The 72,089-nt window shown below is 37.1% G+C and overlaps 4 protein-coding genes across 4 annotated transcripts in view; 2 read left to right on the top strand and 2 right to left on the bottom strand.

The window, feature by feature from the left end:
- Nucleotides 1–16,727: 16,727 nt before the first annotated feature.
- On the bottom strand, nucleotides 16,728–18,867 carry MS3_00003890 (uncharacterized protein). The gene has a single exon (XM_051211763.1). The coding sequence runs from the start codon at nucleotides 17,719–17,721 to the stop codon at nucleotides 17,386–17,388; it is 336 nt and encodes a 111-aa protein (XP_051072918.1). The 5' UTR covers nucleotides 17,722–18,867; the 3' UTR covers nucleotides 16,728–17,385.
- Nucleotides 18,868–47,946: 29,079 nt separating this feature from the next.
- MS3_00010010 (uncharacterized protein) lies at nucleotides 47,947–50,995 on the top strand (the record flags this gene model as incomplete). The annotated part of the gene is made up of 4 exons (XM_012945583.3): nucleotides 47,947–47,974; nucleotides 49,677–49,798; nucleotides 50,199–50,432; nucleotides 50,732–50,995. 4 exons carry the CDS (start codon nucleotides 47,947–47,949, stop codon nucleotides 50,993–50,995), a joined length of 648 nt encoding a protein of 215 aa, XP_012801037.3.
- Nucleotides 50,996–51,308: 313 nt separating this feature from the next.
- On the top strand, nucleotides 51,309–51,575 carry MS3_00010009 (uncharacterized protein; the record flags this gene model as incomplete). Its single annotated transcript, XM_051218340.1, has 1 exon — nucleotides 51,309–51,575. One exon carries the CDS (start codon nucleotides 51,309–51,311, stop codon nucleotides 51,573–51,575), a length of 267 nt encoding a protein of 88 aa, XP_051072919.1.
- Nucleotides 51,576–59,805: 8,230 nt separating this feature from the next.
- The window catches only part of POLR2I_1 (DNA-directed RNA polymerase II subunit RPB9), a 15,781-nt gene continuing 3,497 nt past the window's right edge, over nucleotides 59,806–72,089 (bottom strand). The window contains exons 2-6 of the mRNA XM_051211995.1: nucleotides 69,892–70,550; nucleotides 69,767–69,852; nucleotides 65,352–65,400; nucleotides 65,122–65,303; nucleotides 59,806–63,160 (exon numbers count right to left, since the gene is read on the bottom strand). Coding sequence (XP_051072920.1) covers nucleotides 62,971–63,160; nucleotides 65,122–65,303; nucleotides 65,352–65,360 — 381 coding nt within the window. The 5' untranslated portion in view covers nucleotides 65,361–65,400; nucleotides 69,767–69,852; nucleotides 69,892–70,550 and the 3' untranslated portion in view covers nucleotides 59,806–62,970. The remainder of the gene's footprint in view (nucleotides 63,161–65,121; nucleotides 65,304–65,351; nucleotides 65,401–69,766; nucleotides 69,853–69,891; nucleotides 70,551–72,089) is intronic.

The following is a 72,089-nucleotide window of genomic DNA, read 5'->3' on the forward strand; positions in this document are numbered from 1 at the left end:
CACCACCAAATAACTCATCGCATGTGTATTGACCATGAGACTGTGATTAGTTGGCCTGATGACATAGTTCACATCATGTTTCGTGTACTGGATAACATGACTCAGGTTTGCAGGCGTTATTATTCTTTTATAACTTGCCTCTTTTATTCATATTGTTTTCTCTCCAGCAAAAATGTGTTCTTCTGAAGTGGTTAAAATCACATTGATTATTCTTGTGATAGGTCGATTCATTGTAAACGATGATATGAATTGGACGTCTAAAAAAATCTACAATTTCACTGTAAGGTCCAAACGCTCTTTACTTGATAGCTCAACTATGTCTTTGATGGTTCGTTAAAAAGCTTGAATGGCACATACATGATTTGGTAAAAGAAAGTAAATAATAGATCAACCATTAAATTACGTAAACAGACATCGACCAGCAACGTGAGCATGGATTAAATGGTAAGCAAAACCTAATTCTGCACCTGACATTTCGCTCTTTTTCAAACTATGCGCCATCCTGTAATATCATTTTTTCCGACCACTGCCAGTTTGATTACTAACCTTGCAGTTCTATTGTCAAACTACAATGACAATACTCCAGAAACATACAATCAGTTTAAGCCATATTTGTTCTGCAATCTTTGTCATTTTCGATATTTCATGCAATGTTAGCCATATAATTAACTGGACTCATTCAATTTTTGTGGCTCGAATGTATCTCATAAAGCTCAACAACTTGCAGCGTCCTGGAGTTAGTTGACATACACTTTGTTTAATCTGGATGTTTTCGGAGCCTTACTACTCGATGCTAATGGCCATAAGTATGTCAAATATACTGAATAAACTACATCCCGAAAATAAATCCGGCGAGTTTAACGATGTTGTTGGATGATATACTGCTTTTTTGTACTTAAGGTTTATATATATTCACTGAGACTAGCCGAATATATAATGCGATCACACCAAGTATTTAACATTTTTGGTGTACGACGTTTTTGGAAACCTCATATTACAGCATACCACTATGCAGAAGTGAGCTATTCGCAGAATAAAGATATTGAGTTCAAAAGTCCTTTATTATTTCCTGGATCTTAGTACCATTGCCACAGGTTTATAAATTTCACTAATCTATCTACAGTTACTTCGTTTGCAGCGTCCAAACTACAACTCGTTAACATGTTCCAGGAAAAGTCTCCCGAGCCAAAAACGTGTGGAGGCCCGTCGATCTGACTCCCTTTTCAGATTGTATTGATGTTTGCTATCTCTGACTCTCGTATATCATCGTCGACTTAAATCGCGTTATCCAATAACGGAAATAAATAAGTCGAATAACGAGAACTGACTTGAGAATACATATATTTCGTAAATGAAGCGAATGAAGCATAGCAAAGCAATTTTGACACGTATGGAAGACGGCTGGGAAGCCAACTCCATTTTAATTAAGCGTTATTCCATATTTATAGTCAGACAAAATAAGCTACAGACATACAATGAGTCATGGGACATGAAATGTACACACATATACGCTCATGTGAAAATAGTCAAGGCTAATAAGCGAATAATTGACAAGGTCAAAATATGGCTCAAGTAAAATGAATAAAATAGGATGTCCGGAAGTTAGAATAAGGTATTTGGGCTTGCCATAATAACTGATACTACAAACGCAATGAACAATGGAGAGTATGTTCTAAAACATACACGCCTCGATCAGCCAAAATAAAGACAGCTCTGAGCAGATCCGATTCTCGTTACCATAGAATTCATGTTTTTCTCGATATTATTAGATACGGGACTCGCTTAGAACTGCTTACCACATCCGACATAACACTACTAAGCATGTAGTGCATCTGCGGTATTGCTAAACATGGAATGTGAAAAAACATTTTGAAATATAGTCAAGGGTATACAAAGTCACGATCAGGGGGATTACGGAAAAAGGATTAATTTATTTGACAACATGTACATCACTTGATTTATTGAGACTTGACTGGATAATTAGACTGAAGTTAACAGAACTTGTCAAAAACACTATCTGGAACAACGTCAGTAAACCATAAGAGGAAGAGGAAAACTCAATGTAGTCATTATTAAAAATATATAAATAGGGGTTTGTTGAAGGACTGACAGATTTCAATCAATGGAAAGCTACTTGTATGCTTCGTTCAGATTCGAAGCTGCCGTTTTGATCTTAAAGATCTGAACCATGTGATGCCTACACAACGGCTGAACAAGAACTCGAACGGCTTCAAGAATCGAATGTTAATGAAATGGTGAACGTCTCAGTAGTGAAGAATACCGATCGCGCGTTCACTTCTATGCCGATTACTCAACCGAGCTAAACGAAGCTCAAGACACTCGTCAGCATCTCTTACTGCTATAAACTAGTGAGTATTGAAGTGAGTGTAGTTTCTGAGAACCAATTAGGGGCTAATATAAAATACATATTTCTATTATACAACTAATCCGCAAGTAGATTACATATAACTTCTATTAGAACTTTTGCTGAGACTATCAGTCCATTATTTTAAGATTTACGCTAATTCTTCCATGCTCATTCTCCTAATTGCAGTTACCCACAGTCACAACCACAATCCGGCTTGATCGTACACAATCGTTATTTTGTGTTTTGTGACACGATGTAGTTTAGTGATCCTCAAAATAATATCAACTCAAGTTTTCTATAATCTAATCATATCACGATATTTCTTCTCAGACTTTATTCAATTCGTTGTTTAATAGCTAGAATGGTAGAATCTAATCAACACTGAAGACTAGATTATCAGAAAGTTGGTTGCTGTTCACTGATCACATAGCGTACTCATTTGATAATTCTATAATGAACGACGTAACGATGAATTAAAAAAACAACCCTTTAAATATATTTCGGATGACTAAAATGCGTTAGATGAGTTTTATATTCTCTTTCGCTGATTTTTGTTATTATAGATTGTTGTTTGATTGTGTCGGCTTGTTGCCGTTTTTCGGTTTGGAAACATATTTACGTTCTAATCTGAATAATCACGTACTTTTGTTCTGAGTTGTATTGAAGTCATGTTGAGTAGATAATTTGAATGAATCTAGTGTAGATATTCGTCTTAAAGAAATTACCGTCCGATTTGTGCAAGCGAAAAACGTCTAACCACCGCAACAAAAGCACAAACATAATTCATTGGAAGGCCAACATAAACAGTTTCGTCTTAACTTTGGGAAGCACTGAAATATTTGAATGAGGTGATATTATTATTAATGACAACTAAGTGTCATGATAATATGAGAATTAATTTCGATTAGTTGTCCTCTTTAAACACCGAATTTCAGAAATGAAGTATTTCAGAATTACATAATACTAACTAACTGAATGTTGAACATAAGGAAGAAACCTATTTATCCGTCGCAAACATTCATCAGTTATAGCCCGAATGTATACATATGCTGATATGTCTGAGAATTTGAGATGACGATTCCATAGACGTCTTCGGAATGAACATATGATTTATTCAAGTGTTCAAATTACAATAAAACATTCAACTAAATGAATCATAGCCAACATTTTCTCATTTTGAGCACACCAATCGCTATTAATGTCTCCGATGATGTTAACGACCTACGCTCCTTCGTCAAGCAAAATAAATGAACTGGTCGATGCACATGGGAGCGACTAGACTGATGGTTATGTGATGCATAGATTCGTGAAGCAGTTTTCAGTTTGTCAAATCTAATCTCATGTTTTGAAATGGACATGTGACTTATTCGAATGTTCTTATTAAAGCGTTATAGACTAGTTGATCAATCACTTTGATAATGATGATCATATGAACCTCAAGGATCTTTGAAATCATAAGGCAATGAGCAGCGAAACTACAGATTAATAACGGATGGCATAGATCGCAAATATATAAGCAGATCCAACAAATTTGAGGCAGAGGGGCGAATGTGTGTGCGAGCCAATACAGAGGCAAATATATAGTAAAATCACACGAAGACACAGCGAGGCAAAGCAAAGTTTGATGATATAAGTCGAGTTCATATATACATGAGGAAGAGAATGAATCATCGAGCGAATGGTAAGCGATAAACATTTTAGCCAGTGTAAGTCATGTGTTCTATTGAGGATGATAGTGTGGTGTGTGCTACTTATATCAAGATAAGTAGTATATGATGTAACTCGTGAACAAAATGTCTGACAACAGAGATACAAGCGGATCGAAGCGTAAAGAATGGGAACAGAATGCAATTTGTATGAAAATGCAAGAACATTGAAGTGTCAGTCGTATAACAAAATTGGTGTACATTTTGCAAATTAAGCATTTACTTGATGATTGTCACATTTAATTAACAAAACCTGTAATTCTGTGTTAATAACATTTAATTGCTCCCTACTGGTGTTCTTGTTAACTACAACAGTACAAAGAAATAGATGAATCGTTACCATTTAAATAACGTTGTCTGATAATAATTAAATGAAAGGGTTTAACTGAAATTAACCATAATCGAAATCGGTTTTAGGACATTTCCTATACTGTGAGCAGTTTTAGAAGTAAAAGAAATTTTTTACCTGTGCATTTATCGCTTCTTAATCAGAAAACCATTGATTGAGGACATAGACGAACTACTTTTACTTGTTTTATGATAACTTAGGCTGAATTGTATGTGTAGATTAGATAACGAAAACCAAGAATGTCACATTTCACGTCATAAATTCTCACCATGTCACCTAAACAATTTTCGTCCAAAATGCAGATCTTGATGACTGAAATATTTCAACGATTTTGACACTTCGTCGTAAAGAAAGTGGTGTGATCATGGAAATATTAGGTTCATAATGTAGTCTGATTATCTTAGATATTATAATCCTACTACTAAAATACATTGGAGAAGACCTGTCTTTTATGACAACGTCACGCAGAAGTTCACTTGGATCTCATAAATATTGTACTCGGTACGTAAAGTAGAATAATGGTAAACCATAACCTATCTAAGATAGATTGAATGATCAGTTAACTTAGACAGGCTTTTCCAATCTGACTATCCAGATTTTATATTCTGAAGACGATTCTTAATCAAGTTTATGTTAGCAGCATGAAGTAAATGTTTTCGATCATGAATGCGTGAACCATTTCGCTTTCGTAGGTATAATATGTGGTTGTTCCCTCAGTTCACTATGTCACATTGAACGAGAGGGATAGGAAAATATATTTCTTGCTTACTACGATTATGACAGCAGCCCTGGGAGTGTTTTATTACCAGCTGGAGGACAACCAACATCTCCAGCTTGTAAAGTTCATGACCAACGATTGTTGCCACAACACAAACACCTATATGGATACAGATTTAACTCTGGGTACAAGTGAGGGTTAAGCAATCCAACCGATTTTAAGTGACACATTTATTCTTTGGTTGTCGATTATCAGGTGATGACTTGTTGAACACGAAAAACAAGTCATTCTTACAAGATGGGATAATATAACTGGCGATTACGTTCAATTCAATGGTCTTGTCTACATAACTCAAATTAAGGGATGTATTATGACTAAGCCTTCTTCAGTGTGAAGCGATGTATGACTGTATCTTACAGATGATACTTAATGAAGAATGTCGAATGTCCACTACATGCGACAATATGAATGATGTAATTTGTGAACTTTGTCTTTCTTTAGGCGGTTCTGATAAAACAGCTCAATGGTAACGTCTTGAACTGTGAAGCTAGGTGACACGGGCTTGATTCCTACAGGGAGCATCAATTTTTTTTAGATTGCAGTACCAACTATCGATTACCTTTTGCCCACACTGTGGAAGTGTACTTATCAAGATGCTTTAATAGGAGATTAGTTTAGCAGTAGTACTAACGACCTGAGAGTGTGACTGGTAGACCTTAAGGAACAACTGGACCAGGCTTCTTAGGCTAATGGTTGCACGTAGGGTTTTGCAATTAGACCAGGGTCTCAAACCAAATGATTGTACGTGACACCATAATTCTTATAAGTTGTTAAGTCAATGTAATTTTGTCACTAAATTCTTTATTATGCATTGTGAAGGTAAAAAATATCGAGATTGCTTTGTAAGTACTTCTCAACGGCGAGGTAAATTAGCCTTACAATTTCCCCTACCTAATTAATGTCAATGATAATTTAATTAGAATGTAAGATAATGGCAACAGTTGATGTTTTATGATAAACAGTATTCACTTGACATTGATTGCTGAATTCAGATTATTTACAATGGATGTAAACTAAGACAAATCTAAATTCTCTTGTTTCAGTTCATACAACGGCACGGATTCAGTAGGCCTCGAGTAGCTTCTGCCAACTTGCGTCACTTGTAGTGTAGATGATGTATCTGTCTATTAGACAAAGGACGAGTTTACTGCGCAGCAGTTCGCTCCGTCCTACTTTGTGTGACACATGGTCGTTAGGAATGCAGAATATTCGTAGGTTACTAATATCGGATCATAGGTTTCTTCGAGGCATTGCTCGTGTATTTTGGGATCATCAGGTAAGTAAAACCTGGATTAGGAATAGAGTATTAGGTTGAGATAGAAAATTGATTGATGAGGTCGTAAATCTTCATCCACTGATGTGGTTGGGACGTGTGTTACGTATGTACAACTACTGCCTACCTCTGCGAACGATGTTTTATGGTGCAAGAGTAAGCTGGAGGTTCGTCAGTGGCGGCCAAACCAAAATATGGCATCAGCCCATGAAGTTAGTGACAATTGAACTTAGCCATGTTATTAGGTACAGACTACTTCGTTGAGGTCCGCATAATTATCATAACCAATGATAAGAAACTTCGAATAAAATGGCCTAAAATCGTTTGCATTGACGCAGGTGCATCCATTGCTTGTCTTCCCCCAAATTCTGAGGTTCGGAATTCCTCAAAACGTTTTTGTTTTTATTTAATTGGTTCGTATTTTTCTTCAACTATACCTATGATTCCTGATCTTTTCAATTACCGTTCATACTGTTACTATCCCTTCTATTCTGGGATTCGGACTGAAAATTTTATCCCTTTGTGCTGATGGAGTATAACAAGTTGAATCGATGCACATACGTACCAGGTTCTATATTGTGACTAACTGGTTGATAATATTTAGGAAATTCACATATGTGATTAAACAGTTTCACGTTCTCAAAAGTTTGCATACTTTTCATCTTACACAACATGATAATACTGTCATTACGAATAAGGGCAACATTATTAATAATCAGAGATGGGAAGTGGCTAGGAGTGGGATCCATGACGCACGAATCTATTTTGACGTGCATTAATTGCCTATTTTGGACTCGTCAGCTTGATGTGCCTGCATCTCACAGTTGATGATCACTCTGGGACTCAAATCTGAGATGCAGGTATATCCAGCTGATGAGTCACAAATAGGGAGAAACGCGAGTCAAACTGAATTTCACGGCTAGCCACTATCGATCTTTGTTTATAACTGTTCTAATAGTTCGTTTATAGCTTCCATAGAATGGTGATAAAATAGATCGATTAAAAACTTTGAATAAATCTACTCCGTTTAAAAAACTGAGCTAATATTATGAACAAGATCCATTATTGAATGTCATTTAAATAGCTTAGAATATGGATAATTTCTTTAAAATGTCTCGCTTTTATTTATTTGAACACATTAATATTAGTACAAAGGGGCACCGAATAAATATACGCCACACGGGTCACTTGAATTTTGTATGGGATGATACTACCTGGTTGCTGAAACCAAAACAGGTGGTTTTCTTGGGGGTTCACACCAGTAGCCTTCGACCTAAAGGTTTGATCTACAAGGCAGTGGACCAACGTAAAGAGATGCAGTCTCATGGTAGCAGGTGGTTTGAGATGAGGATTTTTCATTTCTCCTCGGCGGACTTTTTGTGTCCACCATCCTGGTTAAAGCGCCAGACATTATCTTTTCGTGTTGTCAGTTTTGTAATCAACATCCCAATCACTAGAAGGCAGTGAGTAGGGCTTCGCTAGCAGTGGCTGTATAAAAGCGACCATGTAAAGCATTTCAAGGGGGAGAGTTGACTTGTTTCACCCTTGGCCGTATCAGGGCATTTGGGGGCCAGAAGGACCAATTAAAGAATGTCGTTGAAATAGCTTGGAGTGTGAATAACTTCTTTAAAATATCTCGCTTATTAGTTTATACGACTGATACTTAATATATTGAATTCATTTCAGTATGTTAGTTAGTAAATTTAAGTAACTTTCTTTGTACTTTTATTATATCATCACATGGGTCTACATCTGGATTACTGTATTTTAAATTGTGTTTTATAGAACACTTATTGACAAAGCAACTGTAATTGTTCTATTAAGTTATAGATGTTTCCATTAAATACATAATTTGTAAGTACTTAGTTTGTCGTCATTACGTTTATAAGTACAAAATTATATATACAATGATTAATAATAGCACATTTATTTGTTCTACACAAACTGGAGTATGTACTGATGATATTGTTCAGAAGAACAATGACTGTTCCGCAATCAAACCATCCAGTTCAGAGAATAAAACCTTAATCATCCACATGAGCTACAAATATTCTCCATCCATATCAGTGTAGTTACCATTGAGTTTAGTAAATGTTTTTTCTCTTCAAGATTCATTCACTCGAACGGACCAGGGTCATCTTATTGACTGAACTGTTTAAATAAAGAAATAAGCAAATCAACAGGTTTTAAAATAGGCTTTAGAATGATAAAATATTTCGGTTTACAGTTATTCATTTAATTTGTTTGTTCGTTCAATGATCATCCTAGTCCCATAGTAGGATGATACTACCGTCCAGTACTTCCGGGTTTTCCATGGTGGTGTCTAGCTTCGATTTGACTCATGAATTCAATTACTAAATTACTACAATCTCGACAAAACCCCCCTATGGTTTTTTTTGTTTTAGGAAACATGAATGGAATAAACATGGTGTTTGTGCAGCAAGTGATGATTCATTTATATTAAATGAATTGGATTATTTCAATGTTTCACTTGGGATAAAATTGAAGATGAATTTAATGAGGTAATATCTTACGTCAACATTATTGGGTTTTTTTTGTATATCAACGTTTGGTGTACAATCATTATTTTTTTTGTTAATGTATATGACTAGATGATGATGATTATGATGATGATGAGGAGGAGGAGGAGGAGACTACTGGTCGAAGTCCGCTTTATGGCTCGCTAACGAACTGCCGAATAATGATCCATGAATATGAATTCTTCATTTGATCTCATCTATTCTACATAAGCTGATCCATTTTGGGCGACGGAGGTAATAAAAGCCAAATACAAATTAACTTGAACGAATTTGTTTCAAATACTCGTTTACTCAGGCAGACGTGAAGATGAGAGATGGAGAAGGTCGACTCCCCAACCTCATGAGTAATAGGTGAAGAAGATACAAGTATACGGACAGATGCTCACTAGAATGGATGATCAAGGTTGCAAGTGAGTAGTTGGCTAGAGCAAACACACGGCTGATAGGACAGATAGGAGGATTGGAATAATTCATCTGTTTCAAATTTGAAAAATGACATATAAGAGTCCTGCCTGTTGACTCCAGAACACTAGTCCAAGACTCCGCGACATCATTTGTTTCAAACATACTGGGTTTATATATAAACCAAACAGAATGCATCACACCCTAGAATAGAAAGTAACATATGTACAAGATTTAGCCAAAAGTGGCTTTGGATGTGGAAGACTGTAAATCGTAGACTTGGAATAACTCATGAACAGTGAATCGTTTAACAATAGTTTATGGGTCAAAATAAAGCTTCTAATAAGAGGAACATGAATATGACTAGTTCAATTACAATAAAAATAGATGTATAGTATTAGTCTAGAAATAGATTCCAGCAGTTACCATTCATTATTCTCATCGGGATATAACATAACGTTTTCTGTTACCCTTAATACTATTCTCGTCACTTATTATGTGTTATAGGAATGTCTGCTAAGAGCATTTAGCATAATGATTTTCGGTTGAAATATGTTCCACAATCCAAACGATTTTCTTATCTGATCTTCAAGTGTTTTGTGTATGCTGTGCTTTAAATGTACTGAAACTCTTCCCTCCGTTTGACGACTGCGACAGCTTCGACTTCACGCTTCGTTAAATACTACTTACAAGAAATCTTGTGAGTAGTGTCTACCACACTACTACTGTTCTTACCAGTGCTTTAATATTCATCTTGTTAATTTCCCCCAGGTTCTACTTTATTTATGATTGACTGATTAACTGACTGAGTCAAATCATATAGAATCATTGATTTGGACATTCTTGTTTATCGCCAATGAAGAATGATTATATCTACTTGTAAATATCATCGCTGTTAAAAATAAATGACAGTGTGATATGGTTTATCAGATTAGGAACATTTACAAAAAGGTGTATGAAACATTCACTATCATTCAACAAGATTAATTATGTTATGATGAATTGTATGAGGTAAATACCATATATTGTATGTTGTCTTCATATGATAAAAATAATCTGAAGTGTTTATATCCTTATTAGATAACATGATTAAAAGATTTTTAGGGGACAATTTATATGATTTATAACTGTTTAATTGTCATTCATATTAAGGTTAATGGATCTTCAAAATATCTTTTATGTTAAGTTGGTTGTTTGAATTGAAATTCCTGTTGAGGATCAGATGCAGACGTAAAGTCGAGGATTGGCAAAGCAAGGGCCGCATTCCTACGATTGACGAACACATAGAACTCAAAACGACTTTCAACCAATATCAAATTCAGAATTTCCAACACGAACGTCAAGGCAGTTCTACTGTATGGAGCTGGAACTTGGAGAGCTACTATAACCATTATCAAGAAGGTACAAGTATTTATAAATAGCTGTCTACGCAAGATACTCAACATGCACTGGTCGGATACCATCAGCTGCATCCTTCTGTGGAAGCGAACAAACCAGCTTCCAGCTGAAGAAGAAAAAAACGATCGAAGTGGATGGGACATGCATTACGGAAATCATCAAACTGCATGACGATGCATGCCCTTAACATGGATTCCTGATGGAAAGCGTAAAAGAGGAAGGCCAAAGATTATATTACGTCGGGAAATATAAGCAGATGTGAAAAGGATGAATAGCAACTAGGAAGAACTGCCCAGAACAGGGTTGGATGGAGAATGCTGTTGAGAGCGGACTGTGCTCCTTCACGAGGAGTGACAGGCATAAGTAAGTAAGTACGTCTGTTACTCTCAATGGAGCATGGGTCACCGGCAAGTATATATGGGATGTTTAAATACAGCACTATAGGAGGAAGGAAATCAGTATTGATTCAAGATGAATTGTTTTTTGTTTTTGTTTTACATTAATTTACTCAGTACGAATGCTGTTCATGTACTTTCAATGCAGTTGTCGTAGACGATTTGTGTTCACTGATGATATCTTCGTTACTAAGTCATAATTATTGTAATCGACTCATTATAATTAATCATTTTAAGTATATTTTAAATTCTATTGGATCTTGGTTAGCAAGCATCTATATAACAACTGAACTTTTCACTCTAGTTAAAGTAGGAGAGAAGGAGAGGATAGTAAATAGTCTTGTTATAGTTGTAAAATCGTAGTTTAGTGCATGTGGACATCGATTTTTCACGTTGCTAGTTTTTTTTTATAGCTTGCTCCACTTATAAGGATTATATTATCCAATTGATTCTGTTATGTTTTATTACGGGATCTTATTAATCGATGAATATACTTTTACATGAGAGTTGTGCTCTGGGTAATTTTACTACTTATTGGTGAATAAGATCTTCTGGGCAAAGTATGAATTCTTTTCTCAACTGATGAACAGAGAGAAAGGTTATGAGATGCAGTTAGAATTGGTGATAATTAGTTTTGTGTATTGGCTGGGGCTATGTCAAACCCACATGGGTTATTCTATCTTCCTGACAGACTAATTTATTCGTTCGTCTTGAGCCGCTTTTTAACCTTGTGCCTGTTCTAATATGAGTGTGTTTATTAATCCCTTACTCTACTCACCACATATCTGTAACATATTTTTGTCTGACTATAAATATTGTGTCACGCTTGGTTGAATATTGTTGGCTCACTCTCCTTCTCCACTGCGCGTCATTTTATTTCAATTCGCTTCCTTCACTGCGTCTCCCTGATTGTCTGTTCAGATCAACGATTGTACGAAATGTGCGTATTCGAAATTCATCGCCGTATTTGACTTACCTAATTCTGTTATTCACTAACACGAGTTAAGTCGATGATTGTATACGAAGGTAACCAGGATGTATATTTAGAAACCAATCATCATGCGATTTAATTGGAGTCGGATAATAGTTCACTAAAGTTTACTTTGCTGGGATTACAACTGCGTTGTCTATCTTTCAGCATCGTTATTTTGTACAAGTTTCATTAGTAAGCTTGATACTAGATGATTCCTACACACTTTGAAATTCAAGAGGCTATATAAATCACGTTATTCTTTCACAATTATTACATTGTAATTTATAAGCTAGCAAAAATCTTGTCAAGAGTAAATCGGTAAAAGTAACATGTCTTGTTTGGTGTTACCGATTTACGCTTAACAAAACATAGCTTCCAAATGTCTGAGGGTGAAAAGAGTCGGCCCTCCTCCAAATGCTCTCATATGGTCATGCATATACAACCATTGCCAGGGATGTCCTACGCACTGCCTTCTCGTGACGGTAGTGTTGTTTTTGGAATTGAGAGGACGATAAGCGAATGTCTAGCACTTTAACAAGGTTTGTGGAAATGGGGGATCCGGCTAGGGGATTTGGAAAACCCAGAACCGAACCAATGATGCACATAGGCTCAAGTATCCTGAAGGAATAAATGGCGTATGAATCTATTGTTGACGACCGGCTACCATGAGAGTGGATCTCCTGACTAAGGAGGATCATCAAAGGAAATATGGGATACTTCAGTCACACATATCTTGTTAAAGTAGTTTCAGCGTATTTAGAGGAGAAGAAGTCGCTTCAGATTATCACTATTTTGACAGTGACGGGATTCCAGTGTGAATATAACCAATGCTTAGTGCAATGCCGAGATGAATCATATTACTTGTTTAACTTGTTCGTCTCTGTATTCTATTTTCCAACAACTGATGCAGTTTCAAGTTACTTAGTTTCTCAACATCAGAGACTCCAACCGACTGACCATACTGCCCCAACTTTGCACAATCATGTCATACCGCCTCACTGTACAAAGTTTAAGTTTCCGTATAAGTATCACAAACACGGCATACGTTTTCAATAATATACAATGACTACTGGTTTCTTGACAATATGATGTTTGAATAAGGAGATTAGCCTTTACAATTTCAAAGAGTAGTGTTTTAATTCTCTCTTACTACAACTCAGCTATTCCTGTTGCCTAATATTCTTGAACGCCAATTCACCGGACAAGTCTACAAATCAGAACACAGTTGGACAGGAAAGAGATTATATTCCAATAACAAGGTTAGATAGAAGTAATGAGCACAGTAGAGAAAACGTTAGTGTACTTATTGTTTTAACATGAGAAGATCATAGAGTGTTCTCCAAGTATCGACTAGCGCTGATTGGATAAGAATTAGCCGAAGCAATCGTGCACTAAGCATGATTTCATACAATTTATGTCCTGCTAACAGGGTAGTCAGACTAGCGGAGGTATACTCACTAGTAGTTTCATAGTCTTGTCAGTGTAAAACTGTATTATGAAATGTACAACTTCAAATTATAAACTTTTCCTGTTAATTTATTCATGGAATATTTGTTAAAATAAAATAGTATTTCTTTTATCCATCTAAAGTGAATTGGCTTTAATTGTACCGGATGTTGTTCATGATCCAACACTGCCTCGAACAGAAGATCATATATGTCGTCGATGCGGTAAACAAGAAGCTGTATTTTTTCAATCACAGACATTGAAAGCGGAAGAAAACATGCGTTTATATTATGTTTGTACCAACGTTGAATGTTTACATAAATGGACTGAATAGATATTGTACATATATATGCTATGAAAGGAAGTCCTGAATAAGAACTAAACTTGTAAAATAAGTATTACGAAAGTTTTGAATTTGAGTCATTTACATAGAACTTTACTTATGTTCTTATTGATGGTCACCTACCTAACACGGGAGATTCTCAATTTATTGACGTATTTTGATATGATGATGAAGAGAACCAATTGTTTTAAGCACAGTTGGCTCTTAAATCGATCGTTATCTCTAACCGCCTCTTTACATCTCGACATAATGCAAGCGATGTAGCGCCACCTAGACTAATTAGCCACATTTCAAATTTGCCGATAGGATTCGATTAACACGAAGAAGGACTTGAAAAACATGGCATTAGTCACTATCTAATGATCATTCAATTGTAAAAATCGTGTTATCATTGAGAAAACTGTACGCATGAAGTAGTTTATGCGTCAATGGTGTGTTTTTTATTCTAACATTAATTTCTTACCATGTTCATCAATTCGAAATTCAACCAATGTCAGAACTGATCTTTTAGTGTATAAGATGAAAGATGGTAGTCATCTTTCGGTGGTGCCAACATGGTTTGTGTAGGGTAGGTTCTAGATAATCTACTTGACATAAGCGTAGAATACTTACCAATTACTAACTGTTATCCTCAACACAAATTTCAAGGGGAAACTTATAACAATTACAAATTTATTCTTGTATAATCAATGATGGGTTTCTCACTCTCTGTTACATTGAAGGCATTTCATCGTGACACAAGACAATAGTTCCAAAGTAATATCAACTGTTTTCACAGTACTCATTTGAAAAGAAATTTATCAATCAATTTAGATGTTTTCTAGAATTCTGATATGCTTGGAAAGGTACGAAAATATCAGTTATTGGACGTTTCATTCCATTATAAACATCGTGCCAGTTAGTTTGGATGGAAATTAATAGAATTTCACAACTCAGTAATACATACGTTTATTTTGAGATAATCTTGATCACATAAGAATGTTTCGTAAAAAGAATATTAGAACGTAACACGATAATGATGGATAAGATACTAGTGTTTACCGTAAACAAGTAATAATTCAGAAACTTTAATGAGCAAGTTTACGGTTGAATACTCGTATGCTTATTTAACTCTTAAATGCCCCTAAGTGACCTGGTACGGCCGCGACTAGGAAGAATCAGCTCTTCGTCTCGAAATGCTCTCAAGTTTTCATGTCCATACAACCACTGCCAGGGAAGTCTTACACACTGCCTTCTCGTGTTGGGGATGTTGTTTACGAAATTAGGAAGACGAAAATCGAAAGTTCATCGCTTTAACCAAGTTGGTGGGCACGAAGAGTGCACCTGAGGAAGTTGGACAACTCTGATTCTGAAACAGTGGTGCACATGGGTTGGCTTCAGTGTCCTGAAGGAGAGAATGGTGCAAGAATCAGTCGTTGGTCACTAGTTACTATGGAACTGCATCTCCCAGTGTTGCTCCACTTGCTTGATGAATAAACCTTAAGGTGGAAGACTCCGAGTGTAGCCCTTTAAGAAAATTACATGCTTCGGTCTGGGTACCTGTGCAGTATCATAGCGCACACACAAATCAAGTTACGTTTGTGGCGCATATGTATTCGGTACCTCTTTTCACCAATATGTATGTGTTTAAATAATAATAATAATGAATAATATTAGCTGCTTACCACCACTCATATGCTTACAGTGTAATATTGAGCTATGATACGATGTGAAATAATTTACAATGATAACGGAAGACAATTACAATCACTTTTTCACAGTCGTCTGCTGGTTCACATGGTTTTAAGGACCAGTCTACATGTAGTTAGCTAACCGAACATGCTGGTGGAGTCATTATTATCTATGATTTCATCAGTTTTACACAAAATCATCTGCTGGTGTTTAGGACCAGTCTGCAAGAAGTTAGCTACCTACAGTCTGAAGGCTAGTTTTGAGTTTTCACAAAGGCTTGAAAGCTAAAATTTTCCTGATATACTCATGGTATCTTTCGACGTCACTACTCTCTTTATAATGATCATTATGGAATAAACAACCGGAATCGTATGTCAATATTCTGTACTCTTCATTTCCCAATTAATAATTCTGAGCAGCTGCCATTCTTGGGTACCAAAAGTAAACACTCGGTTCAACAATTTACTATACGGTCAAGTTGATAGAGTCTCCATGGGTAGGGCCGTGGACCCGATTCCGACTGATATATTTATGAAGAATTTGAGTTAGATAAAGCTTAAGCATGCAATTGATGGAACTACACATTACTATAGATTAATGGATGACATATTTCTTATCCGCAAAGAGCAGTTGCATACTGTGTCCACTCAATCTGTTTAACTTAGCAGACAATCAATAAATAGTACAGTTGTACTTTTATTTACACAATTTCTCAAGATTTTATCACTAACAATCTAATGCAACTTACAAGTCTAAACTAATGCATTGGGGAATTTCCGTAGATGGAAATGATTAATATCCATTTAACCTAATGAGAACACGTACCACTTTACAGGTTGAAAATAGATTCGATACCTGAAGTTGGTGTTTTCTAAATTTGATGAAAACTTGTGACATTAAATGTATGAGTTGAATTCAATAAACATGTAAGTGGAATGAACAAGGACTCGTTCAATGAATGCACATAGACAACGGTTTAGTAGTTCGTCTAAAATAATTCAGCTTTTAATCGCTCTGCTAATCTGGATAAAAGTCTTGTAACGAGAATCCGCCTAGCGAAGACATTTATTTAGTGAAGAGTTTAGTGAGAGTTCGCAACCGTTTATTTATAATATAAAATGAATGAAAAGATAATATGAATAGGGGACGTTTCTCAGAAGTATTCAGTATACATTTGTAATGACTTCACTCTAAGTAACATTTTATGATAATGTTTAAAGATTGTGTAATTAGTTAATCCGACCAGCTATTACGTAGGATTCTATGTCACACTCATTATGACCACGTAGTATTCTGAAATATCCATTTTCACCCCAATCTTCATTCCACGAATTCGCTATCAACCAATAAGGAGTGTTTTTTTCCACACCCCATCCGATTATACGTATGGCATGTCCACCAACTGCTTCCCCAGTAATATGCTTATAGATCCCAGATTTGTAATTTAGAAAATCTTCGTAAACGTTGAAGGCTGATTCTACTGGTCCATACTTCATGATTTCCTTTTGAATAGACAATTCATTATCAGCAACATTGTAGGACAATTTACCTAACAGATGAATAAAACGATGATGAAAATGAATCTGTTATCATTTAACAGAGAGCTTTCAAAAGTAATCTCAAAAATGATTATTACTCATGTAGAAGCATCATTTCTAAGCAACTCTGACAATATATTGTGATCAATCTATGTGAGTGACAAGTCAACGATTTCATGATAAATTGTTATCATTGTCTAAAATATTACCTACCTCGATGCTTGTCTTGGGAGTATGGGATCTTGTAACTTTTCTGACATGTCTGATTACAACGAGGAGCTTTGTACATTTTTTCACCGCATGCAGGATACTTCCCTTTAACATAATGCTCACATTTCGGGAATGGATATGGTTGACAGCCTGTGTGATTCTCTTTCGAACTTCCAGTAACAATACCTTCCTTCACCCAATAATCCCAAGCATGACCAAGGAATCCACCATCACACCCAAATCCGCAATCGCTACAACAGCTCATTAGATCCACAGCACTTAGTTCCACAGATTGTCTGCCACGTGACTGTATGCAGGTTCGATCACTCATGGCTTCGACAGCAGCGAAAGCCTGGAAAAAAGCAATGGCAACATCAAGACGTTTTAATTTTTGTAATGAATTTACGTGGAATGAGTGGTCAACATTTACTAGTTATCTGAGTTCAACATGACCTGTTTCGTCAATTATTTCAGTCACCTGACTTATGTTCACAGATGTGATACTCAACATTGACGTATGTGCTGTCATACAGCTTTCAAAGAAACAATTTCTCTAGATAATATGACTCTGATACTGTCTGACGTTCGGTGAGATCTCCTACAAAATCACTGATTTGTAGAAATATTCATAGTCATGCCAACATTGTATACATTTTTCAAATAGTGCGATCATTAAAACTCACCCAAGATGATCCACATCGTGATTGATCACGAATGGTCGCTATACTTTTACAACGAGGCCATTTCTTCCTTGAATCAAAACTTGATGGAATTTCTACACTCAAATCATTATGGTCAACTGTGGGACGTCTCTTCTTTCTTAATTCTGATTCCTCTCTTCTTGCACCCATCAGAATACGTGCGTCATCCAGTGAGTGGAAACGATTGCTTTTCTCAGCTTTCCATTCAGCATTTGGCTGAAGGATGAAAAAGTTGAAATCATAATTGAATGAGAAACAATTCTGACAATGTTGAACTAAAAATGGAATTCAAATATGAAGATTTAGATTTGTTCCTTTTTCAACTGTCAGTTGTTGTATTGAACTTAGATATATGAAATGAAATCAGTTTTAGGCCGATGGCGTACGAAACAATGTAACCTGTCATTTTAAATAACTTATAGATGAATTCTAGTTGTAAAGAGGAGGAATCATCTGATTGATTGCACATTCTCCTCAATCAAACCTCGTTTCGTACACAAGCTACTTACAACATAAAGTAGTGGATCTATTCTAATCCAACCGATCATACACAGTTAGAACGTAAATCATTTTACAATGTTCGCGATTTACAACATTACTACAAAAAAGAACCTACATGTTGATTAATATACGAGATGATGTCATCTGACAATGGTTCAAATCTTTCTTTCTTTATTGAAATATGAGCATCGAGAAGGGTTATCAATGAAGCGATACACAACACAGACGTAAGCATAACTAAAGAACTCTTGTGAATGTATTTCTTCGAACACAGCAATCATCATATAATCATTGTTTTATATATACTAAACTGAAATAGTGGACTTTGGGTTACAATGGTATGATAATATCACATTTATTATTTCACCCACTTCAGTTTTTTCGTTTACAATCAAATGTAACACTTCAATAGAGTTATGATTCAACATACAAATCATCACAGATCACTTCAGAATGTTGATCAAAGTTCTTATACACAATAAGATTACAAATGAAATAGTAATGGAAATGGAAATCTTGATTTCAAAGGTTAATTTGTCATACATTGCCATTACAGGTACTTGAAAAATAAGATAATCACAAATGTGTTTACTTATAATTTGTGCTTAGTGATAAGTTTTTTATGATAAAACTGTCCATTTTGAATAAAAACGTTTCAGGTCGATTTAATTAAGCTTCATTTGTATAACCATTACATAGTCTTTAATTATAAGTTTTTGTTCTGTTGAGTTCAAAGTATAATGTGATAGGTTCGAGTTCCGGTTTTTCAATCAAGACAGTTCTGTATGTACGTTCATCTAGGAAATTCAAAATAGGATGAAACAACCATTCTAAATATCACAATTGGTTACAATGTGTTTGTTATGAATAAAATCAGTTTATTATACTTCTCTAATGTAATTGTGGTGTAAGCTGATGTAAGTAGTATGTATTATCAATCGAAAGTGAAATGCTTGAAGGCAGAACGTTGTGAAGATCAAAGAAAAGGGAACGAGAACAGAGAAATATTGGTCTGGAAACGAAAGAACAGTGATGTTTGCGACAATTGATTGATATTTTGCAAATGAAATATTTACTGTATAGTTCTTAGATTTCATCAACTTACGCCTACCAGCACTCTTCATTCACCGGCAGTTACTCTGGAAGAGCTACAGTTGGAGTTAGATTTCATCAAGAGACCTATAATTTTATATTGAAGTACAGTCAGTTGTCCTCACTTGTTTATTCTCGTTCACTACACAATACTTGCCTGTCCTTTATCGGGACACACAAGTAGTCACAGTTCTGTAAATGCTATGCAGATAATTGAATGGACGATCGGCTTCGTATTTTGATGATGATTTTGTTTTGATATGTTGTATGAAGTCGGTTCGACGTAGTGAAAATAGCTATCGATTTCGAATCATCATCAATTGTGATTGTAGTTGCAAACCATCACAGCAAAATACTTTTTTCTGAAAACAATGTTGACGCAATCAGCTTCTACACATATGATGTAACTATATTATTGTGGAACGAGACTACCAATCACTGAATGCTTATTCATATCTGGCTTTCTATGGGTCCCTTATATGATGTTATTTGAACATGGAGTTCTAGCCAGGTTGCAACATAATCTTAAGTCCGAAAGAACAAAAGATAATACTACTTCACGTTGTGAGTTGGTGCTTAGCTACTAATTCGTCCCCAAATGCCCTGGTATGGCCGAGAGTGGGGAGAGTCGGCTCTCCCTCTCTAAATGCTCTCACATGGCCACGTGCATACAACCACTACCAGAGAACTCCTACTCGCTGCCTTCTCGCGGCGTAACTGTTGTTTACGTAATTAACAGAACGAAAAGTGGATATCCGGCGCTTTAACAGGGTTCGTGGACACAGAGAGTCCACGTAAGGAAGTTGGAAAACACTGATTCCAAGCCAATGGTGCATATGAGATTCAGTATCAGTCAATCATTGGTAACTGGCTACCATGGGACTGTATCTCTTGACGTTGCTCCACTGCGACGTAGATCAGAAATTTGGGTCGACGGCTCCTTTTGTGGTCCTGTAAGGAAATCACCTGCCTTGGTTTAAGCATCCGGATGATATATCTTTCTGGTACCTCCTTCTACTAATGTTTATGTGTTTAAATAAATAAATCAATAGCTTCAATTCAAGGCATAATTTCAATCACAAATATCACACATTTCATTGAAATCAATCGAAGTTGAATTTTCCGAAAATGTAGATGGTTCCTTCTCGCTAGTGCTTAAAACTAATCTTTCACAAATGAACGAACAAACAGTGCAGATGTAATGTTATATCCATTCATTCAATCATAACTTTACACCAGAAGAAACAATTGAATGTAGAATGTAATGACTTCATAAACACTAAGTAATTGGGACTTAATCATTATTTGTAAGATTATTCGTATGAATAATGACGAACAATAAAATAGTATTCTCAACAATAAACCACAGCATACTGGTGATTAGCTGTACTTGAAACTGAACAACGGTTATACACATCACTTTGTACTCGTTTTGTAGATGTTCATCAACACACAAAACAACACAACTACAAGGAAATATTTACTTTCAGACTGAAATCAAGTAAACCAGCTCACTAATTGATTAGTTATCACGTTTTTCTAACAGACAATTTAACTAAGAGGCAACAGGTTTCGACACTATTTTTCGACGCCTTTATTTATATATGCTGATTGAATGTTTCTCGATTATTTTGGTTTTATTGTTTTCGTATTACCCTGATTCGAAGCTTTTATTTGAATCATAAATTGTTTCTATGGCGTTTTTCAATTATAAACTAGCATCGATTGCTTATATTCACACCACTTCATTGTTTCCATGATCAAGCTTGTTGTTTTTATTGCTTTGTAATACTGGTACTTAATAGGTCTACTGAATGGTCAGGTCATGTATGTAGATAAATAAATGTTTGAGATGGGATAACGATTTTGTACCGGTGATCATTGGGCTTGTATTCTTCCTCTTCGTTTAGGGACAGTTAGAGTCGAGCTAATTGTCAAGCATAGATTGTCATTCACGATAGTTGTGGTCGCGTGTTATTCGCCTAATGTCATCTACTTCTGTTGGTCAGTTGTAAGACATAACACAAGTATCTTTTAATACTAATTAACTAGTAGGAATCATTCACTGTAGTTCAGCTATAACGTGAATATTATCAGTTATCATACATTTATACGCTAGTTTTAAAGCGCATTGTGGTAAAACGCTGTTCAATGAGTTCAGTTAAAAATTACATGAAATAATGTAAAATGAAATCCGGCATCTTAATTATATTCCATCTTCAGTATTGTATCACGCTGAATAACTCAACCTTCTTTTACTACACACATTTGGATTGAGACAATGGAAATATTTTCGGTAATGAGCATGATGAAGACGTTCTGACGTTTTGACAAAGAAGTGTAACTGCCAGCCTGAAATGGAAATATTCCATTTAGTTGATTCTATATCGTGTCAGGAATGTTGTTGAGTATGATATATTTACTATTGTCAAATCTTTTAAGCAACAGAAATGGTTGTGAATTAGTAATGTTTAGACGTAAGTCGGATTTTCTCGAATAATGTTAATATCTGATTTGATATACAATTAATCATCTCGTGATGTACTCGCTATGAAGACTTGATCACACAACTTATTGAAGAGATATGTGTCTTATCAATTAGGACATATTTTATTGGGTGGACGAAACGATTTACGTTAGACGCTCATTCAAAACGTGCGAGTATCTGATGGCCGCATCAGCCTGGTGTGAATTTATTGTGAAGTTGACAAATGGTCTGCAGATTAAGCATTCGTACACATAGACGAAGGTGTTGGATTTAATTATTGGAGGAAGATTAATAAATGAGAATCCCACAATGACCGCAGTTAATTGAGTATAGTCATGCTCACTTGTTATTAGAAATGAACTAGTAACTTGATACCAATCAGTAGTAATGAGCGATGCGCAAAAACGCGTTGGATTGTTATACAACGTCTGTTCAAAAGAAAATACCTTCACAACATTTATCACATTAGTCATTTATCATTTCAATCACGATAAGGTGAGACAAAGTGCATGTCATTTTTGAAAACTCGTGGTCCCTCTTAATGTCCGATTTCACTTAATTGTCGAAACTCTAATTTATGGGTGGGCCAATCAGGGGGGTTTTAGAAATTTCAAGGTTACCGCGCCAACTTCAGTGCTTAGTGCTAACGTACGTTCGGTTCATAGGGAATTTTGTACAAAACGTGATAATTGAGCGGATATAACAAATAAAACGGCGAGACTGTAATGTGTGGACGAATCAATCGGGTATAAGATAACAGATTTCGGATATTTACGCGAGAGCCCTTCATCGATTTGGCTAAATAAAGTTTTGGCATTATAATTGATATCAGTTCGTGATGACAACAATGATAATTACAGTAATAATATATGTAGTGATGGAAGCATAAATGAAACATTAAATTCGTCTTTGAAACCATTCATAGTATAACAACTATCCCACAACCGATTTCTATTATGGTTAATTTTGATTAAGTCCTTTTATTAACTTTCTTAACAGACAATGTTACTTGAATAGTAGCAGTTCACATATTTCTTTATACCGTCATCATCACCAGATCACATGACGGACCCTAGCTAAAATGTTGATCGCTTAAATGTCACTCGACGGTTCATTCTCTTCCTCAAATTCGTTCGATGTGCTTATGGCTTTGTCATCTGCGCTAAACTCTTACAAACTGTAGATGCGGCTTCTTATTACCTTCGGATTTCAAAGAGCGTTGGAATTTTTTTGATAACGGTTATCGAGGTGACTGATTAACGAAGATAGGACACGAAATTGGAATAAGCTTTCTTAGTGTCCTTGTATGATAGGCTACGTGAATCACAATGAAAAGGAATTCTAGACTTACTGTTCCTTACAAACATATTAACATGGATCTTTAACATTCGGGCTGAAGGAAAGCATGATGTATCGGGCCCTGATTCACCTGTAGCGACTAAATGAGAATTTTATGCACATAAACCGAGATTAGATTCGACAAATTTTAAAACCACTTAATATTTCTATTAATAAAAAGCTTCTCAGTTTAGTCGTTTCCATGTGCATCGACCAGTTCACTTTTTCCTGTGGAAGAAGCCGCCAGATGTTACAAGTAATAATGATCCAAAGCAACGAGATTGAGTACGCAGTATCCTAACCAATTCCTGGGTATGTGTATAGTTATTGTTTTTGTTTTTCCGTTGATTTAGTAAAAATTGAACAGTCTAGATAGGTACGTGGATCTGAAATGAGATTAGAATTGAAGAAACTTTTTAACTTAAACTCATTGTGATTTTTTGGAGTACTGTACTTGTTGTTTAGCAATGGAACTGGAAATTCGGAAATTAGGCAGGCAGTGATCGGCAGAAAATATAATACAGGATAGAGTTTAGTTTTAAACAGAGTGAATTGTTAAGTGAAGAATTCGGTCCAGATAACCATTCAGTCCCTGCTCATGTTGCTGAACAATGTCTATTTACGTCACTTAAAGGTCATATTTGCTAGTGATTGATATCTTAACAAGTTTCTTTTGCTGAAGCGTGTAAATGCCATTTAAGCTTGTTAATGAACCATTTTTACTAATCAGTCATATAGATGACCTATTACTATAATCGATTGAGCCAGTAAGTTAAGAGCACCAATCAACATTACGAAGCGATAATACACGTGAGCAATAATCAAAGGACTATTAGAATGATGGGTTGACATAAGTATAAATTGATCGAGAAAGTCAGAGTAGAAATGAGAGTTATTAATGTTCTGCGTTTCTTCATTAGAGCTTATCAATGTAGAACTACGGTTTAGGTTCGTTGTTAGTACTGGTCTAATAATAGACCTAATCCGAAAATGGTGGATTTTTCATTATGTGACTCCCCAGTCTATAAGATCTTACGTGCAACTCACATTATTCTCTACACTGACTCGTCTTATCGCAGGTATCACTAATATGATGTTCACTACTTCGGGAGAACATATTTGGGCTGGAGATAGAACAATATGAATATGAGAGGCAAGTTATACAAGAATATGAACGCCTTCAAGCCTGAGCTATGCCATCCGATACACGAAACATAATGTAGACTATGTCATCAGGTCGACTGACCACATTATCATAGTCAGTACACATACGACGAGTCATCTGGTGGAGACAAACGGTATCGGGATTAATAATGGCAGTCAATTCAATTGATAAACTGAGGACGTGAAAACTAGATGATTCTGTAAGCAAACGGTCACTAAACGCATTTGAATTTAGATGATAAATGATCACAGTGTTTATTCATAGCAGAAACGAGACATTCTATGAATCGATAAACAAAGCATTTGTTTTCACTTCATTTTGTTTTTAGAAAAGTAACGATCGTTAGTATAATGAAAATTTCATTCATCTTCGCTCTGTGAAATGAATGCAAAATCTCAGTCCGATTCACAGGCATGAAAATGACTTTGACGTTGTATACATGTAAACTTGAAAAGCAAGTTCCTAATTTTGTTCACCTTGTTTATCCAATCAATTCAGATATTTCATGATGAAAATACGATTGATTGCAGCCAAATGTCAATTTTTGCAATCAACCTCATTAGCATTTGCCAGTCTGTAATACCACGAACAATAATCGTCAGAACAAACCGCGTTTGTTCGCACATTTTGTTACTTGCATGTTCATTAATTGTCGAAACCGGTTGTTATTGAGACGTTAAGCTATTTTGGGTTTGAAATTAAAATATTTACATATTGGTAATAAGTACAAAGTGTTTATTAATCTCCGTTGAAGATGTACTGGAGAAGATTGAAATCATTTAACGAAGAATAAACTTTGTTCGGCTTATTAAATAACACTGAAGTACACTACATGTAACCAGTAAGTTGTCTCCATGAGCTGTCATCGTGAAATTACATTGAGACATTTATTAATAATATTATAATTAATGCCTTCACTCAGTATAATGAGTTTGGTATAATACAGAATTCTAAGCACATGGGGTTTCCATAAGTGTGTTTTACAAAAAAGTCAAAAAAATTGAAAAGAGCTAATAACTGCCTGGTATTGAATGAAATGCTTTTTGTTATTGAGAAGATTTAAAATATGTGCAAAATTTTGACATCCAATCAAAACAGTTTGTGCCAATTTAATGTTAACCAATTTACTTAAAACAGCAAATCCTTGACAGCCAATGAACAGATGAGCACATATTTTGAACTACGAGTTATTTATGCGCTTGTTTTAAGAAGATTTGAAATATATCTGAGGGAAGTTTCATCAATAGGGGTCAGGGATTTTATTCAAGGTTGGACAAACTTCAGTGACAACCAGAAGAATTTTGAATAACAATGGATTCATCTACCACCATGACTGTTCAACAATGAACCAATGATTCCACCAAATGTCATCTCGCTAATGGCCATATTGAATCATCAAATTAGAGAGAATTAAACAAATACCATAAACGTTCATATAAACCTGACAAATTTCCGTTTAATTTGATTCACTAATTTGAACGAGATGACGTGAAATTAGTATGTACAGAAAAATTCATGTCGAGCAAATTTCAAATATTATAACAGGCATTTTGACTGCTGAATTACAGGAGTTAGATCAGAGCGAGTTATTATATTGTTTAATTATTATTTGTTTTGTCTCTTATTCTCGCGATTATTTAGCATAAATTACTCATCATCTAACTTGATTATTACACGAGAGTTCGCCAGTATGCAGTGGTTATTGTGTCAGTGAGATTTTCGTACCAGAACATGTGTGTCACAGCACGTATTGATTACAGTCGAGTGAAGATATTAATTAATACAGAGATCCACCTTGAAATAAACACACATTGATTAAGTAGAAATGGCAAACCATGTGATTTAATTCACAAAGTAAAAATCAAATAAGCTTTAGTCTGTCCAAACTACAAAATAGGAGAGATATCTCACCGACAAGATATTTCTTGGTAGACTAGATATATCAAATTTATTATAAGTGCAAGAAAAATCGGTGTTTTGAGAGAATTCATTTTGGATTACTGAATTCCACAAACTATCAAATCATGTTTTATGTCTACCAATAATTTTGTAGCAAATATTTGATCCATAAAAGTTCAATTTCTGTGAGTTGCTGTCTGTTGACAATTGCATATTCAACACTATCTTTGTGATCATATACGTGTGGTTATGAACTTTTAAACCATGCATTTCCTAAAGCAGCTGAACAATGAACGACCATGAATAGTCTGCTAGTACAACATGATTTACTGGAGAAGAAGCACTTAGAATATCCAGTTCGCATTATTTCATTTCAGACGATTATCAGAATTGGTGAATAACAGAAGCTCATAAATTGGTTATTTTCGATAGATATCGGAGGTTTCTTACTTGGCCGAAATATTTTTTTCCGCCGATTGTATTGAAAATGTCATCATATCTTTGAACTGATAATGTTTCTGGAAACGTCTGCATAAGATGTCATTGAGCATTAAGCTACACTGTTTCATTTAAATCTCAGAGAGATGTAAACTTGTTTGTAAGGGCAGTCTATGTTAAACCTACTTGTATTAAAAGTGAAATACATTTTTATGTAGGTATTTTGATCCTCATTATTTCAAAGGGATTCATCACTGTCAAATCCGCTTTTCTGGAAACGGCTAGTGGCACAGGTGAGCAAATATAGAGTGATCATTTGGTCACAGGTGTGAAATCTTTTCACTTAAACCTTCACTCGGTTTGGTTACTCCAAGTTTGCCTGTTTAGTTTGAACAAGTCAAATCATTTCAAAATATGACAGAAGAAATATGGTGCTACTATTCTAGTAAATGAGAGTAAACCTATACGTTAAATTCACTCACCGTTTGACTAGATTTAACGAGCAATAAATTAATCACCTTTAATAAATGAAGTCACAATCTCATTTCCCCTGTGAGAAAACGAATGCAGAGATTTATTGTCGCTCACAGGCTCCAATTAAACTTGATAAGAATTCTGTTTTACAAAATGAATAAATTGAGTTGTGTGTTCGCCACGAAGTCATTTTTGCATACAACACATTCATCTACACATCCATTCATCGCAAAGTCATTCTTAAATATTATCCATGCAAATTGGGAAATCTTTCTGACAATATATCTTAGGCTATTTGCTTCTCCTTTATAATAAATAAACACTATTGTCAGAGTCAGTCGATTGACTGAAACATTCATGTGTTCATGTGGAATTAAGGAAGATATTGAGCAATTGTGAATACCTGTCAGACTATCAGATGTTATGTAAAGCGTGATGATTTGTTGTTTCATTAATAATCAAATAGTATTACAGCTTGAGAAAATAAACATTCGTATTGAAAAGTGCATGTTTGTCTCGTTTATAATATCTTCAATTGAACATGTTTATTACTATTTCAACTAAAGAAAACATCTGAGATAACACACTATATATCCAATGAAGTTCGGTAGCGATGCGAGATGGCATTTACATCGTTATGTCAAACAATAAATTGCCCACTATCTGTTTTGTAAATTCTAATGATCCACTTATTTATTTATTCACTAACCCACAGTAAAACAGTCACATTTTCAGTCTTCAGTTAGATCACCACTCAATGCAGAAGCACGTGATTTTGTATGAAACTGAAATAAACGAGTGGCATTTGCATTTGATATTTCATTTATTAAATACTTGATCTTTATGCTTCACTCAAACAATCACATTTTAGCGAAAGACGAATCTGAATTTCCAGACAAACACTGAGTCTATGTGATTAGGTGGGATACAGTGTTTTATGTTTGCATGCGAGAAAATACACTCCATTTGCGGTCACATGGTAGATGTTGATCAGTTGGAATGTATTAGTGAGTCTTTAAATAGTGAAGAATATTGCCATTTCTAAATCGTTGTTTGAATCATCCTACTGGTGTTTCGGACTGCGCTTGATCAGTCTCTTATGAATGTATATGCATTGTGTAGAATAGACTAAAAGTGGCATATTAGTGGGTCATGAAGCCATCAGGGGTATGTTAAACAATATTTTATCAGCGTCGACTATCTTCACACGTGAAAACAACACTTTTGTTTTATCGAATTGAAAAGTTCATGTGTAACTGTGGTCAGTTATTAAATTATATTAAAGCATTCGTCACGAGTGATATTTCACCGACCATTAATAATTACGCATCGGTTCATTGTTGAATGATAGAATAGATTGAGGGCCCATTTTTGGAACTAATATTGAAGTCTTCTCATTGATGGAATCTACCTGAGCACATAGATACAAAAAGACTGATGAGATGATGTTAGTCTCGAAAAATACTGTATGTCAGTTAGTCGACCGTGCATTGACTAGTAAACGTCCGCTTTTTCTTTTGATACATGAGGTTTCGAATTTTCCCGAAGCATTGAAATTGCGAGAACACTCCATGTAATTGCTATCACCTTGAAAATGATTGCCTTACTTCCGATAAATTGAGGTTATGGACAAGTGAAGTCTCCGAATTACAATTTATCATAGCGAGTTTTAGAATTGATCTTACATTGTACAGATGTGTTCAAGAAAATTGTCGTTGATGATTGGAGAAACAATGTCACACTTGTTTTGTTGTTCCACCGAATTAACATAGTTGAAATTTGATATTTATTCTGCGAACAACTGACATTCTTGCACTGATCTCAATCATAAAACTGACTTTATGAAAGGAAACTGTATAACTATTCGATGCAGTGCACTTTGCTTCACCCAGTGACAGCACCATTTGCACATGTCTGAATGCAAACACTTATTGAAATCCATCAATTTTTCTCGCCACACGTTATCGTCCATACTTGACATTCAAATCAATTTCATTCAATTCAAACGTGCTGTTTTGAAATATAAGTGAAATTGAAAATTAATTGATCCATGCATTATGCCTCAAGATGACAAATTTGCAGTGAATGAAATAGTCACTTAACTCCTTGATCACTATTATATCATTGAGCTATTGTTACATGTTTTGTAATTCACTTACCTTTTGTCTGATAACTTTCCGTTAAAACATTAATCAGTGGATCTAAACGCCGATTGTCTTCAATGACTAGAAACATAGTAACTCCCGATGTGTGGTTATTTTAGAAATCCAACGTGAAACCGTATTGTAAAATACAAATTAGGGTTTAGAATGAAGAATAACTGTCTACGTGTTTTAAAGAAGTGCTATTGCCCATGGTAGGTTGTTGCTGATAGTGTCTGGCCAGCAGATCCCAAGTATTTTGCATAGACAGCTGTTAGTAAGCGCTTGTATGTTCTGGATGATGGCTTTCGCAGTTCACCAGGTGTCTGCACCATAAAGTAGAACTGTTTTGACATTTGTATTGAAAGTTCTGACTTTGTTTTCGGTCGATGGACAGTTGTTTTGAGTAACAGATGTTCTTCAATTGTAGATATGCTGTTCTTGCTTCGCCAATCCGCGCTTTCAAATCTGTATCGGATCAACCGTGTTCGTCAATGATTCTGTCCATATATGCAAAGGTCCTTACATCTTTCTCCATCAAGTGTGATCCAATTGTTGCATGCTGTGTTGTGTCGGAGAATCTTGCTTTTTGTTTTGTGCATGTTGAGACCTACTGCTGCTGAGGATGCTGCTATTGAGAAAAGAGTGATGCCCCTATAATTTCCACACTTGCTGAGATCATCTTTCTTTAGCATCTTGATCAGAAGTCCTTCTTCCCAGTCTGTTGGTACTTGTTCTTCATCCCAAATCTTACTGAAGAGAGTGTGGGGTATCCTTGCGGCTACTGCCTCGTCTGTTTCCAGTGCCTCTGCTGGAATGTTGTCTGGTCCTTCTGCTCTGCGCTCTTGATTTGTCTGATGGCCATGCTGATCTCTGCAATTGTTGATGGGCCAATATAGATTGGGGGTCCGTGGGTGTTTCTCTGACGTTTAGTGATTTTAGAGTTACTCAAAGTGTTCTACACACTTGTTTCGCTGTTCTCAAATGTTGGTGATAACTTTGCCTTCCTTGTTTTTCCCTGATCGTTCTGGTTTACGATAATTTTCAGCGAGATTCTTTGCTGTGTCATACAACTGTCTCATGTTTTCTCCTTTTGCAGCCTTTTCCGCCGTCATTGCCAGATCTTCCACATACTTACGTTTGTCGGTTCTGATGCTCCGCTTCACTTGTTTGTTTACTTCTGTGTATTCAGCCTGTTTCTTGGCTTTCTCTGCTCTTGTTCGGCTGGTATAGATTGCTGCCTTCTTGTTCTTCCTTTCTTGAATCTTATCCAGTGTATCAACAGGGATCGTAGGCGCATAGCATTGGATGACGTTCATTGAAATGCCCTCTTTCTTTGTTTTGGAGGAGGCTTTGATGAACCTTGGTCCATGAGATTCCCATCCTATAAGTACATTTTCTGCCTGTTTGAATAGCATCAATTCAACTCCTTGTGTAGGTGGGGCCAGAGTATAACAGAAGCTCCACCGAAGCTAGTCGTTGTTATCCAACTTGCGTTCAATGTGTTCCACCGATCCCAAGCACCTCCATATGGTATCTCCATATTTCTGCAGTGATTCGGAAGACTCTCCCAGCCTTCCATATTGTACTCGCATTCGATGTACTTAAATAGATGATTGCTCCGACTGTCAGAATGGGCATCAGCCTCGTGACTGAATCAGAGTTCAAGCTCTACGTCATTCCAATACGTACTGCTCGTGTTTGCAATCAAGTGAGTACACATCCACATCTTTTCCCAATGACTAATGAAAATTGGCTAGACTCCTTCGCAAGAATTTACCTAGCCTTACACTTAACACTGCTGTCGCTATCTCAAGCCTCGGTACAGAGACTTGTTTGATAGGTGCACCCTAAACTTCCTGTACAACAATACGCAGTATATTCTTTCCTGCAAATAACTAATTGATGCTTCAACAACCGCTCCATAACCAATCTCTGAAGCATCCATGAATAAATGTAACACTACTTTTGCGTCAGGCTCGTCTATTCTCTTCTTGATCTATCGGGCCGCCGTAACATGACCTAACTGATGCATAAAATTCAACCAATTTGGCCATGTGGACATGTATGGCTCGATTAGAGGCCGATTTATGATTTACAAAATGTTTGCAAGAGAGATTTAGCAGCACGGCAGACTGAAGCAATTAGGCCCAAATAACCTGAGGAGAAGAAACGACAGATAGAATCCTTATTCCAGACAGGGGCTTTTCTGATGCATCATAGTGAAACCTAAATGCATCTTGTTTGAAATCCCATTCTACACCTAGAGTTCGATGTCGCTCGTTCCAAACTCGATTGTTTCTCGCTGGCATTTCCACCAGAGACTGCTCTTTACTCACATCAGACAAGATGGCTATTACTTCTTCCGAGTTCGTAGGTTATTTCGTTAATTCAAATCCTCCTCTGCATAATAATTCACCTAACTGCTCAGCAAACTTCTTTGCCTGCTCACAGGTGGAAAAGGATTTCAAGCGATCATCAACATAGAAATTGTTCTTGACAGCACCTATGACATAACAGTCATAACTATCAGAAAAATGTTTAAGTTATCTTATTGATCTCAAGGTTTGCACAAAATGGAGATGACGTGGCACGGATTGGCTGAGAGATCATTTCAAATTCGTATGGTTCCCTCGAAAAGTCTCCCTCTTGCCACAACAGAGATGTTAAAGCTCCTTGATCAAACTGAGTTGCCCACACTTGCGTGAATATTTCCTCAACATCTGCAGAGATTGCAACTGCCTACTTGTGGAAACGCAATAATATACTCACTAGCTCAGTCGTGATGTCAGGTCCTTGATAAATCATATCATTTATAAAAACTCCTGTAAACGTGTTGGCACATTCAAGGTCCACTCTCAGTATCACTGGCTTTTTCGTATTTAACGCTACAACATGAGGTTAATATCGTCGGGCGCTATTCTTTGACTGCAACTGTACAAACGGATCCTTATCCGGATAGACTTTAGTAAAATTGCTTTCAATAAGTTTAGTACACCTGATGAACAGACTGTCGTCCCCAAACAACCTTCATTTCAAACTCTATAACCTATTGTTTGCTGCTTCACAGTTTCCCAATTTCATGTTCGGATTCCTTTCCATGGTACCGGAAATATAAAATGACCATTTTCGATGTGCATGACCCCTCCCGTAATCTCTATGGCAGCTTTGCCTTCTACTGATACTGATTTATCACTTACATGGACATCAGCAAACTCCATATCATAAAGCTTACGTAATAGGTGTCCTTACGTCTGTACTTTACTGGTATGATTAACAACATTTTGCTCAGATTCCAGGTATGATGCAGGTCCAAAAACAATCCACCTCAGCAACGTTTTCAGAACATACGTGTGTTTCCTTCCACACAACCACTGGTCTGACGTACAATGTGCTTACGAAGCGTCGCAACCGATCAGCGTTATAACTTCTTCAGTGTCTAGACTACCTAGTGCTGAATCACGTAAATGCAGCCACTTATCTGAATAGCTCATTGTCGACTTCGTCGCTCTATGCCCTGGTATACTTGTCTTAATCAGAGCTCCTTCAATCATGACGTGTTCAGACCGATCTAAAGAACATACCTCAAAAGGCCCATTCGTGACCTACGTTGTTCTGTTATCATCTACAGTCTGAACTACCACAGACGCTTGGTCTTCTTTCAGCCCGAACGACCTCAAACAGTCTGACCTCATCAATGTTACATCAAAACCGTTATCCAAAATAGCATCACACACAATTTTAGCGTTTCCCGATCTCAACCGTATGTGAATCATTCCTAAACGCACGTGAGTGCTTGGTGATTTAGTAAACTGAGAAGAATTCTGCCGTACCAGTTTTATTATTTGCGCTGCTGGCTGTCAAGTCATTGTGCGATAGGTAGTGATGTTTCATCTCACACTTGCCAACGTCACAACGCATTGTCATTATAGATTCATTAACTTTGTGCCTTGCCAAAGACAGATAAAGCAGATACCTTTGTTCTTTGCGTGAGAGCATCGATATTAAACTGTGAGCGCTAAAAATTGTGCGCATTTTTAAACATTGTGGTCATCGGAACACATACTGCATTTAGCTTTCACGGTCGAACCATTCCACTATCCAGATTGCAAGTGAAAATTCGTATTTACGTTAGGTCTCTTTTTGGACGATTTGTCAACCGTCCGAATCTACTACTAGCTACTCTCGCACGAGGTGTTTTAAACCTAGAAATCTCGACAAACGTCAGCTTTCTATCATATTCACCCAAATCTATCCACCGATTCCAACCACCACGCTCGAAAAGGTTGGGGCGAAAGCCTCACTATTCTCTATAAACTAACTAAAGAATTTAGATCAGCAGTACAATTCATCCGTTTCATAGCCATAGCACAGTTTTCTACTCTTATGGCAAGGTTTGATAACTGCCACGCGTCATTATAATCAAAATTTACAGCATTGAATAAGCCTTCTAAAGTTTCTCGAGTGATTATATGTGACTATCCGAACAACCATTTCAGAATTTCCCTGATCTTCTTATAACAAGGAGAGGCATCGCTCGTGACACATTCCTCAACAGCTGTATTCGCCTTACTCTTACAATAGAGGATCAAATAAAGCGAACGTTGGCTATCATCCATGACCCTTGATCCTACGCAAGTCTCAAACTGCCTTACAAACTTACAGTAACCCGTGGTGGAATTGGGCCATAACCACACAATAGCCGAAGCTGAACATGAGACAATTGAGGAAACAGATGCTCAAAATTTAACGAAGAGAAAACAATGAGTGGAATGAATTGATTGGTCGGATAGCATGCCTCGGAATCGCAGGCTTGGTAATACTTATGCAAAATAATTGTTATCCATATTAAATAAATTGTTCGACCTACAGCTTAAATGTGTTGACGACTGGTACAATACGATGAGTCAGGGTAGAAGTCCTGTGCTGAGAATTCTATATTTTAAGAAAATATAATATTGAATAAAGCCATTATTAATAATAATAGTGATAATAATAATTAGATTCTCACGAAAGTTATCCTCGGTTAGGCTTTAGGATTACGTCTATCATAAGAGCAGCACTCATAATTAGGTAAACCATAATTGTACAATCCTTTTGACTGTTCATCAAAACAACTCATCTTCATCTTTGGTAGTTGTACACTTACAACAGGCACTTTAAGTATTACGCTCTTCCCTGACATCTCAAGCCCATGCTTCTCATCTAAACTAAGATTTCTTACGTCGCCTACCATCGAATTACAACTAGATTCACTATCATGATAGTTACGCCTATTTGAGTCTGACACATCACACACAAGGACATCAAAAGTCACTTGCTTCGTTAAAGCGGGACCACCATTTTGTTTGGATCCATTACCACTAATGAGCTTTGAGCTTGACGTCCTTTGACGAGTATTTGGCATAACGAGAAAAGGGATAGAATATCTCCTGAAACGATACTTAAAATCCACGAAACGTACGTTAAGCAACTTCGATCAATCGATACTAGCTTAGAACTATAAAATCCATACTACGGTTTGAGCTAAAGAATAACTGTCTAGGTACTTTAGATATATTACCCAGTTAAAATCAAAACAAGGTGATTTGGGTAAATGATGGTTCTAAATGTCATTATGAATATAAACGTACATTGTTACCTAAACAAATATTACCACTCAGTTATCCAACCAATAATTGTTCAATTAATGGAATCTCAATTACAATGAATAAGCAAGTTGATAAAGAATGTACGAAAATTACAAATCGCAACAAATAAATGTTATTCTTGCCTCTCTGGATAGAACATGTACAGGCTCGCTCGAAACATATAATTTGGTTGCTTTATAACACAATGTTTTCAGTTCTGCAAGAGTGCATCGATCCACAATCAAGAAAGCACAATCCCGATCAATGCAAGCAACACAATCAAAGGAAGAACAGTTCAATATCGCTGCCGCCAAGACTAAGTGTCAAATAAAATAACAACGATGCAGTTCGGGAAAAAATATGGAAATTCGGTAAAGGCGTGGAAAAAATGAAAACTATAGTAAAATGCAAATACTACCATCAAAAATGGAATCAAAAGATCAACAAAATGTACAATGGAAACAATCGATGGGAACAAATTACAAGTTTATACATGGAAGGATTTTCACACAAACAAACTTCAAAATGAACCTTACACAAATACCTCTGTGGATTATTACAAAATACCGATAAATCCAGTTTGAGTGAACAAACGAAATCTGTTGAAAATTTCGAACAATGTTGGAATAATTAGTGACAGTTTGTAGATTGCCAATGCTGAAGTCCAGAACATGTCTTTCTGATTCTCTGTTTATAAATATGTAACCTGGATGATTTGCTCCAATAAAGCCGTCTATTATAAGTTTATTGATTCATATTCGGACTGTGATTGAGTGTGACATCCGGAACATAAATTTCATCACACAAACAAGATGTCAATTATTTGTTGGGTAGTGTGTGTTTATCACAGTTATTTGAAATCGGTAGTAGATATTCAAAGTGGTTGTACTAATGTAAATTGTGTAACTACTTATTGAAGTCTCTTCTACCATGGTAATTGTCAATATTGTATAATGATTAATGAATAAGGTAAATAATGTTCGAAGTTTAGTAATGATTGCTACTGGCTTGTTTATTCAGAACAGCACGGATGTTAACGTATGAGTACAGAAACACCCATCAAACTCAATGAAACAACTTGTGGCATCACCGAAATTCAGGTTAGAGAAAAAGTCAACGAAACTTCTGAAGTAACTGATCAATGATCGTTAAATATTTGATATTTAGTAACAAATGTTACTTTGTGTTTTGCTTCAGAGTATGAATACAGATATGATCGAAGCAGAAAGACAGAACACATCTCTTCAGTACTTATATATTGTGATTCCTCTGGTCATCTTTTTTTACTTGTTGTAAGCATTGATTGTGTTGTTTCAAAATGGTTGCATAAGGGAAAGAAAATTAATCCATGGACCGGAGAAACGTTTGTTTCTTATTCTGACCACGTTTTTTTAATTTAGTATTTCCTAAGGAAACCTAAATGTAAGTGTTTATTTCATTGGATGAGATAATTGTTTTATGGAAGTTGGGCATTATCAGCGTGGCGGCGACGAGAGATCTAATTTCATGGTAGTCGGTGACTTACTAATAGTTAATCGACCATGACTTCCTTCAGGTTACTGAAACCTGTATGTATCATCGGTTTGGAATCACAGTCATCCAACTTCTCTATATGGAATCCTCTTGGCCATCAAGCCGGTTAGAATTCCGGACATTAGCTTTTCGTCCTTTCGATTTTGTCAATAACACCTTCGTCGCGATAAGGCAGTGGATGAGGGTCCCCTGGCAGTGGCTATGTACGCATTGCCATATGAGAGCATTTCGGGCAGGATGGCTTAATCACCTCACTCTCGGCCGTCCCGCGTCATTTGTAACTTGTTTTCATACACTTGGAAATGCACTATCTCACAAGGGTTCTAAAGCATGTTATTTTTATTTCATTAGTATTGAGTTTGCGTGATTTTGTGACAATTACAATCAACAATCAGTCCGTTGTAAATGCCAATGTCGATGAAGTTTCACCACTGAAAATTATCGCTTGGAACTAACGACGGTTGTTGTTTTAAAGGTATTTGTCGGAACACGTTATCAACAGATAATTAAGCACTTCCATTCTTAGTTACTTGGTCATTCAATGCTCAGTAAATGCTGAGCGACAAACTAGTCTTAACTTGATGTTTTCTGGACTGATAATAATTTATTTCGTGATTTTACTTGACATGAACAGTATACGGTCAATTATTCCATTCGAAGCTTAGAATTTAGAATGGCCCAGTGCAAAGTTGGCTTTAACAGCTTCACGCAAGATTACGATGCTTTGACTAAAATGTTGATGGCTGGATATGTTAAACGCTATTGCTTGATAAGTATTCAGCGTGGCACATTGAATTCCAGTTGTACGAGAAAAACATACTGCACAGTTGACGCTGATGCTGGTCTTGCTCAACTGCACTGTTTAGAAGTGTGTTGTGAAGCTAACTTGAAGCATAATTATCTTCAGATTCCCGAAGATAAAGTTCTATAGACCACCATTTATGGTACATTGAAACACAGTTACTTACTATTTGTATTAGGTAGTTTGCCAGCCATATATCGGGAAGGGACGAAGAGCGCAATCAATGAACTCAAATGCGTCGACGCTTGCCATGATGATTTTAGTTTTGTGGTCTGCAAAATAAATCGTTTGACCAGAGACTGCTGGCAGACGTCATCTGCTCGTCAATCTGAGTATTGTGAATTGAGTTTAGACAGTCTAGGTCGATTAACTATTAGTAAGTCACCGACTACCATGAAATTAGATCTCTCGTCGCCGCCACGCTGATAATGCCCAACTTCCATAAAACAATTATCTCATCCAATGAAATAAACACTTACATTTAGGTTTCCTTAGGAAATACTAAATTAAAAAAACGTGGTCAGAATAAGAAACAAACGTTTCTCCGGTCCATGGATTAATTTTCTTTCCCTTATGCAACCATTTTGAAACAACACAATCAATGCTTACAACAAGTAAAAAAAGATGACCAGAGGAATCACAATATATAAGTACTGAAGAGATGTGTTCTGTCTTTCTGCTTCGATCATATCTGTATTCATACTCTGAAGCAAAACACAAAGTAACATTTGTTACTAAATATCAAATATTTAACGATCATTGATCAGTTACTTCAGAAGTTTCGTTGACTTTTTCTCTAACCTGAATTTCGGTGATGCCACAAGTTGTTTCATTGAGTTTGATGGGTGTTTCTGTACTCATACGTTAACATCCGTGCTGTTCTGAATAAACAAGCCAGTAGCAATCATTACTAAACTTCGAACATTATTTACCTTATTCATTAATCATTATACAATATTGACAATTACCATGGTAGAAGAGACTTCAATAAGTAGTTACACAATTTACATTAGTACAACCACTTTGAATATCTACTACCGATTTCAAATAACTGTGATAAACACACACTACCCAACAAATAATTGACATCTTGTTTGTGTGATGAAATTTATGTTCCGGATGTCACACTCAATCACAGTCCGAATATGAATCAATAAACTTATAATAGACGGCTTTATTGGAGCAAATCATCCAGGTTACATATTTATAAACAGAGAATCAGAAAGACATGTTCTGGACTTCAGCATTGGCAATCTACAAACTGTCACTAATTATTCCAACATTGTTCGAAATTTTCAACAGATTTCGTTTGTTCACTCAAACTGGATTTATCGGTATTTTGTAATAATCCACAGAGGTATTTGTGTAAGGTTCATTTTGAAGTTTGTTTGTGTGAAAATCCTTCCATGTATAAACTTGTAATTTGTTCCCATCGATTGTTTCCATTGTACATTTTGTTGATCTTTTTGATTCCATTTTTGATGGTAGTATTTGCATTTTACTATAGTTTTCATTTTTTCCACGCCTTTACCGAATTTCCATATTTTTTCCCGAACTGCATCGTTGTTATTTTATTTGACACTTAGTCTTGGCGGCAGCGATATTGAACTGTTCTTCCTTTGATTGTGTTGCTTGCATTGATCGGGATTGTGCTTTCTTGATTGTGGATCGATGCACTCTTGCAGAACTGAAAACATTGTGTTATAAAGCAACCAAATTATATGTTTCGAGCGAGCCTGTACATGTTCTATCCAGAGAGGCAAGAATAACATTTATTTGTTGCGATTTGTAATTTTCGTACATTCTTTATCAACTTGCTTATTCATTGTAATTGAGATTCCATTAATTGAACAATTATTGGTTGGATAACTGAGTGGTAATATTTGTTTAGGTAACAATGTACGTTTATATTCATAATGACATTTAGAACCATCATTTACCCAAATCACCTTGTTTTGATTTTAACTGGGTAATATATCTAAAGTACCTAGACAGTTATTCTTTAGCTCAAACCGTAGTATGGATTTTATAGTTCTAAGCTAGTATCGATTGATCGAAGTTGCTTAACGTACGTTTCGTGGATTTTAAGTATCGTTTCAGGAGATATTCTATCCCTTTTCTCGTTATGCCAAATACTCGTCAAAGGACGTCAAGCTCAAAGCTCATTAGTGGTAATGGATCCAAACAAAATGGTGGTCCCGCTTTAACGAAGCAAGTGACTTTTGATGTCCTTGTGTGTGATGTGTCAGACTCAAATAGGCGTAACTATCATGATAGTGAATCTAGTTGTAATTCGATGGTAGGCGACGTAAGAAATCTTAGTTTAGATGAGAAGCATGGGCTTGAGATGTCAGGGAAGAGCGTAATACTTAAAGTGCCTGTTGTAAGTGTACAACTACCAAAGATGGAGATGAGTTGTTTTGATGAACAGTCAAAAGGATTGTACAATTATGGTTTACCTAATTATGAGTGCTGCTCTTATGATAGACGTAATCCTAAAGCCTAACCGAGGATAACTTTCGTGAGAATCTAATTATTATTATCACTATTATTATTAATAATGGCTTTATTCAATATTATATTTTCTTAAAATATAGAATTCTCAGCACAGGACTTCTACCCTGACTCATCGTATTGTACCAGTCGTCAACACATTTAAGCTGTAGGTCGAACAATTTATTTAATATGGATAACAATTATTTTGCATAAGTATTACCAAGCCTGCGATTCCGAGGCATGCTATCCGACCAATCAATTCATTCCACTCATTGTTTTCTCTTCGTTAAATTTTGAGCATCTGTTTCCTCAATTGTCTCATGTTCAGCTTCGGCTATTGTGTGGTTATGGCCCAATTCCACCACGGGTTACTGTAAGTTTGTAAGGCAGTTTGAGACTTGCGTAGGATCAAGGGTCATGGATGATAGCCAACGTTCGCTTTATTTGATCCTCTATTGTAAGAGTAAGGCGAATACAGCTGTTGAGGAATGTGTCACGAGCGATGCCTCTCCTTGTTATAAGAAGATCAGGGAAATTCTGAAATGGTTGTTCGGATAGTCACATATAATCACTCGAGAAACTTTAGAAGGCTTATTCAATGCTGTAAATTTTGATTATAATGACGCGTGGCAGTTATCAAACCTTGCCATAAGAGTAGAAAACTGTGCTATGGCTATGAAACGGATGAATTGTACTGCTGATCTAAATTCTTTAGTTAGTTTATAGAGAATAGTGAGGCTTTCGCCCCAACCTTTTCGAGCGTGGTGGTTGGAATCGGTGGATAGATTTGGGTGAATATGATAGAAAGCTGACGTTTGTCGAGATTTCTAGGTTTAAAACACCTCGTGCGAGAGTAGCTAGTAGTAGATTCGGACGGTTGACAAATCGTCCAAAAAGAGACCTAACGTAAATACGAATTTTCACTTGCAATCTGGATAGTGGAATGGTTCGACCGTGAAAGCTAAATGCAGTATGTGTTCCGATGACCACAATGTTTAAAAATGCGCACAATTTTTAGCGCTCACAGTTTAATATCGATGCTCTCACGCAAAGAACAAAGGTATCTGCTTTATCTGTCTTTGGCAAGGCACAAAGTTAATGAATCTATAATGACAATGCGTTGTGACGTTGGCAAGTGTGAGATGAAACATCACTACCTATCGCACAATGACTTGACAGCCAGCAGCGCAAATAATAAAACTGGTACGGCAGAATTCTTCTCAGTTTACTAAATCACCAAGCACTCACGTGCGTTTAGGAATGATTCACATACGGTTGAGATCGGGAAACGCTAAAATTGTGTGTGATGCTATTTTGGATAACGGTTTTGATGTAACATTGATGAGGTCAGACTGTTTGAGGTCGTTCGGGCTGAAAGAAGACCAAGCGTCTGTGGTAGTTCAGACTGTAGATGATAACAGAACAACGTAGGTCACGAATGGGCCTTTTGAGGTATGTTCTTTAGATCGGTCTGAACACGTCATGATTGAAGGAGCTCTGATTAAGACAAGTATACCAGGGCATAGAGCGACGAAGTCGACAATGAGCTATTCAGATAAGTGGCTGCATTTACGTGATTCAGCACTAGGTAGTCTAGACACTGAAGAAGTTATAACGCTGATCGGTTGCGACGCTTCGTAAGCACATTGTACGTCAGACCAGTGGTTGTGTGGAAGGAAACACACGTATGTTCTGAAAACGTTGCTGAGGTGGATTGTTTTTGGACCTGCATCATACCTGGAATCTGAGCAAAATGTTGTTAATCATACCAGTAAAGTACAGACGTAAGGACACCTATTACGTAAGCTTTATGATATGGAGTTTGCTGATGTCCATGTAAGTGATAAATCAGTATCAGTAGAAGGCAAAGCTGCCATAGAGATTACGGGAGGGGTCATGCACATCGAAAATGGTCATTTTATATTTCCGGTACCATGGAAAGGAATCCGAACATGAAATTGGGAAACTGTGAAGCAGCAAACAATAGGTTATAGAGTTTGAAATGAAGGTTGTTTGGGGACGACAGTCTGTTCATCAGGTGTACTAAACTTATTGAAAGCAATTTTACTAAAGTCTATCCGGATAAGGATCCGTTTGTACAGTTGCAGTCAAAGAATAGCGCCCGACGATATTAACCTCATGTTGTAGCGTTAAATACGAAAAAGCCAGTGATACTGAGAGTGGACCTTGAATGTGCCAACACGTTTACAGGAGTTTTTATAAATGATATGATTTATCAAGGACCTGACATCACGACTGAGCTAGTGAGTATATTATTGCGTTTCCACAAGTAGGCAGTTGCAATCTCTGCAGATGTTGAGGAAATATTCACGCAAGTGTGGGCAACTCAGTTTGATCAAGGAGCTTTAACATCTCTGTTGTGGCAAGAGGGAGACTTTTCGAGGGAACCATACGAATTTGAAATGATCTCTCAGCCAATCCGTGCCACGTCATCTCCATTTTGTGCAAACCTTGAGATCAATAAGATAACTTAAACATTTTTCTGATAGTTATGACTGTTATGTCATAGGTGCTGTCAAGAACAATTTCTATGTTGATGATCGCTTGAAATCCTTTTCCACCTGTGAGCAGGCAAAGAAGTTTGCTGAGCAGTTAGGTGAATTATTATGCAGAGGAGGATTTGAATTAACGAAATAACCTACGAACTCGGAAGAAGTAATAGCCATCTTGTCTGATGTGAGTAAAGAGCAGTCTCTGGTGGAAATGCCAGCGAGAAACAATCGAGTTTGGAACGAGCGACATCGAACTCTAGGTGTAGAATGGGATTTCAAACAAGATGCATTTAGGTTTCACTATGATGCATCAGAAAAGCCCCTGTCTGGAATAAGGATTCTATCTGTCGTTTCTTCTCCTCAGGTTATTTGGGCCTAATTGCTTCAGTCTGCCGTGCTGCTAAATCTCTCTTGCAAACATTTTGTAAATCATAAATCGGCCTCTAATCGAGCCATACATGTCCACATGGCCAAATTGGTTGAATTTTATGCATCAGTTAGGTCATGTTACGGCGGCCCGATAGATCAAGAAGAGAATAGACGAGCCTGACGCAAAAGTAGTGTTACATTTATTCATGGATGCTTCAGAGATTGGTTATGGAGCGGTTGTTGAAGCATCAATTAGTTATTTGCAGGAAAGAATATACTGCGTATTGTTGTACAGGAAGTTTAGGGTGCACCTATCAAACAAGTCTCTGTACCGAGGCTTGAGATAGCGACAGCAGTGTTAAGTGTAAGGCTAGGTAAATTCTTGCGAAGGAGTCTAGCCAATTTTCATTAGTCATTGGGAAAAGATGTGGATGTGTACTCACTTGATTGCAAACACGAGCAGTACGTATTGGAATGACGTAGAGCTTGAACTCTGATTCAGTCACGAGGCTGATGCCCATTCTGACAGTCGGAGCAATCATCTATTTAAGTACATCGAATGCGAGTACAATATGGAAGGCTGGGAGAGTCTTCCGAATCACTGCAGAAATATGGAGATACCATATGGAGGTGCTTGGGATCGGTGGAACACATTGAACGCAAGTTGGATAACAACGACTAGCTTCGGTGGAGCTTCTGTTATACTCTGGCCCCACCTACACAAGGAGTTGAATTGATGCTATTCAAACAGGCAGAAAATGTACTTATAGGATGGGAATCTCATGGACCAAGGTTCATCAAAGCCTCCTCCAAAACAAAGAAAGAGGGCATTTCAATGAACGTCATCCAATGCTATGCGCCTACGATCCCTGTTGATACACTGGATAAGATTCAAGAAAGGAAGAACAAGAAGGCAGCAATCTATACCAGCCGAACAAGAGCAGAGAAAGCCAAGAAACAGGCTGAATACACAGAAGTAAACAAACAAGTGAAGCGGAGCATCAGAACCGACAAACGTAAGTATGTGGAAGATCTGGCAATGACGGCGGAAAAGGCTGCAAAAGGAGAAAACATGAGACAGTTGTATGACACAGCAAAGAATCTCGCTGAAAATTATCGTAAACCAGAACGATCAGGGAAAAACAAGGAAGGCAAAGTTATCACCAACATTTGAGAACAGCGAAACAAGTGTGTAGAACACTTTGAGTAACTCTAAAATCACTAAACGTCAGAGAAACACCCACGGACCCCCAATCTATATTGGCCCATCAACAATTGCAGAGATCAGCATGGCCATCAGACAAATCAAGAGCGCAGAGCAGAAGGACCAGACAACATTCCAGCAGAGGCACTGGAAACAGACGAGGCAGTAGCCGCAAGGATACCCCACACTCTCTTCAGTAAGATTTGGGATGAAGAACAAGTACCAACAGACTGGGAAGAAGGACTTCTGATCAAGATGCTAAAGAAAGATGATCTCAGCAAGTGTGGAAATTATAGGGGCATCACTCTTTTCTCAATAGCAGCATCCTCAGCAGCAGTAGGTCTCAACATGCACAAAACAAAAAGCAAGATTCTCCGACACAACACAGCATGCAACAATTGGATCACACTTGATGGAGAAAGATGTAAGGACCTTTGCATATATGGACAGAATCATTGACGAACACGGTTGATCCGATACAGATTTGAAAGCGCGGATTGGCGAAGCAAGAACAGCATATCTACAATTGAAGAACATCTGTTACTCAAAACAACTGTCCATCGACCGAAAACAAAGTCAGAACTTTCAATACAAATGTCAAAACAGTTCTACTTTATGGTGCAGACACCTGGTGAACTGCGAAAGCCATCATCCAGAACATACAAGCGCTTACTAACAGCTGTCTATGCAAAATACTTGGGATCTGCTGGCCAGACACTATCAGCAACAACCTACCATGGGCAATAGCACTTCTTTAAAACACGTAGACAGTTATTCTTCATTCTAAACCCTAATTTGTATTTTACAATACGGTTTCACGTTGGATTTCTAAAATAACCACACATCGGGAGTTACTATGTTTCTAGTCATTGAAGACAATCGGCGTTTAGATCCACTGATTAATGTTTTAACGGAAAGTTATCAGACAAAAGGTAAGTGAATTACAAAACATGTAACAATAGCTCAATGATATAATAGTGATCAAGGAGTTAAGTGACTATTTCATTCACTGCAAATTTGTCATCTTGAGGCATAATGCATGGATCAATTAATTTTCAATTTCACTTATATTTCAAAACAGCACGTTTGAATTGAATGAAATTGATTTGAATGTCAAGTATGGACGATAACGTGTGGCGAGAAAAATTGATGGATTTCAATAAGTGTTTGCATTCAGACATGTGCAAATGGTGCTGTCACTGGGTGAAGCAAAGTGCACTGCATCGAATAGTTATACAGTTTCCTTTTATAAAGTCAGTTTTATGATTGAGATCAGTGCAAGAATGTCAGTTGTTCGCAGAATAAATATCAAATTTCAACTATGTTAATTCGGTGGAACAACAAAACAAGTGTGACATTGTTTCTCCAATCATCAACGACAATTTTCTTGAACACATCTGTACAATGTAAGATCAATTCTAAAACTCGCTATGATAAATTGTAATTCGGAGACTTCACTTGTCCATAACCTCAATTTATCGGAAGTAAGGCAATCATTTTCAAGGTGATAGCAATTACATGGAGTGTTCTCGCAATTTCAATGCTTCGGGAAAATTCGAAACCTCATGTATCAAAAGAAAAAGCGGACGTTTACTAGTCAATGCACGGTCGACTAACTGACATACAGTATTTTTCGAGACTAACATCATCTCATCAGTCTTTTTGTATCTATGTGCTCAGGTAGATTCCATCAATGAGAAGACTTCAATATTAGTTCCAAAAATGGGCCCTCAATCTATTCTATCATTCAACAATGAACCGATGCGTAATTATTAATGGTCGGTGAAATATCACTCGTGACGAATGCTTTAATATAATTTAATAACTGACCACAGTTACACATGAACTTTTCAATTCGATAAAACAAAAGTGTTGTTTTCACGTGTGAAGATAGTCGACGCTGATAAAATATTGTTTAACATACCCCTGATGGCTTCATGACCCACTAATATGCCACTTTTAGTCTATTCTACACAATGCATACACATTCATAAGAGACTGATCAAGCGCAGTCCGAAACACCAGTAGGATGATTCAAACAACGATTTAGAAATGGCAATATTCTTCACTATTTAAAGACTCACTAATACATTCCAACTGATCAACATCTACCATGTGACCGCAAATGGAGTGTATTTTCTCGCATGCAAACATAAAACACTGTATCCCACCTAATCACATAGACTCAGTGTTTGTCTGGAAAATCAGATTCGTCATTCGCCAACACATGATTATTAGATTGAAGCATGCCAGTTCTGTTTTGTTCTATATTGTCTTTGGCTTTTCGAAACTTGAATGTTTTATAACATGTAGTGCAGGGATGACCTTTAAACAGACGGAACCTAATAAACCGTCAACCGCCACACAACGAACATGGAGATGACGTTTTATGGCTGACATGATAATTATTTTGCATGTCAGAACATTGCGCGTGTGTTCTCTTGACTGCGTTGACTTATTGAAACCAGACACTATTCTTTATGTGTTTTATCTGTATCAAGTTGCTTCAGTATTCTTATTATAATCTATGGTATATCTTCTACATATGTTAAGTTGATCAGTTCACTGGTTTCTCTAGTTGACTTTGCTTATGCTGGTCAGTTGTGTTGACATTTTGAACGAAGTTCATGTGTGACCGTTCTTTTCAAAGATCACTATCACACTCTTTTTTTATTTTTTGTGCTGTTTTGATTCATACAGCATGAATACTGGCCATCCAAATACTCGTTGCGAATATAAATTCTTACTTTCAACCTCAGTGTCCTACTGGCTAACAACGGTGAGTTATGTAGAACAGGTGAACACATTAGAATATGATCTCCGCTAACCGTGTCCTACCGGTTTGCTCGAACTAACGCATCAACCAGATTCTGTAATTTCAACTAAACGTTTTTGGGTGACACATATAATCTATGATGTGAATTTGAACGTAATTGACATTCTTTGTCTATTCAGCACACACCATCCAGCCTAAGACTTTATGAGACAAGCACAGGTTGGTAACCTGTATCTCCCCTCTATAATTTTCTGAACAAGGCAGAGAATTAATAGTTCAAGTTAATTATATTATCGTGGTCAAGATAATATGAGAATCAATTTCGATTAGTGATCCTTGTTAAACACCGAATTTCCGAAATGAATTAGTTCGGACTTATTCACTACAAGCTAACTCAATGCTGAACGCAAAGAAAAGACTTATTTCTCTACACTTACCATTCATCATTCATAGCCTGAATGTCTACATGTGCTGATATTTCTAAGAGTTTGAGATGAGGATTCTATAGACGTCTCTGAAATAAACATGTGGCTTATTCCAGTGATCAAATGAAATTAAACATTCATGTGAATAATGCATAGTTATTTTCCCACTTCATGTAAAAGCAAATGTGTATTAAGGTGTCTACTTTTCGTTGAAGTTGACGGTGCTAACGACCTGTCATGTGATCAAGTGGTCATAACAGTATAAAGAAATATGTGAATTGATACTATTCAAATAACATTGTCTGTTAAGTAGGTTAATAAAAGGACTTAATCAAAATTAACCATAATAGAAATTGGTTGTGGGATAGTTGCTATACTATGAATGGTTTCCAAGGCGAATTTAATGTTTCATTTATGCTTTCATCACTACATATATTATTACTGTAATTACCATTGTTGTCATCTGTTTAATAATATAGAAGTGAACGAAATGTTTCCTTGTATTAAATGGTTCGACGACTTCGCTCAGTTGACCGTCCCATCTTTGTCGTCTATACATAAACTACCTTGCATGATCAATATTATTCCTTGTCCAGAAAGTCAGTGAGGGAGGATATGGATGATCTACTTACGCTTGTCTCATGAAGTCTCAGGCTGGATGGTATGCACTGACTAGATAAATAATATCAATCAGGTCGAACTTCACGTCACAAATTATAAATGTGATACCCCAACAATATTAGTCGAAAATACAAAATCTGATGAGTCAAATAGTTCAAACGTTTTCACGTTTGGTTATAAAACAAAGTGTTGGAACACGCTGAAACAGAGATCGCATTCTAATCCCCTCAGTTTGTCTGCATAACTCATTGTTCAAAGCGAATAGGACAATGTGGTTAAGAGTAAGAATGTCTGTTTCAAAATAGTATTTAGAGACCCAGTACTCATGATATATGAACGAGAATAATCACAACCAAACATCAATCTCAGAGAACACAGCTCTACTAAAATTCAAAAACAGATCAGTGACTTAGTTCCTTCTATTGATAGAAAATTAAGTGGCGAGACTCTAATTTACGGACGAACTTCAAACGATTATTAAGTGACCTTCAGAAATATTATCTAATCAACAAACAGTCAGCATGGAGTAAAAATATATATAAAACCAAAGAAATAAAGTGGATACACTTATTGCACGAAAACCATCAAACCAAAATAATCGAGAAACATTCAATCAGCATATATAAATAAAGACGTCGGAAAATGGTGTCGAAACCTGTTGCCTCTTAGTTAAATTGTCTGTTAGAAAAACGTGATAACTAATCAATTAGTGAGCTGGTTTACTTGATTTCAGTCTGAAAGTAAATATTTCCTTGTAGTTGTGTTGTTTTGTGTGTTGATGAACATCTACAAAACGAGTACAAAGTGATGTGTATAACCGTTGTTCAGTTTCAAGTACAGCTAATCACCAGTATGCTGTGGTTTATTGTTGAGAATACTATTTTATTGTTCGTCATTATTCATACGAATAATCTTACAAATAATGATTAAGTCCCAATTACTTAGTGTTTATGAAGTCATTACATTCTACATTCAATTGTTTCTTCTGGTGTAAAGTTATGATTGAATGAATGGATATAACATTACATCTGCACTGTTTGTTCGTTCATTTGTGAAAGATAAGATTTAAGCACTAGCGAGAAGGAACCATCTACATTTTCGGAAAATTCAACTTCGATTGATTTCAATGAAATATGTGGTATTTGTGATCAGAATTGTGCATGAATTCATCATAACGATCTACAAGACAGTGATGCAACGTCAGGAGATACAGTCCCATGGTAGTCAGTCACGAATGATTGACTAATACTGAATCCCATATGTACCATTGACTTGGAATCAGGGTTTTATCATAAAGAAAACTTACCACTAAGCACAAATTATAAGTAAACACATTTGTGATTATCTTATTTTTCAAGTACCTGTAATGGCAGTGTTTAACAAATTAACCTTTGAAATCAAGATTTTCTTTGACATTACTATTTTATTTGAAATCTTATTGTGTATAAGAAATTTGATCAACATTCTGAAGTGATCTGTGATGATTTGTATGTTGAATCATAACTCTATTGAAGTGTTACATTTGATTGTAAACGAAAAAACTGAAGTGGGTGAAATAATAAATGTGATATTATCATACCATTGTAACCCAAAGTCCACTATTTCAGTTTAGTATATATAAAACAATGATTATATGATGATTGCTGTGTTCGAAGAAATACATTCACAAGAGTTCTTTAGTTATGCTTACGTCTGTGTTGTGTATCGCTTCATTGATAACCCTTCTCGATGCTCATATTTCAATAAAGAAAGAAAGATTTGAACCATTGTCAGATGACATCATCTCGTATATTAATCAACATGTAGGTTCTTTTTTGTAGTAATGTTGTAAATCGCGAACATTGTAAAATGATTTACGTTCTAACTGTGTATGATCGGTTGGATTAGAATAGATCCACTACTTTATGTTGTAAGTAGCTTGTGTACGAAACGAGGTTTGATTGAGGAGAATGTGCAATCAATCAGATGATTCCTCCTCTTTACAACTAGAATTCATCTATAAGTTATTTAAAATGACAGGTTACATTGTTTCGTACGCCATCGGCCTAAAACTGATTTCATTTCATATATCTAAGTTCAATACAACAACTGACAGTTGAAAAAGGAACAAATCTAAATCTTCATATTTGAATTCCATTTTTAGTTCAACATTGTCAGAATTGTTTCTCATTCAATTATGATTTCAACTTTTTCATCCTTCAGCCAAATGCTGAATGGAAAGCTGAGAAAAGCAATCGTTTCCACTCACTGGATGACGCACGTATTCTGATGGGTGCAAGAAGAGAGGAATCAGAATTAAGAAAGAAGAGACGTCCCACAGTTGACCATAATGATTTGAATGTAGAAATTCCATCAAGTTTTGATTCAAGGATGAAATGGCCTCGTTGTAAAAGTATAGCGACCATTCGTGATCAATCACGATGTGGATCATCTTGGGTGAGTTTTAATGATCGCACTATTTGAAAAATGTATACAATGTTGGCATGACTATGAATATTTCTACAAATCAGTGATTTTGTAGGAGATCTCACCGAACGTCAGACAGTATCAGAGTCATATTATCTAGAGAAATTGTTTCTTTGAAAGCTGTATGACAGCACATACGTCAGGTGACTGAAATAATTGACGAAACAGGTCATGTTGAACTCAGATAACTAGTAAATGTTGACCACTTATTCCACGTAAATTCATTACAAAAATTAAAACGTCTTGATGTTGCCATTGCTTTTTTCCAGGCTTTCGCTGCTGTCGAAGCCATGAGTGATCGAACCTGCATACAGTCACGTGGCAGACAATCTGTGGAACTAAGTGCTGTGGATCTAATGAGCTGTTGTAGCGATTGCGGATTTGGGTGTGATGGTGGATTCCTTGGTCATGCTTGGGATTATTGGGTGAAGGAAGGTATTGTTACTGGAAGTTCGAAAGAGAATCACACAGGTTGTCAACCATATCCATTCCCGAAATGTGAGCATCATGCTAAAGGAAAGTATCCTGCATAAGGCAAAAAACTCTACAAGACTCGATGTGAAAAGACTTGTCAGAAAAGTGACAAGATCCCATACATCCAAGACAAGCATCGAGCTAAGTAATGTGAAGACGTTGACTTGTCACTCATGAAGATCGATTTCAATATATTATCAAAGAGTTGCTTACAAGTGATGCTTCAACATGTCTAATAATCATTTTTGAGATTACTTTTGGAAGCTCTCTATTGAGTGATAACAGCTTCATTTTCATTATCAATTTATTCATCTCTTAGGTAAATTATCCTATAATGTTGCTGATAATGAATTGTCTATTCAAAAGGAAATCATGAAGTATGGACCAGTAGAAGCAGCCTTCACAGTTTACGAAGATTTTCTAAATTACAAATCTGGGATCTATGAACATATTACTGGGGAACCAGTTGGTGGACATGCCATACGTATAATTGGATGGGGTGTGGAAAAAAACACTCCTTATTGGTTGATAGCGAATTCGTGGAATGAAGATTGGGGTGAAAATGGATATTTCAGAATACTACGTGGTCATGATGAATGTGGCATCGAATCCGAGGTAACAGCTGGTCGGATTAACTAGTAACACAATCTTTAAACATTATCATAATATGTTACTTAGAGTTGATTAAGTCATCACAAATGTATACTGAATGCCTCTGAGAAACGTTCCACATTCATATTATCTTTTCATTCATTTTATATTATAAATAAACGGTTGCGAACTCTCACTAAACTCTTCACTAAATAAATGTCTTCGCTAGGCGGATTCTCGTTACAAGACTTTTATCCAGATTAGCAAAGCGACTAAGAGCTGAATTATTTTAGACGAACTACTAAACCGTTGTCTATGTGCATTCATTGAACGAGTCCTTGTTCATTCCACTTACATGTTTATTGAATTCAACTCATACATTTAATGTCACAAGTTTTCATCAAATTTAGAAAACACCAACTTCAGGTATCGAATCTATTTTCAACCTGTAAAGTGGTACGTGTTCTCACTAGTTTAAATGGAAATTAATCATTTCCATCTACGAAAATTCCCCATACATTAATTTAGACTTGTAAGTAGCATAAGATTAGTAATGATGAAATATTGAGAAATTGTGTAAATAGAAGTACAACTGTACTGAACGATAACATTAATGGGGACAACTGAATGTAATTGAATACAAAATCACAGAATCACATAGTAAAATCTGAGAACCATACAGTAAATAGTTCATTTGCAAAATGTCAATCCAATTGTCTCAAACTTCATTGTTCCTTCGTTTCTCATCAATTATTCTCTGTTCTCGTTCTCTTTTCTTCCATCTTCTTAACACCTCGCTTTAGATTGGTACCTAACAATGAGAGCTGCCAAGATTTATTGTCTGCTATGTTAAACAGATTGAGAAGAGACACAGCATGCAACTGCTTTTTGCAGATAAGAAATATGTCATCCATTAATCTATAGTAATGTGTAGTTCCATCAATTGCATGCTTAAGCTTTATCTAACTCAGGTTCCTCATAAATACATCAGTCGGAATTTGGTACTGTACTGAACGATAACATTAGTGGGGACAACTAAATCTAATTGAATACAAAAATACAGCACCACTTAGTAAAATCTGAGAACCGTGAAGTAAATAGTTCATTTGCAAAATGTCGATCTAATCGTCCCAAACTTCCTTCGTCTCCCACCAATCATTCTATTTTCTTCCATCGTCTTAACATTTCACTTTAGATTGGTACCTAAGAATGGGAGCTACCGAGATTTATTGATTGTCTGCTAAGTTAGACAGATTGAGTAGACACACAGCATTCAACTGCTTTTTTCACATAAGAAACATGTCATCCATTATTCTATAATAATGTGTAGTTCCATCAGTTACATGCTTAAGCTTTATCTAACTCAGGTTCTTCATAAATATATCAGTCGGAATCAGGCCCACGGCCCTACCCATGGAGACTCTATCAACTTGACCGTATAGTACATTGTTGAACCGAGTGTTTACTTTTGGTACCCAAGAACGGCAGCTGCTCAGAATTATTAATTGGGAAATGAAGAGTACAGAATATTGACATACGATTCCGGTTGTTTATTCCATAATGATCATTATAAAGAGAGTAGTGACGTCGAAAGATACCATGAGTATATCAGGAAAATTTAAACTTTCAAGCCTTTGTGAAAACTCAAAACTAGCCTTCAGACTGTAGGTAGCTAACTTCTTGCAGACTGGTCCTAAACACCATGTGAACCAGCAGATAACTTTTTGAAAAAGTGATCAAATCATAGATAATAATGACTCGACCAGAATGTTAGGTTTCTATATTGTTATTATTATTCTGTCAGTGTGTCTTGTTATGAGGTCTTATTCAAACCAATTCTTACTTTATGTACTTCAGAACAGTCTCTTCATCACCGATCTTTTCCTGTCACACAATTCTCAAAGCTTAAGTAAACCCTCAAAATCTTGTCTAGTTATTACGTAACCCATCTGAATAAATTCTAATCCTAAACAATTATCAACTCATAACTATCTCGTCGGATGGTTTGAATCTTACGTGAACTCTTTACTATTTCTCTAATTACCACACGACTTATCATATATATTTCCAAACATCGCTCATTTACTGCCTTACCCACCTGCCTGTTTTTAATTCTATCTTCAAATGACCTCATAATTGTTCTTGCATAGATATAATGATAATTATTTATTTTCTAGTAACAGTTTGTTACATGAGGCATGCCAGTTTACAGGCAAGATCAGATTGTTACAACTGATACGATATCCACTGTAGTAAATATTGGCTAGCCAATATTCATGAAGGAATGTCTAAGGTATGACTACTAAGTTTAATTTTCTTTTATTAAGTTATTTGTTAAGCAAGAGCATTTTAATAGGCTAAAGAAAATAAGTGTAAATATGGTATGAGTGGATATACAACTGACAAATTGAGACGATTCAGAAAGCAGCTGAAAGTATGAGATTATGGGTGGTCATAAAATATAGTGCTGAAAACAGTATTTTATTATACAACTGACTATCTTCCTTTTTTATCAAAGCTGTTGGAGCCCTATTCATTTCTCGGCATTTTTATTATTGTTTTTTTAAAATATAACATAGGGTCTTGAGTAAGCTTCGTCTATTAGCGAATTGTCTAGTTTGCTTGTAATAGGATTACTGGGTAGGAAGTGAAACCAATTCAACGTTCGTAACACGATTGAAAGAGGTATTTTGCATGATTATTCAGCATTAATATCTTAAGTTCGTGACATCCCACTAAACCATAAGGAGCCGTGATTTAACAAGATGTTCTGCCCCACAGACATGGGTGGATTGAAGTTATCTCCCCACCATCATGTTTGCTGGTCAGTAACGCCACTCTCCCTCCGTTTGTGATGTTAGGCTCTCTCACGTTTGTGGTAAGTATGAATACTGCTTTAATCAAAGCCCATATTTGGAATACACTGTCTCTACTAGGTCCATGTTACAAGCAAATCAGATAGTTAAAAAGTTTGTTTTATGGGTTAGATGTCCACATAGTATATCACACTTCTATGAAGATGACTAATGGTTTAAAGAAGTAAGGACTAATAGCAAATCAAAGGACATGAGAGGGTATAAAATTGTAGGAAAAAAAGAAAAAGATTTTAGGGTAAGAAAAATAAAACATTCAAAAAGTCACAAGACTTTGTGGCCAAATTTTGAGCTTTGTATGATCGGCCTTAGTAGGTCAGCATCCATAAGATAAGTGAGTTATCTGTCTACTTGCAATAGAAAATAAGGCATGACTTTTAAGAAGAATAATGTACATTTAACCTGTAGAGAGATTTGGGAACTGAAAGTGAGGGTTAGGATCATAAGGCCATGATTAATAAAGAATGAATAATAGGAAAGGATAAGCCATATATTCTGTGATTTGGTTATATTCGTATTAGTAACAGTCGAACTTGTTATAATCTTGTTCTTTCTAGATACTAGGCGGTCCGTAATAAAGTGCCTCATTGGTGGGCTGGAGTTCAAGGAAATGTCGAAGTTCTTTAGAGTCTAGAAATAGGGTTTTTAGCTTTTTGAATCTGATAAGCATATCACAGTTACGGATAGGCATTGGCAGCCTGTTCTACAATAAACTATACCGTACTGTAAAAAACTTACAAAGCATTTGTTTTTGGTGTTTTAAGGTAAGTAATGTATATGCGTTGTTTCTAAGTCTATAGGCTGGGTCGTGGGTGATAGTCAGGCAGGAGGTTAGAAAGGAGAGCTCAAATATCGCTTTGTAGAGAAATATTAAATTGTTTTTTAGCCTACGGTGCCATAAAGGTTCTGAAGGTAGATGCTTACATCTATCTGTGTAATCGAGATTTGAGTTACATCCTAGCAGTTGGCGTGTGAAACGTCTTTGAACATCTACTCTTATCTTGTCTGCGATATTCATATTAGAGGAGACAAAAGAGCAGTATTCAAGTGAGGGTCGTACACATATTTTGTAGAGAGTAAGGTAAGCCTCTGTTGTGAAAAAACTTCTCATTATGAAACCAATTAGCCGTCTAGATTTAGACATAATAGAGGGGACATGTTCTTCAAAGTTCAAGCTTCCTGTGTAAATAATTTCTAAATCGTGTACTGATTCGAGTGTTTGGGCTCTACTTTTATTTAAGTGAAGTTGCGGTTTATAGGGATGCTTTCCAAAGTGCATGATACTGCACTTGTTGAGGTTAAATGGTAATTGCTATTTTTCACTTCATATAGTTAGGTTATTGAGGTCCTTTAGGATCTGGGATACACTTTCGCTTAGTGTCTCAGGCATATAGCTGTATACTATTTTGAGATCATCAGCATATAAGTATGGTTTCCCAAATTCTATGGTGTTACATACATCGTTTATATACATAAGAAAGAAAAGTAGACCTAATACGCTTCCCTGGATGACTCCACTGGTGATTGGTCTAGGGGACGAGAGACAGTCATTGTACTTTACCATCTGTTTACGTTCTGTTAAGAACGAAGCAAACCATGAGTACAGTGGATTGTGTATTCCGAAGGACTTTAGTTTGACGAGTAGCCTTTTGTGTGGGACCTTATCAAAGGCTTTCTTAATGTCTAGAAATAGTACTGATACAATGAGTCCGCTGTCTCGTTTCAGAGTTATATCATTCAGGTAGTCTACTAGGCATGTATCGCATGATCTGGACCTAAGAAATCCATGCTGGGAGGTCGAGATGAGATTATTAGTTAGTAGATGTTGGACTACAGCCGCCTTAACTACTTTTTCCATCACTCTGGATACCACTGAAGTTATGTTTATAGGCCAGTAATTTTTAACGTTTGCTTCAGGACCTGTTTTAATTTTGGGAATGATATGTGTAGTTTTCCAGCCAGTAGGGGAACACGCTGAAGAGAGTGATATCGCGAATAGTTTGAGAAGCAAAACACACATATCATCACCTCAATGTTTTAGCATGCTAGATGGAATACCATCTGGTCCATCAGTGTAGGAGTGTTTCGATGTTCTAGTTGCCCTGGAGATATTTTGTTCACTGAATTCTACATTAGTAATTTCACAGAGAGGTACTGGGATTGGTTCTGAATCATTAAATGGTTTTTCGTTAGTTAGTGAGAAACAAAAATGTTCACTAAATAATTCTGTGATAAGTTTGGGATCTTCGTAAACTTGTTTGCCTTTAATGAATATATTCCCACTCGATTTAGAGCGTTTAAGTTTATTTTGGAGTAGTATGGTGAGTGCAGAGGAGTTATTATTAAGTCCAACTGCACGTCTTTCCTGTACGACTACTTTCTGTGTATTTATTGCCTCTGTTCGGACAAGTATTTCTGTCATCGTTACTAAAGAGGAAAAGTCATTTAAGTTGTGTAATCTAGTACAATGTCTTTAAAAACGTCTTTTTGTACTGGCCGGTATATAGAGATCTTTGGAGAACATAGGTCTACAGTATTCTAAAGGTGCGATGTTGATGATGATACTTTTGATGTTGTGGTAAAATATATGGGTTAATGTGTCGGTATTGTTTGAGGTAAAGAAAGTTCTCCAATCAGTGCTTCTTGGGTAATTGTGGAAGTTATTCCAATCAACCTTGCTATATTTTACGTCTACCGGTTGTGTATTTTATATTAAGGCTGAATATGACAATGTTATGATCACTACCTGGAAAATGTTTTCCAATATACAAAGTATCGGGAATGAGGCTACTGGTAAAGACTAAGCCCAGGATGTTTTGATGTCTGGTTGGGCTATTGACATATTGAGTCCATTGTCTAGGCTCTAGACACTTAATAAATGATTCATAACATCCCGGTGCTTTGACTGGGAGCCAAGAAACTTCAAGCATATTGAAGTCACCACAAATAAGCTTGCCTGTGAATGAGAGGGATGATGCTAGTGTCAATACCTCCGATAATACTGCTATTTCATCTATTGATGCGTTAGGTTGACGATAAACACAGCCGAGCAGTAAGGTAACGTAATTCGACTGCTTTAATACAATCCACAGCAAATCCTTCAGTTTGTTTAATTCAGGCATATCACATAGCAGTGAGTCTAGGCTAGAGTGAGAGTAAATAAGGCATCCTCCGCCTCGTCCATTCAATCTATCGCTTCTATATAGAAAATAGTTATCAAGAGATATACTTCGGTCAGAAATATTACTGTTAGTCCATGCTTCAGATATCATAATAAGTGATGGTTGATATATGGATACAAACAGGGCGGAATCCGTCTTTTAATTGCAGATCGATCTAGCGTTGATAAGACATATATTAGGCAAGTGGCCTACTAAGTTAAAATGGGTGAGGGTATCTCGGATAAAGTCGTGGTAACCCTCGCGGGTGTGAGTTGAGTTTGAAGTGAAAAATTGAGTGTTCTTCATTAGCTCGGTATTTTGATAGCTAGACTTAGTGGGAGATGTATCAAATGAGCTAGAGACGTTGGTTGGGGAGTTTACCCAAGAGGAAAGGGTGGGAGTATTCTCTGATTGAAATTGTACGGAGAAAACATATTCATGGTTTGCATGTGGTTTGAAATAACTTGGGCTATGTGCTTCAACAGAGGTGTCACTAGGGGTCTTATTCCAAAAAAATCTTGTACATGCCTACTGTGAAGTGTATGGTTATTTTCAAAATAGTCTTGATGCTTAGACTCGTGATCTCTGTTATGGCTAGTTTCGTTAGCGTAGAAGGGATCTGCTGCGCGTAACTGGAAAGAATTGCGACTGTCGTTATACATGGGTTGGTACTTAAGGGTGTGGAGTGAGAAACCTATTATTACCATTCTTACTATTGGTTTTAAGCTTCAGTGGGTGATTTGGGTGGCCAGTTATCAAGTAGTTTTCGTTAGTCTGCGTGTAAGACGACTTGTTACGATGAAGCACACCACCCATTTTGCAACTTAGAGGTTTTGAAATTAAGTTATACGCTAGCAGCGAGGAGAACCTGTTCACTGTTCTTGGGATACCTATAGAGCAGTTGGGTTCAAGCTCACGTATTTCCCCATTCTGTATCATGAGTTTTGTCTTCCCACCCTTTATTGTGAGAGCTGGAGTCTCATTGTCTCTGTGAGATGAACTTAGGTTCATTCAAGTCTACTTGTGGGGTATCTTTAGGAGGACAAAATTTCAAGTGTATAGGTTTAGTTGGATGTGTGTCGTCACACAACTCACATTTTAGTATGTGGAGTGGTGTCATGCTTATTGTTCGTGTGTTTTAAACTATTTGCTATGATGTAAACTATCTCTGGCTGATTAAAACCTATAATAGTCCCATTCAATTCTATCGCTTCACGTCTTCTTACACGACGTTGACAGGGCGCATGTTCTGGAGTAACTTTTATATTCTTGTATGGAATAAGTGAGCTAATAATTTTGCTCAAATCAATAAACTGCTTAATATCGTTACAACAGCCAAACATAAACAGGAGGGGGCAGATTGATCTGTCCAACTTTTTTCTAAGGAGGATTACTTTGCAGTTAACGTTCGGCATACCGCATGCTCCAAGGCAAATATCGCTTAACTTAGATGGGTGTGTGCGGTCGGAGAGGTTATACACAACTGCATTGTAGGAGGACATCACTCTCTTCGTCACTTCTTCAGCCACAAACTCCAAAATACACTCAGCTTTAGTGAGTTGCTCAAGATTTCTGTCTGTGTCAAGGCCCCATATATGAGTGAGGGGTGCTAATTGCTCAAGTTTGCCGTTAATTTCGGATAGAGAGTTTTGTAGCTGTCGGATGTCATTACTGTATCTATCAGTATTTTGGTGTGTATGAGGTGGACCATTGGACCCTTTAGTTTTTGAAATTTTAGATTTAGGCCTTGGTAGCACATACTGTCTAGTAGGCTGCGCTGACTTTTCTATGCACGTAGGTATAGTGTCTTGTATGTCAACCAGTCTTACCCTTGGCATCCTGCACGTAGAGATAGAGGGGCTGCGACATGGAGAATCTGGTGACGATAGAGACATTTGTGTACAATACACATATTTTTCAGTAGTTAAGGGTTCGTCATTGTTAAGCACTGAGTCGTCAGTTGTAGGGGTTACAGATTTGGACCTTTTATTTGGCTTAGAAGTTGGTGAAATTTCTCTTTTACTGGAGTTATTGGACATGATTTGAAGATGGGTGAGCACAGTGCTCGTTAAATTAAATATAATATCTGAGTATTAGTTTTTATTAGGTATTAACCTGGTTAATGCTAGGATTAGAGACTGCGAGTATATAATAAATTTTAAGTCTATTTAAGACTTAAGTCCGGCAATTGTCCGTCCCCAATCAACCGAAACAGGGGAAATAAAAGGGTAAATGCTTTCGATGAGAAAAGGGAAACCTCATCAGAATGTCGCCTTTTTTCGCCTGTCCGAAGGAAATACCGCGGATTTCCCCTAAATATCCGCGGAATCCCCTCTTTTTCGCATAAATATGCGCTTTTCCGTCTACTTTTCCCCGAAATATCCGCTGATTTGTCCACATCTCGCCCAAATTTCTGCCGAATGGCCGACATCTAACCCGAATATCTGTTGAATTGTCTACTTTTCAACTAAATTTCTGCCGAACTGCCTACATTTCGTCTACATATATAAGCCTAATTTTTTACCTTTCGCAGAAATACACGCATAACTGCCTATTTCTGATCCATTGGCATAACCCTAAATGTCTTCTATGTCTGCCTTTATTTCAAAAACAAACCACACTAAAACTGCAAGCCACGAGAAAACTGATACATTTTTATATAATTTTATTGTAAAGGAAAATCGTATCATTGTACAAAATTATAGCAGAAGCTTTAGCATCAATCGTTTAGCATAACCATGGTAATTGCCATTTCATTGTTGTTAGAAGGGATCTGCAAAAGATGAAACAGGTGTTGTATTATTGACAAGGCATTCTCAACACTTCTTTAGTTTCCCATGTAAGTAATAAAGTAAGCTCTTTTACAAAATAATGTTTATTAAAAATTAGGTAGAAAATCAAGAAAATTGCGCGGACTATTGCCTTTAGCCACAATCGTTCGGCTATTGAGAACTGAAATAGTCGTTCCGTGAATTCTGAAGTTAAAAAAACGAAGGAAGTCACAGCGATATCTCAATGACTAAACTTACGGTTATATCCGTTAACACTGATGACTGTAACTATAGAGCCGTAAGGAAAGTTGTCACTTTCAATTAGTACATATATGTATATATATGCAGGCACACCTGCCCGTCTTTTATGCTTTATCACTTTGTCTCTGACATCGTGAAAGTAACCTTGTGTTGCCATGTCGTAGAGCTTCACAAGGTCTTTTTCGTTAACAGATGATGATAAAAAGCGACTTGTTAATGCACCTGAAGTTTAAATACTAAATATAGGTTACTTAGTATGCAGAAGAAAAAGCGGCATTTTTGAAGTGGTCGTTTCGAAGAAGTTCCAAGTAACGGGAAGTTGCTAGCAACCTCAGATGTCAATAGGTACAACAGAACACACCGCACTGAGGTTTTCTGGTCATCACCCGATAACCAGGTAACCACTGCCAATTGTATTAGCAACAAATTCGATCGAATAAAAAAAAGCGTTTTTTCTTATTTTTCGGGGTAACATGTACCAGATGTACAGGGTAGGATGATGACCACAGCATAATACACCTTACAAAAGAGCAAGTCGAAGAATACCTAAACCACGTGAAAAAATGTTACCACTTTCAAAGTTCGTGGGTCGAGTATCTATGTAGCTATTATTGATAATCTAAGTTATCGTAATATTTTTCCGTTATCAGTGTAAATTATTTCACATCATATCATACCTCGATATTACACTGTATACATATTAGTGGTGGTAAGCAGCCAATATTATTCATAATTATTATTTGAACATGTACCTATTGGGAAAAAGGCGCCGAATACATATGAGCCACACAATTAAGTTGATTTGTGCGTGGGCTGTGATACTGCTCGGGTGCCCAGACAGGAGCACATGGTTTTCTTAGAGGGCCACACTCGGAGTCTTCGACCTTAAGGTTTATTCATCAAGCAAGTGGAGCAACACTGGGAGATGCAGTTCCATAGTAACTAGTGACCATCGACTGATTCTTGCACCATTCTCTCCTTCAGGACACTGAAGCCAACCCATGTGCACCACTGTTTCAGAATCAGAGTTGTCCAACTTCCTCAGGTGCACTCTTCGTGCCCACCAACTTGGTTAAAGCGATGGACTTTCGATTTTCGTCTTCCTAATTTCGTAAACAACATCCCCAACACGAGAAGGCAGTGTGTAAGACTTCCCTGGCAGTGGTTGTATGGACATGGAAACTTGAGAGCATTTCGAGACGAAGAGCTGATTCCCCCTAGTCGCGGCCGTACCAGGTCACTTAGGGGCATTTAAGAGTTAAATAAGCATACGAGTATTCAACCGTAAACTTGCTCATTAAAGTTTCTGAATTATTACTTGTTTACGGTAAACACTAGTATCTTATCCATCATTATCGTGTTACGTTCTAATATTCTTTTTACGAAACATTCTTATGTGATCAAGATTATCTCAAAATAAACGTATGTATTACTGAGTTGTGAAATTCTATTAATTTCCATCCAAACTAACTGGCACGATGTTTATAATGGAATGAAACGTCCAATAACTGATATTTTCGTACCTTTCCAAGCATATCAGAATTCTAGAAAACATCTAAATTGATTGATAAATTTCTTTTCAAATGAGTACTGTGAAAACAGTTGATATTACTTTGGAACTATTGTCTTGTGTCACGATGAAATGCCTTCAATGTAACAGAGAGTGAGAAACCCATCATTGATTATACAAGAATAAATTTGTAATTGTTATAAGTTTCCCCTTGAAATTTGTGTTGAGGATAACGGTTAGTAATTGGTAAGTATTCTACGCTTATGTCAAGTAGATTATCTAGAACCTACCCTACACAAACCATGTTGGCACCACCGAAAGATGACTACCATCTTTCATCTTATACACTAAAAGATCAGTTCTGACATTGGTTGAATTTCGAATTGATGAACATGGTAAGAAATTAATGTTAGAATAAAAAACACACCATTGACGCATAAACTACTTCATGCGTACAGTTTTCTCAATGATAACACGATTTTTACAATTGAATGATCATTAGATAGTGACTAATGCCATGTTTTTCAAGTCCTTCTTCGTGTTAATCGAATCCTATCGGCAAATTTGAAATGTGGCTAATTAGTCTAGGTGACGCTACATCGCTTGCATTATGTCGAGATGTAAAGAGGCGGTTAGAGATAACGATCGATTTAAGAGCCAACTGTGCTTAAAACAATTGGTTCTCTTCATCATCATATCAAAATACGTCAATAAATTGAGAATCTCCCGTGTTAGGTAGGTGACCATCAATAAGAACATAAGTAAAGTTCTATGTAAATGACTCAAATTCAAAACTTTCGTAATACTTATTTTACAAGTTTAGTTCTTATTCAGGACTTCCTTTCATAGCATATATATGTACAATATCTATTCAGTCCATTTATGTAAACAGTCAACATTGGTACAAACATAATATAAACGCATATTTTCTTCCGCTTTCAATGTCTGTGATTGAAAAAATACAGCTTCTTGTTTACCGCATCGACGACATATATGATCTTCTGTTCGAGGCAGTGTTGGATCATGAACAACATCCGGTACAATTAAAGCCAATTCACTTTAGATGGATAAAAGAAATACTATTTTATTTTAACAAATATTCCATGAATAAATTAACAGGAAAAGTTTATAATTTGAAGTTGTACATTTCATAATACAATTTTACACTGACAAGACTATGAAACTACTAGTGAGTACACCTCCGCTGGTCTAACTACCCTGTTGGCAGAACATAAATTGTATGAAATCATGCTCAGTGCACGATTGCTTTGGCGTACGCTGATCGGTTAATTCCTATCCAATTAGCACTAGTCGATACTTGGAGAACACTCTATGATCTTCTCATGTTAAAACAATAAATATACTAACGTTTTTCCTAGTGTGCTTCTTACTTCCATCTTTATCCATTCTGTCAAGCAACAAGTAGGATAAGGCACGATTCCCCCATTCTATCTTCATCTGACAGCAACCAGTTCCTCCACCCATCACTTAATAATAATAATAATAATAATAATTTTATTCTCAAATAACAGTTTGTTACATGAGGCATGCCAGTTTACAGGCAAGATCAAATTGATACAAATGATACAATACCCACTAAAGTAAATTACATAGCTGGGTTGATAATTTATAAGATATGAATGTAGATGGTTTTAATCAGTACTACACTTGGCGCGCTTCACGAAAGTTGCGTTGCGAATGTGCAACCGATGGTCAAGGATAGGTCCATTGAAGGTGGGAGCTTCTAAACGTCGCAACCTTTTGGGATGTCACTTTAGAATGTCTAAGGCTTTGATGATGGTGCAGGATGAAATCTTTCGTTCCATATCACAAGGGGGCTGAAAGAGGGAGCAAGTAAACGAAAGGACGAGAGGCAGAATAGCCAATAGTCATGAAGAAATGTTTAAGGTAAGATTACTCAGTCTAATTTTCTTTTATTAAGGTATTTGCTAAGAAAGAGCAAAGTCAGCTCTCCCCCTCGAAATGCTCTCACATGGCCACGTGTCTATAGCCTCTGTCAGGGAAGTCCTACTCACTGCCTTCTCGCGAAGGAGGGTGTTGTTTACAAAATTGAGAGGAAGAAAGCGAATATCCAGCGCTTTAATTGGGTTGGTGAACACACAGTCCACCTAGAAAAGTTGGAAAACCCTGATTCCGAACCAATGGTGCACATGGGCTGGCTCTAGGAACCTGTAGGAACCAATGGCGTATGAACATATTATTGGTGACCGGCTACCATGGGATTGCATCTCCTGACGTTACTCCACTACCTAGTTGATTAGACCTACAAGTCGAAGGCCCTCTGTTTCGGTTTGGGTACCCGGGCAGTATCCTAGGCCTAACACAAATCCAATGGTTTATGTGGAGCATATCTATTTCGTGCCTCTTTGTGCCAATGTTTATGTGCTTAAATAAATAAATTATTCTACGTATATCGAAAGCCGATCTTTGACACCTTTGAAACCATCAAGACGAAACTTTGCATTCATCAACAACATATTAGTGTAAGGAATCCTGAGTTACACTACTTTTATGCTTTGACATTAAAGAGACCATGATTTTTGAGTGACCGATATTTCACTAACAATCTCTTTGGTATTTTCGAAACTCATTATTGGATGAAAAGCGTTGAACTGTCATCATATGATATAGTGAGGCGATATGACATGACTGTGCAAAGTTAACAGATAATGGGGCGGTATGGTCAGTCAGGTGGAGTCTCTGAAGTTGTGAAACTAAGTAACTTGAGACTCCATCAGTTGATGCAAAATAGAATACAGAGACGAACAAGTTAAACAAATAATATGATTCATCTCGGAATCGCACTAGGCATTGGTTATATTCACACTGGAATCCCGTCACTGTCAAAATAGTGGTCATCTGAAGCGATTTCTTCTCTTCTAAATACATTGAAACTACTCTAACAAGATATGTGTGAGTAAAATATCATATCATAAGAATGCTAGTACGTAGAACAAATAAATAAAAACGACTCAAAACAGTGGTATGGATACTTACTCAACTTCCTGTTCCAGTTTGTTGATATAAACACAGGGATTGTCTGCTTCCTGGGAATAATCACAGTTACGACATGCGTAGTATAATGTTTTTGTACGCTTATCCTCTTTAGGATACAACATGTTGTTGCATTCACTGCAGAACAAAATCCCAACATGACACTGGCTTGATTTCACATCATACTAAAATGTAAGTTAAAAAACGCTATCAGTAGAATATTCTGAACATACGGTTTCCATCTTTACTAAATCAATCCTTCAAGCGTACTTCTCGAAGAGGCTAGAAATTTCAATCAAGTAACTACAAGATTAATAAATCAGACGACCACAATTTATATAACTAAACTGCGAAAATTGACAAGACATTTGATAAACACCTAGTAATAATATAAATAATTTATTTGATAAAGTCAGTCAGTTATAATCAACGTAAAATCTAGTATATATATATGTGCGTCGGTTCTAGTTGTGACACAAAATTAGCGGTGAGGTAAAATTATCATGAGAAATCCTATTGTAGTAGTAGTAGGAAAAGATGGAATAAGATTTCGGAGTTCAGGAGCTAAGAGAAGATAAATAGTGAATGCATTTGCGTCGCTCAGGATGATTTTGATTCCTGTCACCCAAAATCTCTAGCTATTGATTACAATAAACGTGTGAACACCAACCTACTTGGCTGTTAGGCAGTTAATGATTTCATGGATTAATACGTTTTAGTTTGGCTACCCCAAATTTTCATCCAACCGGCTTCTGCACTAAGCAACATCGCACCCCAAGGTAGGCAGTAGTTGTGAGTACGTAATACATATTCCAACTACTTCGGTTGATCAATATTCACTGCCTTAACAGCCGATGTCCGATGCTTATTTCTAAAAGGATGTCTATAATGAAATTAAATGAAAATGCAGAAAGAAGGAGTCCTGAACAACACCGCCTAAGGTTGTCGATTCTCATGACAGCTAACCATAAGCTCTAACTCAATCAGAATCTTGTAAGCAAACAACCTGTACAAGGTTGATATACTCCTTTGGTACGCTACTCAATGTCAAAGGGGAGGGGTGGGGTTAGAAAAGGTCGACCCTAAAAATGCATACCTCGCCTTATCCCACGGATAACCGTCTCCGGCGGTAAGGTCTCAACAAGTACGGAGCTAACACAAAAATAACCCATGAAAAGGTCGTGTGTGACCGACCTCAAGCAGTTGTCCCCTGGGCACTGCGGTCACGCTCTCAGGTCACTAAGACCACCCCTAATCCAATTTCCTTTCCAGGTACCTCCAGAAGAACCCTTCCACGGTGTGCGCAACCGGGGAGTGATAACCGTCCTCATACCTCTGACAACACTCAAGACCACTGTATTCATAATCAACCTCCTTCTTCAATTCCTATCATTGCTCCTACATCGACTTTCAACACTAAACTTCCTCTTTCGTCTTCCCCCTCAAGTGTCACCATAGCCAACGGTCCTACCGCGCAAAACACTGCCGCAGGTCAACTAAAACCTCACTCCAAACCACACATTGGAGCCTTCAACGTACACACCTTATGTCAAACTGGTCAGCAAGCTTCCTTGGCTAAAACCCTAGATTCTCTTACCGTTGATGTATGCCATGTCTTCGAAACACGCATACAGAATCATAGTGTCGTCATTCAGTTGACCTCACCTCGGCAAAACGGAGAGCCAACGAGACACACCCTCCGTGTATCTGGTGACCCGATGGCCAGTTCTCGTGCACTGACCGGTGTAGGCATAGCACTAAGAATGAGGGCGGAACAAGCACTGTTAGATTGGATCCCTGTTAACAGCCGTTCATGTGCTGTTCGGCTAAACGGCTCCGTAAGAACTCGGAAGGATAGGGACACACGTCGTTACCCTTTTGTCCTTTATGCCTACGCTCCCACCGACTGCAGCTCGGAAGGATTGGAAGATGAATTTTACAGAAAGCTATCTGAAATTCTTCAGAAAGCTAATCGTTCAGACATAGTACCCACAGGAGGTGACTTTAATGCCCAGATAGGTAGTTTAAACCGAAAAGAAAGGCATTTAGGTGGATATTTTAGTATTCTGGTTCAGCGAACAGATAATGGTGATCGTCTGCTGCAACTATGCTCAGACAATCGTTTATTTTTAGCAAACACAAATTTTAAGCATAAGGAGAGACATTGTTTAACATGGCAACCCCTACACCAAAACAACGATGGACTCAAATAGACCATACTGCCATCAGTCATCGTTGGAGAGGGTCGGTAGAAGATTGTCGCTCATTCTGGAGTACCTGGTTGGACTCCGACCATGCCCTGTTACGCGCACGCATCTGCTTGCGCCTCACTGGACGCAGAAAAGCCACAGTAAAAGACCCATTAGAACTGAATTGAGTAGCGAGAAAACCAAAAGTAGGTTCCAGGAACAACTGAGGTCACACTTAGGTAGTTCTGAAAACGAGGCTGACCCAGATGTTGCTTGGAAAGATATACAAACAGCTGTGGAAACAGCAATGAAATCTATTAGTGACTTAAACCACAGAGTTACAAAGAACCAGTGGATTTCTTCAAAGTCTATCACACTGATGGGTTCTCGCAAACTCATCCCATCAGGTTCTGAACATGATGAAGAGCGTAAACAAATCAGATCTGAGTTAAGCAAAAGTCTAAGGAACGACCGTGAGCAGTGGTGAGCAACGAAAGCAAAAGAGATGGAAAGGGCAGTGGCTATAGGGAACAAAAGACAGCTCTACAGACTAATAAAAGAAGGTGGAATTACTAAGTCAAGTGTAAGTCAGACTATTTGGGAAAAGATGATACTCTCACCTGCTCCCAGTCCAGACGTTTAGAACGATGGGCGGAACATTTTAGAGAACAGTTCAGCTGGCCTTTAGCTATTCTACAACTACCCTTTATTCCCAGACAATGTGAATGGAACATTGAAGTAGGTCCCCCAACCCTAGCTGAAGTCCAAAAGGCTATAGTTAATCTGAAACGAGGAAGCGCAGCTGGTCCAGATGGATTGGCTCCAGATGATTTTAAGGATGGTGGTCCAATTTTAGCGATTAGGTTGACTAATATTTTAGCTAAAATCTGAAAGTTAGACGTCATCCCATCTAACTGGTCGCAATCACTTATCGTCCCAGTATATAAAAGAGGGTCAAAATCATCCTGTGACAACCACAGAGTGATTAGTTTAACTAATATAGTATCTAAAATACTAGGCTCGATAATTATCAGGCGCCTAACTAAGACTCGTGGACTGCAAACACGAGAGAACCAAGCTGGCTTTAGACCTGGTCGTGGCTGCATCGACCACATATTCACCATTCTTCAGGTCCTGTAACATAGACATACTTACTGGCGTCCAACAATGGTGGTCTTTCTTGACTTAAACGCAGCATTTGACTCGGCAGACTGCAAGATTCTGAGGCAGTGCCTGTTATTGATAGGCGTACCTCAGAAGTCATAAACCTCACGGCAGCGAAACATGGCCATTAGGAGTTTAAGATACTCGTAAGCTACTAGTATTTGACCACAGATGCCTTAGAAATATTGCTGGCATCTCCTGTGATCGCTTGGTAAGTAATACTGAGGTTATACGCAGAGTATTAGGTAATGATGGTAAATCAGTTGGTGAGGTTGTGAATCTTCATCGACTGAGATGGTTGGGTCACGTGTTGCGTATGCCTGAACACCGATTACCAATGCTAACCGGTGTTGGGGATGGTTGGAAAAAGGTTAGGGGCGGCCAAACCAAAACGTGGTGTCGTCAGTGCTTGAAGACAATAACTTCTAGTCTGAGCCATGTTGGTAGATGCAGAGTACTTGGTTCGGGTCCGCGTGACTATCGTAACCAAGGGTTGGAGACTCCTGGTGACATGGCTCAAAATCGATCACACCGTCGTAGGTTTATACACTCCCTGTCTTCCCTTGAACTAAGAGATTAAAATCACTTCATATCTTTCTTTCTACGAACTGATTCTTTCTTCCTGTGATACACTTTTATATGCAATCTTTCTTCTATATATTACCCACATTGAAGTAAACACGTCTATGAATCCAGTGTTCATCTTGCTGTGATAATGCGGTATGGCAACTTGGACCGATGCATATATGTGCCTGCTCCTACGTTGTAGCTGACTGACTGACTGACTGACTGAGATATTCCAGACAAATCGGCTTTTTACTTCCAAAATGCCTTATCACCAGAGACAGAGATCAGTGGGTAAGGTATAAAATTTCTAGAGTTGATCTTTACGAACTCTCACTTTCCGTTGTGAGAAAGCAGAATCGTTGTAAGTGCTAGTTTCCTGAAGAAAAAATCAACGTCTATCAGACTACTGTACAGTCGGTAGTACAAATTCACCCTCGAACCTTAATCTGTTTGGTTTAGTCTTACCGTTCTCCAACCGACATGCATAGCATGGCAAAATCTTTAAGAACTAATGTCCTAGGCAGCATAGAACGACTGTATTATTACAGTAGGTAAGGCTGGCTACCACACCAAGGTAGCGGCTACGGTAGTGATATTTGATGAATTTTACACCTTTGCTATATTTACTTCATATACGTCCAGTGAGGGATTCACCAAGAGCATGAGGTGATTTAGTATTCCAGACCTTTGACAGTGCATCATATTACAGATTTAGTGGTTGAACTTACAAAAGCAAGCGAGTTTTCTATACAACAGAATGTCATTCTTCCATATCCTTGAATCGTCTGTATTTATATTACAGTTGTTTAATGATCTAGTTAGGATATAATGAGTAATTGCAATTAGTACCTACAATTGTCGACTGCGTAGCAGGGTAAACTTTAATATATTCCGAGAGGAAAGTTACTTACATAACCAAGTCATAAATGAACCGCACACTGATTGACATAAACAACTCACCAGAAACAGCGGTTCATCACATCAAGTAAATATGCTTCATAACAACACTTCCTATAAAAATATCCGGAGGACCAATACATGTATGATTTTTAGTGACTGATAAAAGTTTCAGAAAATCGGATTCCTTTACAACATTTTCTGTAGAATATTTATGATATATAGGGTGGAAGTTTTGGGACTTTTGAGCAACATACAATGAATCAAAACTAAGTTAAACAGTACTAGTATTGTGGATTGTGAAATCAGAGAGTAGAGACTTATATTCACAAAAGAAAGGAAAATCTGGCGAGACTATAGTTTGTGGACGAACCAATCAGGTATAAGACAGCAGATCTCGGATTTTCCACGAAAGTCGTTCATCTATTTGGCTAAAGAGAGTTTTTGCATTATAGCTGATGTCAGTTCGTGATGAAAACCCCATATATAATTAATAACTAGGGCAACTTATGACAATTATTGCGAACTGGATAATAAAAGCATCGGTAACACTGGTTGCAGCCAGGTACTACAATATATACGGATGATTAGAAACCGTACAGACTCCTACATATACTTGGTTATGTGCATCGTGTCGTTATCCACAAGTGGCAATTTGTGTACTCGGCAACCGGAGTGCACACAAACAACATTGAAGCTATGTGGTCGAGGCTGAAAGTTTTTGCGACCTTATCATTGCTCCAGAGTCCGATTATTCTGTAGCCATTGACTCATTCAAGAGAAGAATAGACACTCACAGAAGCATATGAAAAAAGAAATAACACATAAATATTGGTACAAGAGAGCGCCGATACATATGCGCCTCACAAAACAATGAGAATTCGAAGAGAAAGAAAAAAGGTAAGGAGAGTGAAGAAAAAGAGAACAATAACGAGAAGGTTGGTGTTAGGTAGTGTAGTAATATTAATAGTAGTAATGAGGGAACGGAAAGGTACAGTCAGAAGAATTCCTTCAGTTACGGAATATACAACCACTTTTCACGAAGAAAGTAAAAGAAGGTTACATCAGGATCGCCATTGGCTTCTATTATTAGCTATATTCGATAGCGTCTCTAGCCACTGTGTATCATCATCTCTCAGACCCCAACCAGGGGGTCGTGACGGATCAACACAAGCCAGTCCTTTTCAGCTTTCTTTCATACCACGACACCATGTCATACACTGACCACCTCTCCGCTTTCTCCAACCAGTCCCAGAGTCGGCAAATAATGCACGACGTGGAATTCTCTGGGATGACATTCGGAGAACATGTCCAAGCCACCGAAGTCGATGTTTCAAGATGGTGACACCGATTGCATTATCGTTCCTGTGCCAGAACACACGATGCCGAACCTCTGCATTACTGACATGGTGTTGCCACTGAATGTCAGCAATCCTTCGGAGACAACGATAATCGAACACAGAGAGTCGTCTAACGTCCTCAACTCGGAGAGGCCAGGTTTCACAAGCATAGCGAAAAACTGCTCTCACCGACGCGTTGTAGATCAGACCTTTTTCAGCCAGACTAACATCATGAAGGCGCCAAAGATGGCCCGGATTGCCATGAGCCGCTCTGGCTTTCACTATACGTGCACTGATCTCATCACTCACACCCCCACCAGCACTTATGCAGCTACCCAGATACACGAATATCTCGACTACTTCTATCTGCTCACCATCAAGGGTGAGTACAGGATTACGATCCTGCCAGTCTTGTAGAAGCACTTTGCACTTCAAAGGTGCGAAGCACATATCCATACCTGCGGACACTGATTGCCAACCGATTAAGTGTGTATTGCATGCCTCGGGCATTATCACACTGTAAGACAATATCACCCGCATACTCAAGGTCGAGAAGTCTTTCTCCAGGCAACAGATCCACACCACTATTACTTACATCCATCAGAGCTGTTTCCAGAATGTCATTGATGGCAAAGTTGAAGAGGAATGGTAAGATTAAGCAACCCTGTCTAACCCCACTGCTCGAATGGAACAATGGAGAAAGGTAGTTGTATGCCCTCACTCTGCCTGAGGTGTTTGTATATAGAGCTTTTAGGATGTAAATAAACTTATAAGACACACTCTTCTTCAATAGACAATCCCAGAGGGTGAAGAT

This window comes from Schistosoma haematobium, chromosome 1 (genome assembly GCF_000699445.3).
Source record: "Schistosoma haematobium chromosome 1, whole genome shotgun sequence".
NCBI classification, from domain to species: Eukaryota; Metazoa; Platyhelminthes; class Trematoda; order Strigeidida; family Schistosomatidae; genus Schistosoma; species Schistosoma haematobium.

What these genes read in the sequence shown, in the direction of transcription:
- MS3_00003890 (XM_051211763.1), bottom strand. Translation starts at nt 17,721, where the DNA reads ATGAGTGATCGAACCTGCATACAGTCACGTGGCAGACAATCTGTGGAA.